Below are 69,685 nucleotides of genomic sequence, written 5' to 3'. Positions count from 1 at the left end.
TAATGCCACCTTCTCGGAAACGCTAGACATAGTTGCTCCTCTGCGCTTAAAGAAGATTAGAACTCACTCAGGCTCCAAAGAAAGCGGCACGAAAAATGGAGCGCAACTTTAAGAAAACTAAATTAGAGGTATTCGTACTGCCTTGAAGGATAGCATTAAAAAATACAGGAAAGCCCTAAAAACGTCTCGATCTGCCTACCTTTCATCACTAATAGAAGAAAACCAGCATAACCCTAGGTTTTTATTTGATACAGTGGCTAAATTAACCAAAAATAAATCGTCAGCGACTTCTGATTCTGTATACCAGCATAGCAGTGATGATTTTATGAACTATTTCACAAATAAAATCCAAGATATTAGAGAAAAAATTATAACTATGCAACCAGAAGTGAATCTCGCTGAACAAACGACTAACTACAGCGCCTCTAAGGAGAAATTACGTTTATTTTCTACTATAGATCACGATGAGCTCTCTAAAATCATTAGATCATCTAAATCAACTTCATGCATGTTAGACCCTATACCTACAAATCTACTGAAAGAGATGCTCCCAGAAATTATAGATCCTCTACTTAGCATTATTAACTCATCTCTTACATTAGGACATATCTAAAGCATATAAGGTGGCTGTTATAAGGCCCCTTGTCAAAAAAACCCATCTGGACCCTGGAGAACTAGTTAACTACAGACCTATTTCGAATCTACCTTTCTTATCTAAAGTTCTGGAAAAAGTAGTCTCAATTCAAATATGCTCCTTCCTCCAAAGGAATGAGATTAATGAAGATTTCCAGTCTGGATTTAGAGCACATCACAGTACAGAGACTGCTCTGATTAGAGTTACAAATGATCTGCTTATGGCGTCCAACTGAGGTTGTATCTCCTTATTGGTGCTGCTAGATCTTAGTGCTGCATTCGACACCATTGACCACAGCATGCTCCTACATAGACTCGAAAATGATGTCGGTATTAAGGAAATAGCTTTGGAATGTCTTAGATCTTATTTATGCCACCGTTTTCAATATGTAGCAATAAACAATGAGGTATCACGCAAATCGAAAGTCCAGTACGGTGTACCACAGGGCTCAGTCTTAGGGCCTATGCTCTTCGCATTATACATGCTACCTCTAGGAGATATAATAAAGCGACACGGAGTAAGCTTTCACTGTTATGCTGATGATACGCAACTTTATATTTCCTCGAAGCCTCATGAAACACAGCAATTCCATCGAATAGTGGAATGCATAGTCGATATAAAAAAGTGGATGAGTAGCAATTTTTTATTACTGAACTCGGACAAAACTGAAGTGTTACTTATCGGACCGAAAACCGCCCTACGTAACAACCAAGAATACTGCTTAACTATTGATGGATGTTCCATAAAACCCTCATCTTTAGCTAAGAATCATGGCTTTATATTCGATAGTACTGTGTCATTTGAGAACCAGGTCGCCAACACCTGTAAAATTGCGTTTTTCCATCTTAAAAATATATCTAAACTACGTCATATGCTGTCACCATCGGATGCAGAGAAGCTTATACATGCCTTTATGACATCAAGACTAGATTACTGTAATACACTATTAGGTGCTTGCCCTGCAGGCCTATTACAAAAACTCCAACTGGTCCAAAATGCGGCAGCTCGAGTTCTTACGCGTACAAAAAAGTATGAGCATATTAGCCCGGTTCTGTCAACCTTGCACTGGTTACCTGTAAAGCATCGCATAAACTTTAAAATCTTGCTTATTACCTATAAAGCCTTGCATGGTTTAGCTCCTCACTACTTGAGAGAACTTCTAACGTATTATAGTCCATCACGTGCACTACGCTCTCAGGTGTCAGGTCAGTTGGTAATACCTAGAATTTCAAAATCAAGTGCAGGCGGCAGATCCTTTTCCTATCTAGCGCCTAAACTTTGGAACAGTCTTCCCTGCACTGTCCGGGAGGCAGACACACTCTGTCAGTTTAAATCTAGACTAAAGACGCATCTTTTTAATCTTGCATACACTACACTATCATAATATGTAGATGTCACCGGGTGAACGAACCAGGAACCGAAGAGAGACTGCGACTCGTTGTTAGGGGGAAGAAATGCCGGTGCGACACCATAACGAGCGCCAGCTGAAGCTAATGATTAGCGCTTCATTGAAGCATGTGCTTCAGTATAAAGAGAGAGGCTGAAAGCATGGTAGGGAGAGAAGAGGAAGGGGGAAGAGAGTGTTCGTGCAGTTATGAAGCGCTGTAGGAATACTCGAGGATCATCGTAGTGGCAGTGAGTGGTGAGTGAAGAACAGAAACTGTACCAGCTGGGGAGGCCATCGAGTACGGGTTTTATCGTTTGGAACTACTAACCTTTGGATCATTCACCCTATGAAGAGGAGAGAAACGAGTTGATTAATCGCTGTAAAGAGAGAGTGAGTTGCAGTGTCTGATAGAGTGAAACCAACACGTGTGAGGATTTACCAGAGTGATTTATGCACGAGTGTGGTGAGATCGAACAACTGTTTTCTCTGAGTCTCTGATGGATGAAACTGGTCTATAACCTTGAAGATGTATTCGAATTGAACTGTCCCCGTAGTTGTTTCCAGGTCCCTAACGATCGTGCGCATGGCGTAGAGGAAGGAGAACTCAATGCTCCGTTGTTGCCACAAATCACGAGCACTGTATCCCGCCTCAGCGAAAGCCCAGCCTTGCCAATTCTTCCGATGATGCCTTTCCAGTATATCCAGAACGAGAGTGGAGGCTGGTAAAGTACCCGGTTTTTGTCTCACCTACTACTGCCTGCCTCACTATCGAATTGTCCGTCCCTTACAGGGAGTAAAGAGGGAGCTACTGTGACGAGTTGGATGGTGGCTTTGTGAGCACGTTGACGAATCCAAGTCCAGAAGCTGCCTGCCCCACGAGTAATTCCACGAGTCTGACGACGAGGAAAGTCCCGATCGGTCCCACGAGCCTGCTTAGAGAGGAGTATACTCACCTGGAGAACGGAAAAGCACCTACCGGCACCCCCCTTCCTCACTTCATCAACGCTACAGCCACAGGCCCACCAAGAGAGGAATATCCTTACCTGAAGGACGGAGAAGTACCTACCAGCCCCCCTAACTCACTTCATCAACGCTACAGCCACAGGCCCACCAAGAGAGGAATGTCCTTACCTGAAGGACGGAGAAGTACCTACCAGCCCCTGCTTCTTCATTGCGTCCACGCTACAGCCACGAGCATCCCCACCCCTGCTTTTATCCCTTTTTATATTAATAAAGAAACTTACCTTTTAAACTCATCCTTGTTGTCCGCCTCTTGGTGTTCTCTGGTGTCTGCTCCTCCGGAGTGTGGTAAATAACCCTCGGCCCTGTCACCGGGTGACATATATTTCAAAGATCTAGGCTGCACTAGTTAGATCAACCGGAACCAGGGACACTTCCAATAACAACTGATGCATTTGTTGCATCAAAGAGAGCAGAACAGTACTCTACTCTCAGCCAGTCTTGTCTCATTGTTCCAAGGTTACCAGAGCGGGCAGGACGCAGTCCAAGGTTACCGGAGCGGGCAGGGCGCAATCCATTCCCAGACCTGACAAATGCTGGACGAAGGACGTGGCGACTCTACAAAACTTCAGTCGCTATTAGATTATTAATGATAATTTTAAATCTAAATCTGTTTTTTATTTTGCCTTGTTGTGCAAGCACTGTCGAGCTTGTGCAGAGGCAGCAGTTTTTGCCAGAGGGGAACTGGAATCCCCTGGTTAGGCCTGGTCTCCCTCTGAGGTTTTTTTTCTCCTCCAATGGAGTTTTGGGTTCCTTGCCACCGTTTGCATACTGTTTTGCACTGTTTGCCTGGCCGGGGGGGCTGCTAGAATTTGATAGTCTTATTTAATTAACTCTGCATATAGGAATTTATTGTGTGTCTGATATTTGAACTGTGTTTGACTTCCATAACCTTTTATGTTTTACTTATAGTCAATGTTTTCTTGTACAGCTGCTTTGTAACAATGAAAATTGTAAAAAGCGCTATATAAATAAAGCTGACTTGACTTGACTTGACAGTAACTCAAGTAATTCATGACAGAATAAAACATTTTGGGTGGAGTATCCATTTAATTCAACTCAACAGTTAGGATTGTCCATTTCTGACCCAATGATGGTTTCAAACTACCCAACTTTTTTAGAACGTGTTGCATTTTTACTCTTTAATTTAGATCCACAGCAGCTTTAAAATATGAGTATTCAACATCGATACTTTAGTCGAAATTAATTAAATTTGTCTACTCATTGCTCTTTGCAGCTGTAAATATTTACACATCTGCATTAATGTGTCCACATTATTCTACACAATATCGCCAAAAGGGCCAAGGTGGCAGTGTCTGATTTTACTACACAGGGCTAGGTATATGCAAGTATCTCATAACACAACATGATACAGATCACAATTTAAAACATATATTCATATAACTTAATTAATTTGTATTGTATCTTATTAATAGCAATTTAATTACAATACAGTCAAATGAAATTGTGCTATGACTAACTTTTTGCAGCACACTTTGCACATATGATGCAATACAATGCTGAATCTTTATATAGCTACCGTATATAGCTACAAGCTGAATTTACCCAATGAAGACACATATACTTACTGGCATAAAAATAGGCACAGAGGCTGTTTTCTTGGTGAATTTTGCCTCAAAGAGCCCCTTTGAAGGCTTTAGAAACCACAACAAATTTACAGATCCACTCTCATCTCCCCACATCAGCACACATTTTTCTCCTGGATCCTAGATAGACATGAATCACAACATAATAAACAGAGAATTAACAAGCCTAGACTGAATTCTGGTTCAACACTGGTGTTTAAAAAGTGACTGACCCACCTCTTTGTCATACCAATAACTCAGAGCAGTGGCGAAATGATTCAGTCCTAAAAAACAGGGAGTCAACAAGGCCATATGGTAAGTGCAATAGCAAACTTTACATCTTGTGGTGGTTTACTGGTGTATACCAAATAAATGAAACTGCTCAAAACAGTTTGTGGTGGCAACGTCAAAGAAGTGAATGCCCCTGCTCATTGTTGCCACAGCGATCTTTTGGATGTTTGCCATGTAGACGCCATCTGTGATACAACACCTCCTTCCCAATTCTGTTTTATCAGAGGGTTCAGCACACATCTGCACAAATTAAAGAGAGGTTTCTGAAATATTAACCATCAATAAAGCAAAGGAATTGATTTCAGTGTTGATATTTACCCTCAGTTGCTTTGTGATGTTTAGACTACTATTCCACACTGCCAGTGTTCCTCCCTTGCTGATGCTGATGTAATGCATTGGTGGTGACCGGTCCACTGCCAAAATACGAATGATGGGGTCTCGCTGGTGTGGAGAGTGATTTTACAATTACATTAGTCAAAAGACATAGGCTGTGTCTCAATCAGGTCCCTATCTCCCTTGAATCTAGGGCCTAGATCATGCTAAAAATCTCTATAATATATACAGTATATTGTAACAGAACCACTAGGCAGACGATGGGTAAGAACTTTAACAAGGTTTTATTGACACACACAGGCAAGCAAACAAGTAAGTGTGTATATAAGGCTGATGACTGATAGACCTGAATAATTATACCATCCTTGAGTTGCAAGAGATTGTGGATGACGTGCTAGGGATCCATGAGGTGCAGAGTGGATATGTAGAACTTTTGGACTAGGAAGACTTGGAAGACAACAAGAAGTCAACTGGAACAGACTTGGAGACTTCAATGTAGGTGAGCAGATAAGTTAAGTGACAAATAGAGAGTCCGTATCATATTCGAGACCAGATGCTGACTGAGGGGAATGGCGAGTGTTATATAGTGGTGCTGATGAGGAAGACCCCCCTTTCCCGGTCTGCTGCTGAGAAACAACCCCCCCCCCCCCCCCCGTTGTCGTTGTGGCCTGCCCCTGCTTCGCGTTGGTGCCCTGGCAAAAGAGATACTGGCTCCAGGTCTCCTGGTGGTCATGGTGGAAGGTGTGGAGTAATCTCACGATTTGTCTGTCCATTTGACTGGGGATGGTAATTGGAATCAGACGGCAGGATTTCGAAAATCTATCCGCAACCACAAAAAGGCAAGTATTACCAGAGGATGGGGGTCTGTTATGAAATCCACTCCATGGTGTGACCATGATCAAATGGGCATCAGGAGTGGTAGGAGATTTCCTTCTGGCAGGTGTCAAGCACTCTTGGAAATCGCACACTCTCTACAGCTCTGGAAGAGCAGTATCATGTCCGTTGCCATACCAGACCAGCAGAAGCATTGCCTCATGAGCGAAAGGGTTTTGTTTGGCCCCTGGGTGGCCAGTGCCCAGTGAACAGATTGACTAATGTTATTGCGTTGAGGTAGAGGTACATACGTAAGTGACCGAGGATACCCTGGCGGACGAGCGTTGGGAGCATTGACTGCGGTGATGACTTCACCATACCACCTCTGTATAGGACAGACAAAGAGAGATTCTGGGAGTATGGGCTCGAAAGAGTGGTCTTCTTCCTGGGAATAAACATATACGAGACAGGACTTCAGCATGGGAGTTCTTGGAACCTGACCTATATGAAATCTGAAAGTGGAACCTGGAGAAGAGCATAGCCCAACGGCTTGGCGGGGGTTAAGGCGTTAGGCTTCATGGAGATATTGGAGATTTTTATGGTTGGTGTATATGAGAAATGGATAGTTAGCTCCTTCCAGAAAATGCCTACACTCTTCCAACGCGAGCTTGATCGCTAGCGACTGCCTGTCCCCAATATTGTAGTTTCCGCCGTGGTGAGTTTGTAGGAGCAGAACTAAAACGTATGGCTCCTACCCCGGTACACTAGCACGAATTTAAGAAGAAATGCTCTGAAAACATTATCCATAAAATCCTGGAAGACGGAGGGAGCGTTCACAAATCCATATGGCATTACTAAAGCCAGAAGTATGGTCCTTCCGCATCCGCATGACACAATTTTCGTCATCAGAAGGGTCCGCAGTCGTCTGCACAACCCCACCGTGTGCAGCCCATTTGTTGGACGTGAAGCACTAGTCCACTTGGGGTCAATACACACACACAGAAAGCGTGCCGTTGTCGAAGAAACATTATTCAAAACCAACACGCTTAAACCATGAACAGAACGCTTAGAAGCATATCCTTCTCCATACTGTTTGGTTGTTGTTCTTGTTGTCTTGCTGTCTGCTCGGATTGTTTGCAATGGCAAAAACACTTCCTCAATCATTCATTTGCAGTAGGTCAGAAAATAATGTGACTCAACGCTGCCCTTTCACAGTCTGATAGAGCACTCATTTGTATTGCGCATGGGTTGAACTCGGACTTCCGCGCTTAATCAGTAATGAGTATGCGCAGGAAGCTGTACAGTCGCGTGTGTGCGCGAGACAGACACGGACACTGACATGGAAAGTCAAGTACGCCACGGCCTTAAGTATTCATAATGGCCGGTGAGAGTAACAAATTGAAAACTGGGCATGGCAGGTAGGGCTGGACAACAATGAACCAGCACAGGACAGAAGACACAAGGGCATTAAGTAAATGAGCAAATCAAGAGGGAAACAGGTGTAGTGCATTAATCAATAACGAGGGTAACGAGAGGATGGGAACAAAGACGAGACCAGAGAGAGTGTCTGTAAGACCATAATAATTGCCTCTCTCCACATTAAACATGAGGTTCTGTCATGATCCTGCCACTACACTAAGAGAAACATGAAATGATGCAGCAGAATCATGACAGAAGCCTCTCCTCAAGGAGCAGCAACCTGATGCTCCTCAAGGCACAAACAAGACAAGACAGACAATGACATAGGCAAAACCAAATCAACATGATAAAACAAATCAAAACAAGCAAGCACAAGAGTCCAAGGTAAGGGCACACAAGAGTCCAAAGGGAAGTTCAAACATGGGCAGACACGGACTGGGTAGCTCCGGCAGACACAAACTGGATAGCGCCGGCAGACACAGACATGATGCACTGGGCTGGAATGGCCGCATACACTGGGCTGGAATGGCCACATGCACCGGGCGGAAATGCCTGGTTCCGCCGGGCAGGAATGCCCAGCTCCACCAGGCGGAAATGCCCGGCTGCACCGACCTGGAATGCCCAGCTGCACCGACCTGGAATGCCCAGCTGCACTGACCTGGAATGCCCAGCTGCACCGACCTGGAATGCCCAGCTGCACCGACCTGGAATGCCTGGCTGGGGATCGGTTGCGGGCAACAGGATTCCGGCAGCTTCAACCCTGGAGGGAAGACCGGCAGTCTCAACCCTGGAAGGCAATCCGACGGCCTCGGCCCTGAGCAGGAATCTGGCAGTCTCAACACTGGAAGGGAGTCCGGCGTTCTTGGCCCTGGAAGGGAGTCCGGCAGCCTCTAACCCCTTAACCGCTGTTTGCACCTGGGTTCTCTCTCCGTGTCTCACCACGAGAATCATGACACAAACAGAAAACCAATGTTACTCAAATACTGATTTGAATCAAAGCAACCTCCTCAGGGAGATTTTCTTTCTCTCCAATGTTTCTCTGCTGGAAAATATCTCCATAGATTTTTATGAGAATCTCTACTAAAAGCCTCAGTACCAGGGGTCCTAATTCGTCTCTGCTGGAATGTCTTTAACATATTAACGCAGGCCCAAGCTCAACCTGACTTTTATGCTTCTTTTAACTTGTTCCAAGGTTACCACAGCGTGCAGGATGCAGTTCATGCCCAGACCTGATGGTAGAGCGGAGAATGGGAAGGGCGACCTGACAATGTCTTCACTTCAAAATTTCAGCTGCTATTAGATTATTAATGTTTATCAAAAAATGTTTTGCTTTGTTGTGTAAGTTCTGTGGAGCTTGTGCAGAGGCTGCAGCTTTTGCCAGAGGGGAACTGGAATCCCGTGGTTTGGCCTGGTTTCCCTCTGAGGTCTTTTTTTCTCTTATGGATTTTGGGTTCCTCACCACCGTTTGGCCTGGCCGGGGGGCTGCTGGAATTTTAAAGTTTTATTTGACCTGTTTCTCTCTCTCTTATCTTGGGTGTGTGTTTCTCAGTGATGGCCGCTGTGCGTGTTTACACGTCTGGTGTGTGTGTGTTGGAGCCTGTTGTGTGTTTTGTGTGTGGGTGTGTCTGAATCTTTATGTCTGTCTTCTGTGTTCTCACCTTTTTTGTTTTTACTTGTATTACCTTATATGTTTTGCTTATAGTCAACATGTTTCTTGTAAAGCTGCTTTGTAACAATGAAAATTGTAAAAGCGCTATATAAATAAAGTCCAAAACCAAAATGTTGCTCAGTTCGACGAAGTCCCTCACATAGCCCTCAATTGTGCCGTGGCCTTGGTGTAGATGCAACAGAAGAGCTGCTAGATCCATATTGTAGGGCGGTTATTCTATAACGAGTAATCCAAGCATGGAACGAAGAGACTGGATCTAAGTGCAGCTTTTAAGTGATTTAATCAGTAACATCCAAGACCCATAAACAAGATCAGCCATGGCCCGCATAAACAGAACAAACCATAACTCAAATACATTTAAAATTCAACCACGACTATGGCAAACACAGTGGTGTATATACAAGACAATCAGAGAAAACAAGGCACACCTGGAAAAAATAAAGGCGGGGAAACACAAAAGACTACAGTGACCGTACAACCAGGACTACAAAATCAACTTATAAAAGGAATGATACAAAGTTGCAATATAAAATTAAATAAAAAGTTGATTACTGTTACCTTATTATAGGTACAGTGGCGTATCAATGGCTGGGAAATTGGTACATTCATTCCAGCCTGGAGTGAGTCTCCGCTCTGCTTATAATTCTGCAGCATATAGTTGCAGAGAGTTTCCCATCCTACACGACCAGAACAGGAGGTGTCCATCTGTACAAAAGAAGACATATGTGCTGTGAGTGCCTGTCATTGCTTTTAGTCAACTCCACATGACACATCTGTTTTGAATGTTGTTCTCAGCAGAAAACTGGTGTTCACACAAGGCTTTTAAACTAGCTTTAAACAAGCTTAACCTTATATTTGTCAAATTTTGGTGTTTACAATGATAAGGCCTAATAAGTTAAACAAAGACCAACTGAAGCAAGACCACTTGCCTCGCTGAACAAATCCTCCACATCATTTCTGTGGTAGGCTTTGCCTGTCACTTCTTTCAGAGCCGAGATGAGTTCATCCACATTCATAGTGTTTTCATGATCACATGCTCTGACTCTCCTGTTATGTTTGGAAGTCACAGAACACTGTTTGAAGAAGGATTCCATCAGTAACTTTAGTTGGTTTGGCTCCAATGACTCCAACAGACGGACACTCCGGGTCACAAAACTGGAAATGTAATGATTGAAAAATATGATGTAATTTAAATAGAGTTTCATACACAATGTGTGGATTCGGAAGAGTATTGTCAAAAAATACAAAAAAAGAGAGACAGAAAGTGTTCTTTTTATGTGTGTGATTGAAAGACAACTCGACAGAGACATTATGTGGAGTGAACAGGAATTACAGCTCTTATTGCCTGGACATTCTACCACTTTGGGGCATAACTGTGAAGCTTTGCATGAATTGCATTTCATAATTTGAGCTTGGGGCGGTTTCAAATCTTTTAGCATGATTCAATTGATACAATTATTTTATTTAAATCACAAAAAGGTCAAACATTTTATTAATAGTATGATACTTGAGATCAACAAAATGCTCCCTATGCTGGAACCACAGTGTGCAGTTTATTGCCATGGTTAAACAGACAACAAACCTAAATGAGCTGGAAAAGTGAATGAGGTAGCTTTTTACATGGTGGCAACTGATAACATGTCTGTTTTTACGTATTATATATTATAAACATGTTATATTCAGTGAGATTCACAATCAAATGCTCACATGCAAGCACACGCTTGTTTTTTCCACATTTATATTTATTCAATATAAAAACAGATTTTTATTTTGTAGTGTTTTTTTTATAAATGTGTTAACAGCGGTAAATGGGATACATAACCATACATGCAGTTGCTTGTACAAATTGGGATCAAGTACACATGTAAGTTTCATGACCGTCTTCATAAAAAAAACATGAATGGACCTGCGAGCATTAGCTGAGTAACAAATACATACGCATAAAAGCCTTGCCACATCATATTTTGAAAGCTGATGCAGCTGACATATTTGCCAGAGGCATACATGTCTGTGGAATGGACGATTGGCAGTCTATGCTATGATATTTGTCATATGATAAACGTTATTATTATTAGCATGTTATTTATTATTATTTACAATTATTAACATCTCGCTTACTAATGAGTGGTGCTGGGTATTTCCTCTCCGTAGACCTTCCATAGATCCTTATGTTGTTGGGCTTCCATGCCTATCAATTAACAAACTTTTTAAAGAACAAACAATACATCATACAAATAGATGATATACAAAGGTGCTACACAAACATAAGGTAGTTAAATATATCCATGCCTGATGTTGAGTATGTTGACTTTTGGTATCTCTCTTTCCTTCTGGGCACCAGATCTTCAATACAGGATAGGAATGCTCATGTTTCTAAATCAATCATCTATCAGTTACCATGGCAATCTTATACAATCCCCCTTCACTGAATCACTGTCCCACTTAATATATTTGTATAGGTCTAAACATGTTACTGAGTAGTTAGCAGTTCTCAATCAAGAAAAAGCTTGTCTTTTTTATTATGTATATTATATATTTTTTCTGCATAACATGTGAGAGATAAATAAAGAAACATTACGTCCGATGCAGGTAGGCTACCTGATAAAATGTTTCACCTTGACAAATATCTAAATTTAGACCTTGTGTATAAAACGTATCGTTTTGTAATATTAACACGATACTGGTGAGGAAAAATCTTCTTGCAGAGAAATGCATCTTAAAATATGCCTACAGACTGCACTGGGGCGCTCTCTCTTCATTTTCAACTACATATCCCACAAATCCCTACATATCCGCGGCTTAAAGCGGGAAGTGAATTACTTCCCTGATACAGAACGGGAGGAATGTGGACTTCATAGTAAAGAAAATGCAGAATGCAGTAAATGAAGTCCAGAAATGGGCAGGTTTATGGGGATTAAGGATTTTAGTAGAGAGAACAAATGTTATTTTCTTTTCTAGGGGAAGTATAAGAATATAAAATTCGCCTGTCAGGTAGAGAGCTGGAGAGAGTAGAGGTTTTTAAGTACTTGGGTGTATGGTTTTACAAGAAGTTGACATGGGCCTTCCATATCCAGAAGATGGTTGATAAATGTAAGAAAATTCTAAATGTGATGAGGTGCTTGTGTGGGGTTGAGTGGGGTGCGTCTGGCACAGCATTGAGAACAATTTACATTGGTTTATTGAGGTCAGCATCTTATGGATTATAAGGATGATCATATTGTACACCGAGTCCTAAAAAATTGTCAAGAGGGATTAAATAAGAGAGTAAAAAGCTTTGGTTGGAATATCACAAACTCAAAAAGTGGAGTATATGGGGTTCTGAATATCTGCACTACAGTACCATACTCTTCAGTTCCCCCTTGGACTATTGAGGAATTAAAAGTGGATCTAGGGATGCTGGAAGAAAAGCAAGATAGTGAAGTGGATAAAGGGAGAGTTTGTAGATATATAACAGAAAACTACAGACATGACATGATTATTTTTACAGATGCATTTAAAAGAACTGATAAAAGGGTGGGAGTGGCTCATGTGGTACCTGAGCTGGGGATGGCTGTAGGTAAGAGGCTAAATGATGATTTGGCAGTATATACGGCAGAGCTTGTAGTAATATGGTTATACGGTTTGCCCTGTTATGAGTAGAAAGCAATGGGGGTAATAGACAATCATAGCTTCTGACTCTAGTTCTGCTATTTTAAGTATCCAGAATTCCCACTCAGGGTCCAGGAAAGACATTCTTCATGAAGTTTTACAGTTAGCGAGTGGATTGCCCACATTGGGGTGGAGGGGAATGAGCTGGCTGATGTATGTGCCAAGAAAGCAGCAGATAAAGATAACATAGATATTGACATAAAATACAGTAAAGCAGAGGTTAAGAGTATTATTTTTTTCTCCTCCAATGGAGTTTTGGGTTCCTCGCCACCGTTGCATACTGTTTTGCACTGTTTTGCCTAGCCGGGGGGGCTGCTAGAATTTGTTAGTCTTATTTAATTAACACTGCATATAGGAATTTATTGTGTGTCTGATATTTGACCTGTGTTTTGAATTCCATAACCTTTTATGTCTTACTTAGTCATTTTTTCTTGTACAGCTGCTTTGTAACAATGAAAATTGTAAAAAGCGCTATATAAATAAAGCTGACTTGACTTGACTTGACTATTATTAAAACAAGAACTTAATATGACAGCTCTTTTGGGAAAATGAACCATATGGGAGACATATTTTTAATTTACAGTCTAAAGTAAATAAGATAGCAGTTTCAGTTAGAGCTAGACATGAAGAAGTGGTGTTGTCCAGGCTTAGGATTGGGCACCCCAGACTTAACAGTATATTATTTTGAATGAAAAAGCATATTGATGGTAACTGTGAGAATTGTCTCATAAACGGCACAGAAACTGTAGAGCATTGTATTGAGTCATTGTCAGCAATATAATCAAGAGAGGCAGAGGTTTATTGCTCAAGAAGAATAGGCCAATGAAATGATATTTAATTATAGAAATATTTTACAACGAGGTTCTGATAAGATTTGTACATTTTTGTTAGCTTTTTTAAAGAATACAGGGCTTTTAAAAATAATTTAATTTGATAGAGATTATGTAACCTGTGTTTACACTCCAGTCCAGCGGTGGCGGTAAATGCAACAAATAGTTGTCAACCGCCGTACTCGAAATGAAGAAGAAGAAGAAGAAGACTTCCTGGATACTTGAAACTGTCAAGAAACAATCAGCTTGTGAAAACGAGAGGCTGAACATCAGCTTCTGGCACAATAACACCGATACAGTGATGCATTTTAACGCCGGAACTAAAGGTTAGAAGTATCTTCGTCACTCGAATAATACCCTTTTCACTTATAAGCTTTTTCGGCCGTTTAATATTGCACGAAGCGTCCTGTTCAAGTGGAACAGGACGTCCTGGTAACTCCGTTGTAAATATGGATAAATAAACATCACACGCCAATTGTATACGTCAAGACTTGTAGAAATACTGTAGGAGCTAATAGTCCATAATCCAGAAGTACAACGTTGGCTTAGTTGAATTTATGTGGTTATACATTCAGTACATGCAAACATGCAAAAGCAAAGTGTTCAATTTCAGGTTCCTTTCGAACACTAAATTTAATTTACACTTTCTGTGTTTTGATCACCATTCAAATGTCAAATCATAAATAGGTCGGATGTTGTGAGAGAATGCAGATTTGGGAGCAATAAGGTATAGAAACTATATGGAAGAAACATCTTTATATAGTGCACAATAAGACACCTGTTATAACCAAATAAGGTATAGAAAACAGCATGTCAGACAAAGAATGTTTAGTTTCGAATAAATCCCCTTCCTCCACATTTAGCCAGCTGTCCGCTGTGAGCAGTAAAACCACACATAGGCTGCACTTATTCATTCATTTATGTGGGCTTTATAAATCTATGGGAAAAATGAATCCAACACAAAGACTGATGTCTGCAAGCAGTAACCGTTTACGTCAGCAGATACAGACGTTAAGTCAAGTCAGCTTTATTTATGTAGAGCTTTTTACATTTTCATTGTTACAAAGCAGCTGTACATGAAAACATTGACTACATGCAAAGCATAAAAGGTTATGCAAATCAAAACACAGGTCAAATATCAGACACACTATAAATTCCTATATGCAGTGTTAATTAAATAAAACTATACAATTCTAGCTGTATCTGTTGTTTGGAAGAACAACAGATACAGATGCTCAGTAAACTAATGTATTTGACCAATGGGGATGTAAAGCAGTAAGAACATTATATAATGCTGTTTGTAGCATCTTAACCATGCAGAAACAGATTTTCTTTCAAGCTCATAAATTGCTGTATGAACGCAATTCCACTCATTCTTTCCATGCTGATGCTCGTGCTACTCCAGTTAACATGGTTGTCTCTGTGTGTTGTTTCTCGCTGACCTCTTCGTAGAACAGTGAGGGGGTGACGGAGCAGTGTGGAATTATGGAGGACTTCAGGAGGACGTATCTGAGGCTGTGTAAGGAGGGTGGTATAGACGCACAGGAGTCAGTGCTAGCTCAGCTGGACACAAGAACGGTGACTGGCGGCAGTAGACTGGACCTGAGCGGGCAGAGCATCACCGTGGACACCTGCAGTGTGCTCGGCAGAGTTCTGCAGAATGACGTGGTTTTCACAGAGATCATTCTCAGTGACTGCATGCTCAATGAGGAAGGTGGGTTTGTGATGTAAATGGGTAAATCGCATGAAAAGATGTGGACATTTTCCACAAAAATTCAAACGGAAAATAACGTTTTGCTTTAAAAACGAATCCTACTTTAAAGGGTTAGTTCACCCAGAAAATGAAAATTGTTTCAAACCTGTAAACATTTCTTTGTTTTGTTGAACACAAATAAAGACATTTGGAAGAATGTTAGCAATTCTTTGTTCAGTTGAACACAAAAAAGACATTTGGAAGAATGTTAGCAATTCTTTGTTCTGTTGAACACAAAGAAAGACATTGGAAGAATGTTAGCAATTTATTGTTCTGTTGAACACAAAATTAGTTATTTTGAAGAAAAACTAACTTTCTGCGACACCTTTGACTTTTTAATTTGGTAGTCAAAATAGTAATTTTCCAGAACTTGAAATTGCTTACATTCTTCCAAACATATTCCTTTGTGTTTATCAGAAACAAAGTAACTTATACAGCCATGAAATTAAATGAGGTTGAGGAAACGATGACAGAATTTTCATTTTTGGGTGAACTATCCCTTTAACATTTAACGTCTATTAAAGGGATAGTTCACACAAAATAAAAATTTCGGCATCATTCATTTTTCATTTAAAGATATTCTGAGAAATGTCTCGGTGGTTTTGAGAAATGTGTCAGTGTGTCCGCACTATATAGGTCACTGATGACAAATTTTTATTTTTGGGTGAACTATACCTTGTGATCAAAATGTGATCATTAAAAAAATATAATAATCATAACATGAAGATGTCTCAAAGTAATGTCAACTTTGCAAAACTATTTGAATTGGCTTTATTAGCTTATGTAATGTAAATGTCTTTGAGATTCACCTTGAATTTGTCCTGGAAAACCTAAAGTAGATATTTGTTCATCTTTGGATGAGCTTTTATTGTCGAATGTAAAAATAAATGCCAAAAAAGAACATCTAAAGTTCATGTGGTATTTAAACATGTTTTTCTTTTCGTGCTTTTACCTGTGTGTCCATATTGCTATGCCATTTTCAGTGTGAACAGAACTTTCTTGTAAATTAAAGGCGCTTTTTCCATTCCATTGAATGAATTGCAGGTGCCAAGCTGCTACTTCATGGGCTTTGCTCCAATACCACAGTGAAAGTGTTGGATCTGAAGGTAAAGACTGGTTATACTAGTCTGTCTCTTGCTGTGTTACATATCGAATCTGCAATAAAATCTGAAACAAACAACCATACTTTTATCTCAAGGGAAACAACATGAGAGGAACAGGGGCAGAGGCTTTGGGACAGCTGTTAGTGAGGAACAAAATACTGCGTAGGTAAGTGAATTACCATTAATTTGTCCTAGTTTTTGTCGCATTTATTTATTTATTATCCTTGATTTTTCTACCCACAAGTTTAATAAGATATGAAATTATTGTTTCTGTTTTGTCTGGAGGCTTGTGCTGGAATGGAATGCTCTGGGAATGTGGGAGGAAGGATTTGCCATATTTTGTGAAGGTTTGGCCTCCAACTCTTCTCTCACTCAGCTTGACTTGCGTAATAACCAGATTAACCACCAGGGAGCAGCAGAACTCTGTATAGCGCTCAAAAGGAACACCACTTTGCAAGAGTTGGGTAAGTTTTGCCACAAATCAGTGAATGCGTGTAACCAATTCCACTGTTGGGTATAAACAGTGGCTGTGTTGTTGTGCAACTCAGTTATGTGAGCATGATGTCATGTAAATGTTTTGCAAAACCGCTTCAAAGCTTATGTTTGCTATACTGTGTTGTTGTAATGCTTGCAATTTTCGTTTTGTGATTTAGACATTGGTGTGTCACCTTTGTTGTCTTTTCTGATATATTGTCCGTTAGAATGATCTGTTTGCGTGTGCAGATCTCAGGTGGAATAACATTGGTTTGCTGGGTGGTCGATCTCTGCTGGAGGCAATGCAGCAGAACCGAACACTGCTCAAACTTGAGATGGCTGGAAACAACATTCCCAGTGATACACTCAGAGCAATTGGTAAGATGGGCTTTGATTTCCACATTTTCAATTTTGTCAAGAATGTCAAAGCATCTGTGTGTATCCAGTTGTAACACAATTATCTGGAATACTCTGTTCTGGTTGGTTAGTTGCACCATCCTGCGGGCTGATATTCCTAATAAATGACCGATTCATATCCTGGGATTCATTTATATCTTTACTGGTACCACTTAATTGTTTCACATAATAAAATCACAGAACTGAAGTGCTACAGTAATAAATGACCCTTGTCAAAAACACCCTTTTGTTACTTTGCTTATGACAGTGGTGGAATATTGAAAACCATGAAAGCTCAGTGTTTACTCAATAAAAGCAATAACTTCCTGTTTATGGAAAACAATATACGTTATTAATATCAAGGAATTTTTGAAGGTCTAAGCAGAGGATTTGTGCATTTTATTGTAACAATTTCTCATCAGAACAGTCCATGAATCATAACACGGACAGGCAGTACACACTTCGAGAGAGTCGGAGCAAGACCCATGTTCTCACTAAAGAGATCCAGCTGCTGAAGGAAGAGAAAGGCAGACAGGTGAGAATGGGGATATTCTGTGCTGCTGGTTTTAGCTGCATGGTATAAAACTAACACCCATTCTCTACAGTTTCTTAGCCTGATGGACACCATTGACAGACAGAAAGATGAGATGGGAAGAAGCAGCAGGTCAGTGGGACTGCTACAGCATGTAAACAACATACAGTATAACGCTGCACAGTTACCGTAGAGTTAGTAGCCACAATGTTGAGCGTTCTCTTGCTGTTCTGACATGACCAATCTTCCTAGGTCAAAAAGGTGCATTATTTTTACACGATAATATTGTACTTAATATACAACAAATGTTAGTACTTTTTTTGTATTGTAGAGAAACATTTTTAGTTTGCTTTTTACCTGGCATGTATATTTAAACTCGCTGCCTAGCTAGCAGTCACATGACATGTTACTTTGATGTTAAATCTGACATGTGTTTTAGATGGCATGTGCGCATTTTATTTTAAAATGAGTTTCGAAAGCTGGTTCAGAATGTTAAATTCCAAACATTTCGAGTCAACTTTTTTAATGTGTTTACATAACACACCGAAACTAGTATGACTAAATGGTTTTGTGTTTCCACAGAAATTCCTCCATGCGTCTGGGGCAGTTACAGGAAGCACTGAATGAGCAGAAATCAGCGGTGAATTCTCTCACAGCCAAGTAAGCAACCTTAAAAACTGCCATCGTTTCTGTGGCCTTATTGGAATTGAAAACAATTATAACAATTTTGCTATTCTTGAATAGTTAAGTTATAGTTTTCTCTGAACATTATACTATATTGCTAGAACAAAAACACCCTTTTGATTGGTGTAAATGATCACCTAGATTCTTCTACATTCCAACAGAAAATATTATACTTTAGTACTTGTTATATTTTGTTTAGATTGCAGATGACAGATGCAGCTTTGGCTCTGTCACAGCAGAAATCCCATGGCCTGGGTGAATTGCTAACCAGAGTCAAAATGGAGAAAACAGAACTCAGAGAAAAGCAGTCCAGAGACATAAAAAAGGAACAGGAGGTATTTATCTTGTATTTAACTGTAGTAGTTTTGCATCACATTTAGTATTTATAATTTTTTAACATTACATTTAATGTACAAAATTTTGATAGTAGATTTACATTATAAGATAAAATGTCATTTTTAAAGATAACCTGTTCTGTAGGAGAGTGCGCTAAGGGAGGCCAAGCTTTTAAAGGAAGTGAACACTCTATCAGAGAAGAACCTCCAGCTTCGAAACAAGGTACAGAAGAAATCTTTTTTATTTTGGAGGAGCAGTTGCATGCGTTCGCTAGCTGTAACCAGTATGTTGATGATCCCTCAGTTGGACGAGACTGAACGCAGATGTAAGATGCAACAGGAACAAATCTTTGAGCTGAAGCAGGAACTCACCAACACCACCGCTGAACTAAAGCTGCGGCTTGTTCAGACTGAAGGTCTGCCATTCACAAATACAAGCTACAGTATAAAGCTTCTTAGATTTCGTTTTGTTTCTCCGGGATTGATTTTAAAATATCTTGGTTCTCACCACCAGAACGGTTGGACACGGAGAAGAGAAGGTCTAAGCAGGCACTTGAAGATATGGGCAGTTTACGACAGAAGGAGGTGAACATTAAATCTACCTAGCAACTGTTTCGACTTTGTCACATGCTGATGTAAGTTTACTTTCATGTTGCTCCAGGTAGATCATCTAACAAGACACCAAGAAGACAGTGAGAGAGCTCTACAAGATCGCATTCTCAAACTTGAAACACATAGGATCCAGTTAGAGGAGGTAGACAAAGACAGTTATGAAGGAACAGATCGCTCAAAAATCTTATAATTGGTCATCTTTCAGAACTATCCAAAGCAACTATTGATGTCCGAATGATGTGTATAATAAACTGATACATAACCCATTTGATTTTGGAAGGGTGGTATATCGGTTTTATAATATAAACCTATGGAAATAAAACACATATGCACTTGGGACAAAATTGATCTGCTTTGACTTGCATGTAGGAGCTTAGCAGAGTCAAAGCATCTCTGGTGACCGAGAGAGCGCAAGCCGAGGAGGAACATGGAAAAGTTCGTGCCCAAGTGCGACTGGAGGAGGTATGCAACACATTTTAAATAGCATTATTAGTATTGTGTGTCAAAGCTACTAGTTATTCGTACCGAGACGAGCTGATGTGATGTCTCCTCTGCAGCAACAGCATTTGAGCAGCCTGGAAGAGAAACTGCGAGTGGTTCGTCAGTCTCGGGATGAGTCTCAGAACCACTGCACCCAGCAGAAACAAACCATAGCAGAGCTGCACGCCAGAGTCGGCCAGCAAAGCATTGAGATGGACACACTCCGCCGCAGGATAGAGGAGTTACAGCAGGTACTGGCTCGAACAATGAGATGTACTCATTATGCCTGAGCAATATATTGCGCATAGTGGTTATATTAAACTAAGAAACGTTGTGAATATCTCTTGTCAGAATTATACATTTAAATAGTTTAGCTTAATATTGTTTGTACAGTGTTTAGTTATATTTGTATGATATTATTTGTTGTTCATTCAGTAGAAAATAATTATATTTTTAACTAGATTTGTGCTGTATTTTGCATTTAACTTTATCTGTAAGTGCATCAACATATTCTAGTGAAGACCATTTAATATCTTATATGTAACTTTGTCTGCCATTATCGATTTCACACAATCATTTACTCAATTCAGAAACAAAGAAAATATTTATTTCTGACTGAGCTACTAGAAGTCTGTGAATCTCCCTGAACCACAGGAGCTTGCAGGGAAAGAGCAAGAAAGAGTGACAGAAGTGGCTCGAGTTCGGGTTGAACTGCAGGAGCAAATTGGTCACCTTCAGGCCGAGAGGACAGCGCAGGGTGGCCTAAAAGAGAAGATCGCTGCTTTGGAGAGAGAGATGAAGGGTACATCGTTCATCACCAAGCACAACACTAAGATCTATTCTAGATTTATATAGAGATTCTGTTCATTTCTGTAATCCGATGCCCATGTTACAGGCTGTTGAATCATTGGCTCAGTCAATGTGTGTTTGTGTTTTTGGATCAGGTCTCGGCGCCTCCCACAGAGAGGCCCTTCTGGACAAAGAAAGCGAGATCTCCTCTCTGCTTGAGCGACTGCGTATTAGAGAAGGAGAGATTCAGCGCATGCGTGAGGACGAAGCCCAGAGAGCCAGCTGCCTCCAGAATGCCATTCACGCCTACGTCCAGGGATCCCCTCTCGCACATTTCAGCCCTAAAAAGTGAACCTGCTTGCCAAGACATCAGTGTTTTTCCACGGTTTGGTACCGAATGTTCTATGCCCAACATCGGATTTACAGGACACTTTTAGACTGGGCACAGAAGATTTACCGCAAGATATTTTTACATGAAATAAAGGTGCTTTAGTGAAAATTTTATATGAATGAGAAAACATTTATTGAATAACAAAGAATGTATTTCTGTCTCTTTAAATTTATGTTTTTTGGTTTGGTTTGCATAATTGAATAATTAGGTTTTTTACTATTTTTAATTAGTAGTTTTCATATTTATTTTGATTCAGTGAAATATCAGAGCTAGTTCACAAATCTTATTTGTAAAATAATTCCAAATGTGCCATATTGTCCAACAATGCTCTTATGTGTGGCACTTATAAATTGTATATTTTTTGAGATGCTTGTAGTTTTTTTTTTCTTTTAGAGTTTTGCTACTTGTCTGGTGATTGTTAAATAAATGTGTGGTTTAAAGAAGCTCTGAGCAAGCTTTGACTTTTTTATCCTTAGGAACTGAACACATACTGATCAAATGAGCATCTGCCAAATGCATGAATGTAAATGTAACACACAAATGTGTGCACACTTGACTATCCAACTTCAGTTTGAGAAAAAAAATTCTATGCAACTCTTTCCTTATTTATTTGGTTGGGCTCATTTTTATGGTTGTACATCTTCATATACAGTTGAAATAAAGAACGAAATAGCTGTTATTGTATCCAAGATGAATAAAATGTTAGGTTAAAATTAGGAGGTGACATGCTATTTAAATACTACTGCTTTATTTATTCATAAAAACAAACAAACAAATAGTCCGTGCGCTATTACTGTATTATGGAATAGCCAATCCCTCTCGAGGCTGCGTGGGCTGCTGTTCCTTTAAATCCATTCGGCTTTTTCCGGAGATCTCGTTCATGTTCGGCGTCAAAACCGCTGCTGCAAAGAGGGCAGTGACCGTGTTTTTGCAGATTTCTATCTTTTCTTTGGGATAGCTTTATCAGAATAAGATATATTTACGGCCGTGAAGCGAAGCAGACCACCTTTCTACAAATGCAAGCTATTAAATGTGTCGTGGTCGGCGACGGGTAAGTCGTTTATTTGGAAGCGTTGGAGATGAGCATCCTTGGAAAACCCGTGTGGGGTAACGTTATATCAATGCATTGAGGCGCGGATCTGGCCTTGCGTTTCATGATTTGCTCGAAGGAAACCCTTGTATTTGATCATCACTATTCGCATGCATGTGGTTGGCATTTCAAATACAATCATTGGAATTCAAAAAGCAATGTGAACGAGCACTTCGCCGACTGATGTGTTAATAATTGCTTCACGTCAGCATTGCTTTTCATAACCGATGCACGTGCGTCTTGTATAAATATATTAAATATATATGCTTAGGCTTTTAAAGGAAAGATGCTTTCTTATATTGTTACCAGAGTGTGCAGCGGTGTTATATGCCCTACTGATGTTAAGTGGTAAAACCCGAAGCTTAAACGCTCCTCTATGGTTACCACTCCCTCTTGCGCGCGAGTTTGCATTAGTAGTGTCTGTGGCGCGTGCATGTGATCGGGAGTCACCATGCGTTACATCTGTAATGGAATTGTCTCTCTCTCTCTCTCTCTCGCTCTCTCTCTCTGTCTTTCTTTCTGTCTGTCTCTGTCTGTCTGTCTGTCTCCCTCTCTCTCTCTCTCTGTCTGTCTGTCTGTCTCTGTCTGTCTGTCTCCCTCTCTCTCTCTGTCTTTCTGTCTGTCTCTGTCTGTCTGTCTCCCTCTCTCTCTCTGTCTGTCTGTCTGTCTGTCTGTCTGTCTGTCTGTCTGTCTGTCTCCCTCTCCCTCTCCCTCTCTCTCTCTCTCTGTGTGTGTGTGTGTGGGGACCTAAACCTGAATGCACACAAACTTATGGGGACCCCAAAGCTGATAAATTGTACAGAACGATACTTTTAGAAAATCTAAAAATGCAAAACGTTTTTACAGCATACAACTCATTACGCCTATGGACTGTCAACCCCGGACATAATAAAAAAAAATTGTGTTTTGTGTGTGCCCTTGGGCGGGTGTGAATCTGGGACAGGGTCTGTCACTGACACACTAACACCCATACAAAGACCACACAAGCAGCAGCAGCAAGTAGTTTGGCAATAAGCAAGCTTATGTACAGTATGTTGACTGTTCTTCCATCATCATTTTGATTCTTCATCTATGACTTTGCTGTAAAATAATGCATTTTAGAAGATTATAGTTCAGCTCTATGTCCTGATTTTCCCAGGGCGGTGGGTAAGACCTGTCTGCTGATCAGCTACACCACTAATGCCTTCCCCGGTGAATACATCCCCACAGTGTGAGTACCTGCTGACCTCAGCCAGTGTAGATTCACTGTATTATGGTTTTGTTCTGGACCACAGTTTGTTAGAAAAAACAATATTTATTTATTAATTATTAAAGCAATATTAAGTTATATTAAGGCTGTATTTTTTAATAGATATGAATGCGATATATTTAATAAATAATAATATATAGTAAATATAAGAAGTAGTTTTAATGCTTTATGTTTGTCCATGTTCATTGCCTATTGCCTAATGTTAACATTCATAACTTTATATTTAAAACAAATTATTAGTAAATACTGAAATGAACATGAACTTGTTCATGAAAAATGCAACACATGCAGGTCATGTGATATGAAAAACTGCCTTTGCTTATTTTGTTTTATTTTTTAATGAAGGCAGCACTCAGCATTTAGACAATAATATAATATAGATCACGTAGACTTAAACATAATCTTTTATGTCAGGACAGTTTGTTAAGCCTAAAACTATTGTCACGCTGGTTTTGTTTAGTAAAGAAAAATTTGTGTGCTCTAGAAAAGACCTTTTTACCAAAAGATAATGGTAAGTATTAGTAATGACCGAATCTTTTCTTTTCATGTGAATCATTTATCGAACTACACTTTGTTTACTTAAAAGCTTATACTAGTCACGTGATTTATTGGTCCTCACAGCCTGATATGCTGTTTTTGACATGAAGACAACATTGATTTGCATTTCAATAAGACAATTAGTTCACTATTCTAAGATCTATTGATGCTTTCCAGGGAGACGTTCCAAACATGTGAGATGATCCAACTAAATGACATATTGGAATGTTTTTGAGAAATGTGTTTTCATTATAGAGATTCAGGAATGGAATGATGATGGTAACTTTCATTTAGTCTCTGAGCTTCGCAGGCAGCGAAAAATTCCAAATTCGTTTCGAGGTTGTATTGAGCATTTTGTTTTCATGTTCTGCTGCCTTTAACAGATTCGACAACTACTCTGCCAATGTGATGGTCGATGGCAAACCAGTCAACCTTGGCTTATGGGATACAGCAGGACAGGAAGACTACGACCGTCTCCGTCCTCTCTCATACCCACAGACGGTGTGTGCCATCACGTTCTTTACCAATATATTTGTATTTTAGTAGTTCACTGCCTCCTGCACAACAAGAGATAGTGGATGAAATTAAATTTGATTTGGGGTTGCATATGACTTGATCAGCTGCTAAATTTGCCTCTTTTCTCTACAGGATGTGTTCTTAATATGCTTTTCTTTGGTGAGCCCAGCGTCCTTTGAGAATGTTCGAGCAAAGGTAGTGTGAAAACAAATGACAAAACATCCAGCGACAAAAACAGAGTCCAACCGTAATGATTTAGAGTTGAAATGTAACATTAACTTTCTGTATTTTTGCACCAGTGGTACCCTGAGGTGCGGCATCACTGTCCCAACACACCAATCATCCTGGTGGGCACCAAACTGGACCTTAGAGACGATAAGGACACCATAGAACGGCTGCGGGACAAAAAGCTGTCGCCCATCACCTACCCCCAGGGCCTGGCTATGGCCCGTGAGATCGGTGAGGAGAGGGAAAAAACAGGGAAAGGGATATGTAATCCTTAGATTAACGTCTTTTATGGGGTTCCAGAGAGCTCAAACAAAATGTCAGGGCTGTAGAGGCAAACCATACTTCCACTACCGAAAAGCACGCTACAGCCAACTGTAATGGAGTTATTGAATTGGCTTCTGTAAGGGAGTAGGATGCGGATTGTGTTGTCATATACTGGAGTTGATCAGTGGAGTGGGTGACACACAGAGACTCATTGTCTGACCGATGGAGGTCCAACATGAGGCAGGAGCGAGGGGGAGGAATGGCAGCTAGAAAAACATGTTCACAAAATAAAATGGCCTCTCTTAAGAGAGCCACCCAGCAGCTGCAGTAGAAGGGCCCTTTGTCATGTCGGCCTGAATTCTGTATGTGTGAATTGTTTTTTGTCAGTTTCTGCCAGAAGAAATAATCGGCTGATTTATACCAGACGAAGACCCCTTAAAAATAATCTACAAGAAAAACCACTGCCGCATTTTACACACTTACATAAGAATCCATATACAGGTTATTTTTAGTTTTAGTTAACTTGACAAATATCAAATTAGGTAAAATGATTCTGCGAAATAAATACATCGACTACCCTGCCGTAGTTCACCAGTTGCGCTTCAACAACACACAATGATCACATAAGAGTCATCTTATGCGCAGGTACACATCACATTTAGGACGGTTTCTACACAGCACTTATAAATGAGGCCTGTGATGTACTACAAGGGACAATGTACAAAATGTAATAATAACCACAATCCTTAAAGGGATAGCACCCCAAAAAATTGAAAATCTGTATTTTTCATACCTTTATAAATTAACACAGAGAAAGTTATTTGGAAGAAGGTTTGTGATTTTCAGTTCTGGGACATTACTCACAAATTAATGGGTAGTCAAAGGTGCCCGAGAATTGTTTGTTTTCCTAAATTCTTCAAATTTAACAGAGCGAATGAGCATCCAAAAGTGTTTTAATACATTCTTCCAAATATCTTTGTGTTCAACAGAACAAAGAATTTCATACAGATTTGAAACAACCTGAGGACGATTAAAGGACACAATTTTATTTTTTGGGGTGAACTATCCCTTTTATTTATGTAAAAAAAATTATATTACCAAAAAGAAAAAAATCTGAGTCCTAGGAGGATAAATCAGAAATTCTGTATTCTTAAATTTTTGTGTGTTTTCAATTTCCTGTCTTATTACAGACCACCGGGGAGCTACACATCAGTTTAAATCATAATGTATTACAATGAAGAAATATTCATCATTTTTTATCTTTATATAGGTGCTGTGAAGTACCTGGAATGCTCCGCCCTGACTCAGCGTGGTCTAAAGACTGTATTTGATGAGGCCATCCGCGCTGTTCTGTGTCCTCCGCCTGTCAAAAAGCGTGGCAAGAGGTGCACTCTTCTCTGAGATTCCACAGCGAGAGTTCCTGGCACCCCCACACAAAACTCTAATATTTTTAGTCAGCCTTTTTGGAAAATATGATGTCCTACTCTCACAGGTTTGGTAATAGGCGTCCATCAAGTTCTAATACATCGAATGCACAATACTGTACATTTATATGAACCATTGGCTAGACTTGTCAGTCGGAGGGAACATAATATCCCATTTTATATTGTTTAGATGAGAAGTGTTAGTGGTACATTGTAATTGTTGACATACTGTAAGGAAGTGTTTCTTGGTGTTGTAAAGGAAGTGTCAATGGAACGGAAACTTAAGTTGATTTAGACAGTCTTGTACAAAGCTAACCATCTACAGTATTAGCATTCGTGTTGGTGTCAGTCAACATGAAACAGCATTCACAAGCCATTTTACTTCCTCAATGTGACATTTCGGAGTGAAACTGAATTTTGAACGGAGAAACGTATAGGACGGAACTTGATTGAATTCTTACAGTGAATTGGAGTATGAAAAGTAGTCGAAGGGGTGTGGCTGACTTGAGGGCTTAGCGATGAAAAAGGGTAGAAGGCGGAGCAAGTTATACAGATATTTTTCCTTTGGAATAATGTGACCTGATGCATTTCATAAGACCAGGAAAGTGGGTTAGTAAATAGCGCTTGTTTTGATTTTATGTATGTTAAGCCGCAAACTGTTACATTTGCCTCTATATCGCCATCAACATAACAATTGTAGTCTTTACATGAAATGAAATCACTGATCCAACAGCCCAGCTTTAAAATCACTATTATAAGCTTAGCATTGTGAATCGGGGTAGGGTAAGGTGACGGTTCTGAACACAGGTGATTTACCTGTGTACTTGCTCAGATTGTCAGAAAAACAGTCAGGTGTTGTTTTCTTATCAACTATTAAACAACTTGGCCATTCCAAACAAGGGGAACTGGACATCGTCTCTACTTTTATGTTAATACAATATACTTGTTTTTTGTAGTGTTCATGTGTTGATAAACCCACTTTGATCCTCTTTTCTTCCGAGATTAAATACGATTCATCCTGATCTTCAGTAACACAAATGCCTATTAATGCGTGTGACTTGCATGCTACAAGAAGCCTTGCTAACCCGAATGTCTATTTTAATGAAGGACATGCATGGGCATTTTGTTCTCGATCTCTCCCACTTTGGAAACGTTGTGAATACTGTATGTGTCTGCATGTGGAGTGAGTGTGGCCATTTGTCAGTCATGTGAGCGAGCTCTGAAGTCAACATGGTCGGAAACAGTATCCTGCGTCGGTGCTACAGCTTATCCCGTCTTTCACCCAACTTTGTAAATAACTATCAAAATGGACAAAAAATATGATTTTCACAGCTGCCAAAAGACATTTCCATGATGTAAGATAGTATATTTAAAATTGTTTTAGATGAGGAATGCATTAATAAATCTATTCATGTTTTACCCTTACTTTGACTCTGTGCTTTGATTTTCTGTCTTAATAGACATTATAATACATACGTTTTCATACACACACATGTTTCTGAAGGTGACATTGATTACTGTAAGCAGTTTTTGGGTACACTTGCGTACTCTTCCCTTGTATTGCATGGACCTGTACAGTACGGACGTTTCTAAAAAGAATTCGGAATTTATTATTCTGTATTCATAAACGCATGTCCTAATGTATTTGTACATTTAATTGTATCCGGTGTGACAATCTTAAAGTTCTCTTAATATTGTTATACACATACACGGAACATGTTTTATTCATTAGCTGTTTTTATGAACAAAGGGCCAAATTTTAATCAGGAAAATCGAGGTTTTATGAAACGCATAATTGTAAATGCTGACCCTTACTATTTGTATACGATATCACATGACTTGACAGACCAAACTCCAAAACCTAAATAAATATGGTACTGGCAACAGGCAACGGTTGGAAGTGGACACCTTAGCATTTCTGATTAAAGGGTCATATGAGCTAGTTAAAACAAGTGCTGTTAAATGGTTCATTTTAGTTTAATGTCTATGCAACATTTCATTCAGATGACACATGTGATACAGTATGCATATTGTTTTAATGTGTTGTAACAAAAGGAATACTTTCATCTTCATGTCACCGTAACATGAGCCTGACTTCATAGGTCCAAAACATGTTTTCTCTACCGGCTTTAGAGAAAGATGTAATCCATCAGCAAGCCAGAAAACCCCCATCCACTGGCAGGATGACTCCATTGGTCATGGCACTCTTATCGCTCAGCAGGAAGAGGATAGAGTTGACTACATCCTCAACTTCTAAAGCACACAATATGAAAGAGGTGACTATTAGGTTTGTCTGACAAAAACACGACAGATAAAAGAACAACCTTCAACACCACTACAAAACAGATAAGGTTACGGGCAGACTTTTTCTTAAATTTCTAAAACATTTTTATGTATGTGAATCGCACCTATATTTCCACAATGAGGAATGTGCTTATAAAACAATGTAGTGTTGAAAAAGGCATGGATTTTACTACATTTTTATTATTGTTTTCATTACTTCTTATTGTCATTACCATATTTGTTTTAGAAAGATATAGCGCCATACCTGCAAATTTCCCCAGTGGGATACGTGATGTCATGCTCTTGGCCTTCTCTGGGTCACTCCACCCAATTTTACCCATATCGGTCATCACCACGGTCGGGTTCACCGAGTTTACTCTTATCTGTCCAGTAAGATTGAAGACATGATAATTGGTGGAGAGAGCTGTTGGTTGCAATTCGCGATCTCGCCGCTAATTTCATAGACCGAACCTTTAATTTGGGCTTAAACTTCAACCCTGTTACAGATTCAGGGGCAGTCATCATGAGTTGGATTTCTAGCCATTCTCTGTAATGTTGCTATAACAAGTTTGCCCTGCTTAAATGAAAGAGCTACCACCGTGACTTGCCAAGAACACGGATAATTCAATATTACCACGCTGTTAATCCACTTAACATGTTGGTAATATAATGTTCCTACCATTCACCTCATAATTTGAGATTTTTCTGTAAAAAAGCAGCACTGTCGCTTAGTTATTACGTCCACTTTTAAAAGTAATTACAAAGTTAGTCATACAGACCCACATGTGGAACAGATGGTTTTTGACATTAAAATAAATTAAAAATGCATCCTGTTTAGCAGGGCTCCTTTGGACCCAATACATACATGTGTAAACATATGCAATAAGATGTGTTTGATGGATTATTGAAAGATTATTAATGATTGCACCTGATGTGCCCCCAACTCAAGCGCCATCACTCTGGTCAACATGTCCAAAGCTCCTTTTGTGGCACCTTTAAAACAAAGTCAGACACAGTTAGTTTAAGACTGATTTGCATTATTATTAATTATCGAGTACCTAAAAGTTGTTATGCAGTGATCCAGACATGATTTAACATTTATTTTACACTTTTTAATGATTTCAGAGCTGCAAGTAACCCAATATATTGCTTATAATCACTTCTTTTCATTTACTCACAGTACACCGCATGGTCTTTCAGGGCAGATTGTGAAGCCTGACTAGACACATTGACTATGGAGCCTCCGCTTCCCCTGGTCTTCATGCCTTTAGCCACGATCTAAAACAGTCACACGACATCGCTGCAATGGTGTAACATCTCAAACTCATTACAAAATCATAACATCTAGGTTTCCTATTACCTGAGCAACGTGAAGAGCAGCTTTAACATTGACATTGAAAGACCTGCAAAATCAAGTTTCAATCAGAAATGCAGTTCGGTCACTGAAAAAGCTCGACTTATAGTCTATGAGGGATGTTTCAATGCCCCACATGTCAAACTGATCCGGCGTGACCTCCAGAAAAGGCTGAAGTTTAGCGCAAGCTGCATTGTTCACCAGCAGATCCACTGGACCGACGTCTTTCAGCGCCCGGTCTGTGGCTTCCCAGTCTGACAGGTCCACGCATACCGGTTTAATGGAGGGACACTGGGGATCAAAAGCATTTGATGTACCAAAGAGATTTTCCATTGTCACAGCCTAGCTAAATGAGACCAACAAAGCATAAAGGGAGCACCGGGTTCTCTTGGGACACAGAAGAATGCAGATCTATGCTAGGAATTGATGCCAGCTAGGAGACAATAGGCCCGATAGGGCGTTTTGTATAGGGGATGAATTGGACCGTGACCAGGGGGTCAATACCTCCTGCACTAGGCTATCCAGGTCAGCCTCGGTGCGTGTGACAGCAGTGACCTCTGCCCCACAGCGTGCCAGAGCCAGTGAAGTGGCCCGTCCGATGCCTAGGAGACGAAGAGAGAAAGTCAATAGCCGTGGCATCATCATACTCTAATCTGAACGGTCATGCACACTATGCACACTACTTATGCATACTTAACACCAGTGTAATTGAATTGAAAATCAAACATGCACCTTGTTCTCACGCAATAGTACGCATTCGTGGGATATTTTGTCGTTTTGAGTCATAATGAAGCTTACCTTTTCCAGCACCGGTTACCAGAGCTCGTTTCCCACGAAATGTGATCTCCATACTGTTTCTGCACCACTGTGAAGTGTAACTTACACGTGTCTGAGAGCGCAGAGAAGTTTGTGTTTAAACACAATACGCGTCGCAAGCAAAGTATCGCGAGAAATGACAACGCCCCCGTTGTAATAAATGAAACTACTACTCGATATACTATTTTATCATCGATTTAAGGTTGCAAGCGAAACGAAAGCGCCCTTCGAGCCACTTTTATATTTTCACGTACCTTAGTTTTGAGCCAATGTTAACTCGAGCTGCTGAACTGAGCAAAGTTCACTCGCACCGGGGCAGCGTTGAGCTAATATTTATGATATTGCGAATGACAGCGTTGTATAAGATGGCATCTCTTATCACATGATCGGAGCTTACATGGCGTGAAAGTGTGGTTTTAAAGCACGAGCTGTTAGGTGTTTTGTCTTTGTGCACCGCTGCGCAGACCGATCGGCGTGTGACGGCGAGTTCCGCGAGAGCGATTCGGAACAAAGCAAAGCTCTCCAGGCTAAAGTGACAACGTGACATCCTCTCTTCCCTTCAACTTTGCATCTCTAGATGCTGACACTGCCGCATACACATCATGCTCCACGCTTACAAACCGTGTAGATCAGGGGTTTTCTCATTTTCATGCCAAGGACCCCCAAATGTGCGAGGGGGTCCCCTAAAACACACGGCAATTTTTTGTATAAAGAAGCATTTAAACTCGAACAAACAGCAAGTGTGATATTATAAAGACAATGTTGTTTGAAAAAGTTGGAATAATCTTTAGTTTGCAGTCTTTCTCCAACAAATTCTGGGGAGCCCTTAAACCATTCTGGAGGGCCCATGGGGGTCCCCGGACCCTAGTATGAAAACCCATAGTCTAGATAATGGACCCTAGTATAAAAACCCCTTGTCTAAATAACCTTCTTCCTCTGTCCTCCAGTCCAGACCAGCCCTTGGCTGTCTGACATCCTCCATGAACAACACAAGTACATTCAGGGCTGCAGAAAGGAAATGGCCACCAGTCACTGCTCTCCTCTTTTTCTGCTAATGTCACCACAGCTAAAACATCTATTGTTCTGGCTTTTGTGGAAACTAACTTGGCATTAGCACCTAGTGTATTATTGCTCCTGTATGACATATCGCTTTATTGCTCCCTGAACTCTCTGCAAGTTGCTTTGGATAAAAGCCATCTAAAAATCTTAATTTCATTATAAGGTTGTTACAATGAACACATTTCGGATAAACAAACTCATTCATCCCACCTCTGTATCTTTAAGAAAGGAAAATAACACTCTGCAATTCTTTAAAAAAATACATCAAAAGAACATAACACATTGTCATTTACTAAACCACCAGCTTACCAGTTTGTGACGTGGAAAGCGCTTGCTTGCACATATTTCCAGCGGATACAATTTAAGATGTTTACAGGAAGCAGCGTATGCATAATAAATATTTATTCAAATGAAATTCTTACATTGCAGCATTATCAATGCATGAGATTAAAAAAAGCACAACAGAGGCAAACAGTTTGACATTCGACTCCACAAGCATTTGGCAGTGTTAGGAGAGGGCACATACCCAGCATGTTGCAAAGCAAAGCTGTCACATTAACAAAATGTTTAAGGAAAACCGAAGTGTAGTTTTTGGCATGTTTGTGCAAACCACTGGCCTGCAGTGCAAAAATAAGACAAGAAAGCAAAGAAATCAGAACACTGATCATAAGACAAGTTTCTCTTCACCTTATTTACGGTTTCAATGAAATATTATTATAAAACTAAACATGCATTAAAACATTGTAAACAACAACATAAATGAGCATGTCTTTGACTGATCAAAATTTGGTCTGTGATTTTTTTTACTTCACTCAATACTGAATCGATGCTGTATTTCTTAGAAGCATTTAAGCGATCATCTCGGACACACAGATATGAGATAACACTTCAGCGAAACCCACCACAGGAACTTAAAACACGTCTTTCTCATTTTCAGGAAAACAGCCATTCAAATAAATTAGTCACCCTGTTTCACCATAGAAACATAAGAACAAAGTGCCAAACAAAATCAGCTAAATTAACCCAGCATTTGAGGCCTGAACACGTGAAGGCAACATTAAACGATATTTAACTCCTGTTACACACAGCCAACCAGCCAGTTATTCGCATAAAGAGTTTTGTGGAAAGATTGCGAGAGTCCCAGAGGTCAGCGATGAGTCTTGCGTGGGCACCAGTCAGTGTCTGGGTAGAGTAGGCAGTGAACCGTTTTAAACCTGAAGAGATCATGGATACTTGATGAAAACCAGTAATGAAAAGCTGCAAAAGCAGGTTTTATGCTACAGAGATTTCTAGTGCAAACACTATTTTGTAAACTTTCAAGTTAGATTTTTTCACTATTACAAGCAGGGATACTAGTATCTACAAGTGTGTGTGAATGTATACCGTGAAGGATCCTCAGCCAGTGAGAAAGCACCTCCAACACTGACCACGTTCCGTCTGTTCTCGAATCCACCGTAACTGAGGGTCACCTGTATTTGAATGTCAAAACACACAATGCAACAGATTAGTGATATATATAGACCCCTTTTGCGCCAAAGTCACACTTACGTTACGGCATTAGCTGGAGGCAAAACTGGAGCCGGCCAATACAAACCAGCATAGATTCGGGTACATAAGGAGTTTAACTGGGAACTTTACTGGGAAACAAGAAAAAAAGACTAAGCATTCTTGAATCAAGAAGTATATTCTTGATGAGCAAACTGATTTAAGAAAATAAATCTTGTTCTTTAGTAAAAAAATATGAAATTTCAATTAATTTTTATACTTAAAACAAGCAAATAAATCAGCCAATGGGGTAAAAAATTATCTTGAATTGAGCGACAAAAAAAAGGTAAACCTTAATTCAAGATTATTTTTCTTACCCCATTGGCAGATTTAGTTGCTTGTTTTAAGCACAAATTCACTGAAATGTCATATTCTTTTACTCTTATGTCAGTTTGCTCATCAAGAAAAAACTTCTTGATTAAAGACATTTTTACTGGAAAACAAGAAAAAAAACTAAGAAAGAAAGTCATTTTTTGCAGTGCAAAAGCGGTAACACGTACGGGTTGGCCATGTTCCTTGAGTCTAAGTTAACTTTTTCCAAAACAATCGCGGTCCTATAAAGTGACCTAACATTTCTGGTCATTGTCAAAAAGCAAGTAAACAAAAAGTGCTACCTAGCATTCAGGGGGATCTTTCTGCCTACTGCTAAGCTCCGCCCACAAAATCACGTCACAATGTTTAGTAACAGTAAAGGCGTCTATATTTACACAAATGGAGGAAATTAGGGGAGTTGGAGCAATCTGGGATCCAAGACAAGTCCAAGTGTAGGTTTGTTTTTACAACCTGGGTGCCACATGCAACTGAGATATACTGGCAACAGCTGAAAACCTTTTCCTGTCTTCAACCCAAAGGACCACTCGGTTTTCTAACCTGTTTGAGAATGTTGTTTGTGGGAAGTCTCAGGAGATTTTCCAGGTGTGAGTGAAAAAGGCCTGTGTGTGTCAGAGGGACTTCAAGCAGAGCCTCAATAATGTAACCTATCGTACAGTCATCTGGGAGACGAATCTTTTCTGCAGTCGTAATGAAGTTTCCAAGGCTGTATCAGAATCAAATAACAATGAAAAAAACGAAAAATTCAAGCACCTAGGGCAAAACACAAAACTTTGATTATACTGTATGTACTTTTAATATTACACTAACAATTTACATGTCTTTCAAAACGCAGATAACTATCAAATGTCAGCTCACTTATTTGCATGTGAACCTCTTTAAAAGCTCTACATGCAAATCAATAAACTGACATGAAAACCCAAATGTAAATAGAGTATTGTCTACAGTATGTAACCATAGAGTGGAGTTTTAAATACTGTATTATTTTACATTTAATATGAAATACCCTTGCATAGTCAGTCATCTACACATTGTATAAGCTGACACGAATGACAATTTTCACATCACAAGCAAAGAACACCAAGAAGTGCATTGCATTCAGCTGACTTTTTTTTAGTTTTTAAAGCATAACCAGCATAGTACTGTGCATGCAGACTCGCTCATTGTGTTCTTTTATGTCTTATTTTACCTTGCCCATGGACTCATTTTGAGTGCTAAACCTCTGCTGATACAAAAGCCGGCTCCTCCAGTAGCAAACCAGAACTTAACTGACACCTGCAGAACAAAAACAAGATTATAAGATCTGACAATATCATATTAGAAACCTACACTGTGCAGACAGGTAACAAAATGATGATGGCTAAATAATTTAAACTTAAAACAACCAATTCTACTACTATTACCACAAGTTTGCCTGCAATCTTTTGGTAGCATACATTTATCTTTTTATTATTTATTATGCTAAATTGTATACAAATACAGCTACATAAATGTTATGATGAGTTTACTTTCAGTGTTATCAGTTACAACTGCCCCGTTACACTCTCCTGAATCATACCCATATATATTCGGTGTCAAAGGACACAGGGATCTTACCGATCCATCGCTCTTGACCCTCTCCGCTGCCTCTATTGGGTGGTCCAGACTGGGTCTGCCCAGGTACACGTCCTGGGTGTGCGAGTAGGAGGAGAGCAGCTCCAGCAAACTGGGCAAGATGACATAATTATCATCATCCACATGACAGAACCACCTATAAAAACAGCACACAGAGTAAGAAAGACAAGCTAATAAAACAACTTCTAAAATAAAAGGCAATATTTCAGCTTGCTTATTGGGGACTGATGACATACATTGACAAACATGTTCTTTCTACTGGTGTTGTGCGAAAATGCATTGAATATGTATAGAAATACAATTGAGTTGACAGATATGGGCGGAAGACAAACTCAACTTTTTTTGTGACTCGATGAACTTGTCATATTCCACAGACATCTTACAGCACAGGGCTTGGCGAGTGTGTGCCGCAGAACAGTTGGTGTTGACGATATTAAGTCCTTGAGGAGACAGATCAGCATGTCAATGATTTTCTGATCGTCTATTGACACAAGCTGTGTCATAACAAAAGCAGAAATAGTTCTAAAGGGCTTTCAACATTAAACTTTTTCCAACATCTACCAGAAAGTCAGTGTGTTACCTGTTTTCAGCCTGAGCTCCTTATCCCACCCATCGGTAAAGATAAATGTCTGGGAAAGAGAAACAAGTGAGTGTTTAATTGGGTGTAATGGATAGTAATGGATTACTTTTGGGTGAACTATCCCTTTAAGTCAATCTTGGGGTCCCCTTGGGCCCCACTCAGCATTCTGGGAGAGGCCTCGGGAAGGGGACTGCCCTTACTCCTTTGGCAGTCAAGTGCAGTGTTTCCCATACAATTACCTTAGGGAGGCCCCTCCAACAGCAATCCCTGCCCGCCTTGAAGGTCGGGCTAATTTTATTTTCTATATAGCGCCAGATCACAAGAGAAGTCATTTAAGGTTACCTTTCATTAAGAACATGTCTATACATGTTTACAATTCTCCTCTGCTCTCTGAATCGAGTTTTCCACAGGCACATGGAAAAAGCTACTTGTTAGTGACTTTGTAATTACTTCAGCTCATGATAAATTAATTTCAGTTGTTACATTTGGTTGTGAGTAGTTTTTTTTAAATATTAAAATAGACCACTAGGACTTCGCTTTAGCACCAGAGCCTACAACACATTTTCTCAGTTACCAGGCCTTCTGTTTCATACATACTGTGGCTTTCAGAATATAAAATAAATGGCCTGATAAACATTAGATGTTAACTTTTTATATACATCTTCGACTGGACTCAACTGATTAAATATTATTAAATAAAAAAAAGTGTTGTCCGGACGCAAACATTATGAAGAGACCGCACTCCTCCAATCTCCCGAAAACCGAGGGGAAACACTGAAGTGAATGTACTTGGATGAAAGCAAACACATGCATCTTGTGTCTGTGGATCTCGGATTGCAGAAGAACTTCCTCTTTGGGGGGTTTAGGGGTATAAAGACAAGACCCCTTAAACCACCCACACCCCTAAAAGCACTAGGCAGGCTGCCAGAAAGCAGCTACCGCGCTCCCTCCTTCACCCTGACCGTTGTGAATATTAACACATTTAAAGCGTGCTGCTGCTCAAATGAAAGGATCTTCTTGGTAAAAGACGGTGAGCACACACAGTTCAGGATACGCATAATAAAGTGTATTGAAAGTGCATTTTGTTTTGTTGGTCTTTCAGTTTGGACATTTAGCTAAATAATCCTTTAGTGGAAGTGATAATATTCTAAACATAACAGACTATGTTGTTGTAAATCTCTTTAAGGGTTTGAAATTTATTACTTGGACACTATATTACCTGTTCTTTTGCTTTGGACACCCAGGTCTGAGCCAGAAGCTGCAATCTGGACTTGTGATATTTCCTGGTTGTCTTGACGGCAATAAAAATGTCTCTAACGTCCAAAGAGTCTTTGGAACGGGACCCGGGGGAGTTGGCATGTGCAACGTCCCTTTCTATCACCTTCTGCAAGTCTTTGGATTGGCCGCTGAAAGCATATGGGTGGGTGAAACTGTCCTCCTTGGCATCATCATTTCTATGATGTCCAGCTGAGCTGGGGTTTCTTTGGAGGTCATGTATGTGCCCGGCTCTGGTGGGCTTGGAATGGTGCCGGGGTTGGGGCAGATCCCCTTGGCGCTGTGGGGGTTGCAGTGAGGGTATCAGAAGCACTAGAAGGGCACAGAACACCACAGAGAGCAGGAAGCAGGTTTTGTTGGTTCCAACATGGGATAAGTGCATTCTTCCTTTACTTAACGCCAGCTCAACCGCCCGCGCCAGCCTGACACTCCACAATAGCTCCCATCTTCACTGCATCAACCCTGACAACCCTGCGTAAGCAAAACCACACAAACAAACAAATGAATCATAGGTATGTAACAATGTTATCGATATCGTGTTTTGGCAAAAGCAAAATTGTCTCAATATTATCGTGGTATACACATGCATGTATGAAACGATAGGTCTTCCAGATCTAACATAGATAATAAATCTGGTCCTATTTCATTTTATTAAAGGGATTATAAGGTCATTTGACCCATCTCATACTATAACTCATACCTCTAAGCAACAGATATGATTAGAGGATAAAGAAAAGAGGATGCTTATGGCACGTTTCAAGCTATCATATGTCAACAAATACCGTGTCGTTGACGTTATACGGAGGTCAGATTTTTATATTGTTACATCCCTAATAAATCATTATCTATATACAATCTCATTCAAGCATAAATACTTTGTATATTTAAATTGTGTTATGTGGGGAAAAATATACTGTGTTAAACCAGACACGAAGAGCCCTGGATGATAAACTACAAAAGTACATTTTTGGCAGATTCAAGACGAAGGGTGGCTGCCATATGAAAATATTCAAATACAATATATTTTTTATATATATTGTTGTGAATTTTTACAGTTTTAATAAGCTTGTTACTAGTAATATAAAATGTGGAAAAATAGAAAGAATGAGTAAGTGACGCGTACGTTAATTTGTGGCCTTCGCAAGTACTGATCGGTAATGTCTGAATGTGTGGTAATGTAAGGTTTTCACAGGACAACTGTAAAGCAGTAGCAGCATTACATTCATGTCACCTTTTACTAGAGATTTGCTACTTAAAATGTACTTTAAACAAGTTTTAAAGGAATAATTTTTTTATGATTAAAAGGAAATTTTTAGATGAGTGTTTTTAAGAAAATCATGTTTGACATCTTGAAACCAAGATTTTGTGAGAATCACCCATGGAAATATTCCATGTGACTTTAGTAGGGCTGTCAAACGATTAATCGCATTTAACCGCATCCATAATAAAAGTTTGTGGTGATATAATATATAGATTTCTACTGTGCAAATTAATTTTGTATTTATAACAACATAACCATACATGCTATTAAAGAAAAATGTAAAATATAAACATTTATTTATAATTTCAATTATTGGTAAATGTAAATGAATACATCAAAATACTTCCTAAATATATAAACATGAATGTGTCTATAAATACAAAATGTATATGCACATTAAACAGAGATATTTAATGTAAAAACAAAATTTTAATCTGGATTAGACTGAATACCGGTTTCAAGGTATACCGAGGCTTAAAAGAGTTAACGTTTCAAAAGCACTAAAATTCTGTGATACCGTAGGTATGAGCTGCTTTTACAGAAAAAATAATAAACATCAAACATTGAATTACATGATTTAATTATGTCTAATATACACTCACCTAAAGGATTATTAGTAACACCTGTTCAATTTCTAATTAATGCAATTATCTAATCAACCAATCACATGGCAGTTGCTTCAATGCATTTAGGTCCTGGTGAAGACAATCTCCAAACTGGATGTCAGAATGGGAAAGAAAGGTGATTTAAGCAATTTTGAGCGTGGCATGGTTGCTGGTGCCAGACGGGCCGGTCTGAGTATTTCACAATCTGCTTAATTTACGCGGATTTTCACGGACAACCATTTCTAGGGTTTACAAAGAATGGTGTGAAAAGGGAAAAACATCCATTATGCAGCAGTCCTGTGGGCGAAAATGCCTTGTTGATGCTAGAGGTCAGAGGAGAATGGGCTGACTGATTTAAGCTGATGGAAGAGCAACTTTGACTGAAATATCCTGCTACAACATTGTTTACATTGCACTACAGGGCTGCATGCATGACTGAACTGTACACACCAGTACTTCATGTTATCTGCTCTACTGGACTGTTTACACACGCACAGCATCATTTGCACTCTATACTGCTCACTTGCACACCAGGAATATTTAACTGAATGCTCATTTGCACTAATGGACCACTTCCATAACTGCACTAACCTATCTACTGCACTGTAATTCTATTAACTGCATCTAGTCATCTACTGCACTGTAACTTCAATAACTGCATTAACTAATCAACTGCACTGTAACCTTATTAACTGCATCTACTCATCAATTGCACTGTAACTTCAATAACTGCATTAACTAACCAACTGTACGGTAACTCTATTAACTGCATCTACTCATCAATTGCACTATAACTTCAATAACTGCATTAACTAATCTACTGCTCTGTAACCTTATTAACTGCATTAACTCATACACTGCACCGTAACTTTAATAACTGCATTAACTTCAACTGCATTAACACACCTATTGCACTGCAATAACTTTAATAACCAATGTCAATAATCTATGCATACCTAAGTCACTTGCACTATTTTAGTCTAAATTACTATCTGTTCATATCCACCTGTACATTAATGTTCATAGTACATAGTCATCTGTATATATTGTTCATAGTATATACCTTCTGTCATATTTTCATAGAACACACCTACTGCTAAATATTTTTATAATCCATGCCCACTGTATTATATTCTCAATATTGTATTCTGTATTTATTCTAACTGTATATCCTGCACTTGCTAACTGCACTTCTGGTTAGACCTAAACTACATTTCGTTACACTGTACTTGTATATGTGTAATGACAATAAAGTTGAATCTAATCTAATCTAATCTAATCTAATCTAATCTAATCTAAAAAATATCCACTTGTTACAACCAATGTATGCAGCAAAGCATTTGTGAAGCCACAACACGCACAACCTTGAGGCGGATGGGCTATAACAGCAGAAGACCCCACCGGGAACCACTCATCTCCACTACAAATAGGAAAAAGAGGCTACAATTTGCACGAGCTCACCAAAATTGGACAGTTGAAGACTGGAAAAAAGTTGCCTGGTCTGATGAGTCTCGATTTCTGTTGAGACATTCAGATGTTAAAATCAGAATTTGGTGTAAACAGAATGAGAACATGGATCCATCATGCCTTGTTACCACTGTGCAGGCTGGTGGTGGTGTAATGGCGAAGGGGATGTTTTCTTGGCACACTTTAGGCCCCTTAGTGCCAATTGGGCATCGTTTAAATGCCACAGCCTACCGGAGCATTGTTTCTGACCATGTCCATCCCTTTATGACCACCATGTACCCATCCTCTGATGGCTACTTCCAGCAGGATAATGCACCATGTCACAAAGCTCGAATAATTTCAAATTGTTTTTTTCAACGTGACAATGAGTTCACTGTACTAAAATGGCTCCCACAGTCACCAGATCTCAGCTCAATAGAGCATCTTTGGGACGCGGTGGAACGGGAGCTTCGTGCCCTGGATGTGCATCCCACAAATCTCCATAAACTGCAAGATGCTATCCTATCAATATGGGCCGACATTTCTAAAGAATGCTTTCAGCACCTTGTTGAGAAGTAGTTTTTTGTACACGCAGATATTTGGAAATAACACATTTTAGTGTTGTAATAGAAATACTGCAATACCGCGAAACCGTGGCATTTTTTTATTAAGGTCCCATGCCTATTCTGGATGCGATTAATCGCCCTAGATTTTTGAAGACATTACGAAATCTTCCCAATTTGAACGATAGCCTTATACAGTATGAGAACCAGACTAAAATTGTTCTTCACCGACAATCTTGACATCAGCTCTAGTTCTACTTGAGGTGTTCTTACCAGAAGTAGTGACTGGACCTTAGAAAGAAGTTGGAACTTTTCAATTAATTAGAAAAAAAGCATAAGTCGCACAAATCCTTTTTTAAAACCCTTTTGTTGTGTTTTAGCGTCCTTTTAAAGGCTAAAAGCTCAAGTCGTATTAAGTTATATGGAAAAGACCAACCAGCAAAAACCAAGTTGTGTTCCGGAAAGATCGATACCAGAAGCCAGATGATGAAGTTTTATTTGATCTTTTAGCTAACTATCCAATTTTTCAATCTTCAAAGCCGGTTTATTTCATTCCCTCATTCCAACGAAAACACATGCCTTGAGTTTCATTTTGGCACAAACAGTCATCTGTCAGCGAGCCTTGTCAAACCTAATAACAGCCGTAGCCATCAATGTGAATCATTTCCTGTCGTCTATTTTCAGAGTTGAAATAATACCTCAACTGCTCACAGATGTGGAAGCTGGAAATAATGTTCATATGTGTGCCCGGCAGTTGCCACACTTCTTCTTCTCAATGCCAAAAAAGAAACACACCTTAAAAAACACAATACGGTTCAACAGAATATCATTCCCAAACTAAAATAGGAGAAGTGCTCTGGGGATACCATGGAACAGTGATTATTTAATAATAAAACTTTTACCACAATATAAAACAAAAGCATTAATGTCTATGAAATGTCAAGGTTGTTAAGAAATGCCACGGTACCACGGCCAATGTCTAAAACAGCCATAGAAACGTTACATTAAAACAAATCCGTTTCTCTTGCAGTGTGTTACTAATGGATGGAATACACTGTAAGACTTTTAAATCAGAATTGATCTTTATAAAATCAGTAAAAAGCGACTTCGAGTTAATCGCTGTACAATAAACAGGTTGAACGACAGTCACCAACTGCGATATAAGAATGCAAGTTTCTTACCGAGAGTTATCAGATGTTTAGTGTTTGTATGCGCTCGTCATCATTGGGACATTTAAACAAACGTAACCATCAAAGCCAAGATCAGGCTAGCTAGGCTAAAATAGCGCTTGTAGGCGATACGCGGCTGGTAAACTCTGTGCTTTATTTTCTGTCCTCTGGTCGACAATAAATCTGCGTGAATCTCTATCCATAAATCCTTATTGTTCTCCCTGACTTCTTAGCCTAGTGCTCTCCGAAGCGCGAGCTCAAACTAGTTCAGGCTCCTTCAGCTAATTTGTTGTAAAGTTACCGGCTCAACCACACCAGCTAAACAGATTCTAGTGCTCAACTACGGATCATCGCGGGACTATTGTGTTTTTAAAAAGCTATCTGACCGTAGCGTGCCATAACACTGGCGATATTTCCTTGCATTGTCCTTTCTTCTCGAGGCTATAGGCGTATGCGTTGAACATCAGCGCTGTCTGCCGGACGCGACGTGGCACTGCAGCGTTTTCGCACAAAGTTGGTTAAACCTTTCAAATATAATTAAAAGAATAAACCGGTGTTTATTTAAATCATTTAAAGTGTAATATACATAGAAATAATCAACCGTTTGGAGGGCAGTGTGATGACAGTTGTAATAGTTCTACGTTTAAAATGTAACTTGACGATTAACTAAACTTGGAAAACAATGAAGACGTTTTACAACACAGACTGCGGTTTGAAACATTTATTGTTGTATAATGCATAAATCTAAAGCTGTTTTGAGCAATCCGCAATAACTTTACATTTTACATTTGATGTTTATGTGGTCATTGTGACATCTGGTGGTGCGTCTGAGAAGTTAACGCATACGTGTCTCGCATATGCATTTCTACTAGACTTTTATCTTCCTCTGCTATTAATGTAAAGGCTGCATCTTTAAGTATTCCCAGTTTCCACCTAACTAGATAACTGTCAAGTTTTTATGACTAACTCACAGGCCACAGAGGGAAATTATGGCTTGGCATGTGGGGTAAAAATAGTATCACTGTATTTAGGATGGGGTGGGATTTTTTGCTTTCTTGACCATATGGTTCTGTCACTCAGACCTGTCAAGCAAAATGGCAGACAAAGAGAACTGGGCTTTGGCAATAACAGGCAAGTAAATCTTTCTTTTTACCCCTTAAAAGTGAAAGACCTCTTTCCCGTGATTTCTGAATTCTGAAGAAACAAAACACGAGTATATTGTACAGATGTTACTTTACGCAGTACATTAAATATAGGGAGGGGAAAATCCAAGCACTACTCGGGTGATAGATGTTAGAGTTTATAAAGGGAAAATATATTGTCAAATAAATTGTCAAAACTGTACACTTAATACGTAAAAAACGAAATGTGACAGCATATAATATCAATAAGGTGTTGCCTATGTACAGTATTGTGAAAATAGTTCACAATGAATAAGTGTTGCAAAACTAATATATTAAAATATTGTAGTAGCACACTGCAATTTTAATTTTACAGAATGTTTAAGTAATTTTTTTGACAGATTTTCCACGTAAAATGTAAAAAAATATGAAATCTTAATTTAACCACTTATTTTACAGTTTATTTCTGGCGCCCCAGCTGAGGCCAATTGCATCACCACCTTTTTTTTTAACAGTTTAATTTTTAAATACGGTCAAAAACTATACAATTACAGAACAAGACAACACATTTACAAAAAAAAACGGGGAAAACTGTTTTCTATATGCAGGCTTATAGACGGTGACATTTCACAAAAGTATATTTCTGCTTTATAAACATTCTCTCCACAGTTTTTTTTACCAGCTTGTTGGTGGGCCAGGCAGACATTATCACGGGAGCGCCTGTCGGCCAGCTGTTTGTGTACGAGTTACACAGAGAACTTTTCCAGCATGAATTTGAGCCGTTTCATAAAGTTTTCGGTATGTCACAACTTGCTCAGCGTTTAACACTCCACCTGCACATGTCTTAAAGGGATAGTTCACCCAACAATGAAAATTCTATCCATTTAAGAGCGACATCAACCATCTACCTCTGCTTTGCAGGTCAGATTTATAATGACCCCTTGGTCTTTAAATGCAACAAAGAGAGATTTCCGGATCTGCCCCGGTGGCTCCGCTTTACCCAGAGGGACCCTTATGATAATGGCTTTCTTTATGGTACACCATTGCCAGAGGACCAGGGCAGAAACATTATACAGGTGCAGTAACATTACAACAACAGAAACAACTGTGAAAATGCATCCATCGAATTTGTCTGATCCATAAAACCCAAAACTTTTATGATGACATCATATAGTTTAAAAACTGGTTGTTAAAATGTCCGAGATGAAGGAAACGTATGCAAACGTTTCCTGTCAATCTTAAAGATATTCAAGATCACATCTGTGATTTCTCTTTCTAATGGGTAGTCATAGTCATTTACTTTGTTTGTCTTATAAAACATCATCGAATCTAAACATATTTTAAACTGTCTCTTAGATTTATGTGACAAACAGACGAAGCTACGATGACGTGTCTAAAGAGAGGCTGGTAATAAACGTGGGTCCTGCAGGTATACTAAACACCTGTGCATAGATCATTCAACATTAAGCATTAAGTTTGTTGGGTTTTATGATATTATCATGGTTTACTTTTTTCCAGAAAAGCACATGCCATACCAGGCTGAGTTCTTCTTAGAGCGGAGGGATATTGAGAAAGTGCTGCCCTCTGTTGTTCAAGAAGACATTAAAGCAGACATCAAGAAACTCTGGGACACAGAGAAGCTGGAATTTGTGAACATTACATCTGCTCTGGACAGAGGCGGTCGGGTTCCACTTCCTCTTGCAGGATATTTTGAGGGGTGAAGCTACAGAACAAAAATCAAAAAGGATTATTGTTGTTATTATTATTATGACATATATGTGTGAATTCATGTGTCTTTGTGAATTTGTGTGTACGTATGTCACTGTGTGCATATCAGCGTGTATGTCAAACTGGGTTCAGACAAGCCGTTTTCGGAATGCATGCTGAGAACTCTGACGCCGGAGCACGAGAGAAATTGTGCAGCTGGAGGCAAGATGCCTGGAGAGTGCAACATGTGCTTCAATGCGATCAACTGCATAACCTGGTGCAAAACTGTCCTGGTGAGGCCCAGTAGCACTAAACTTTGCTGTGCTTTGACAGCAGACTGTTCATTGTTACTTTGTATAATTAATATTAGGACCTTTAAGTGTTATAAATCCAGTTTTGTATTTTTAACCATAAAATTTGCCCAGATTGCAGCTTTTTTGTGCATTCATTCAACTACATTTCCTTAAAACTGTTGATCCTATAGCAGATGGGATACATACTGTATACGCGAATGGACCTTCAGATTCCACGTTTGCTTTCATCCGTCTTGCATTAGTGATGATTGTGCAAAGGATGATGTGCAAAAGTGACCCCTTTCCTCATCATTTTCTTTCCTTAGTTTGATTTGTCCAAGCCAATTCCGTCCGCTCCGGTCCCTACTGTGGGTTCAGGTATCCTTGAGTGGGGAGGAGAGTTCAACCCTCCAGAATCTCCACCTGAAAGAGACTTCTTCCCTGATTACATCATCACCATCATCATTCCCTTTATCATAGCCGTGATCCTCTGTCTCATCCTGGCATATGTCATGTGCTGCAGGAGAGAGGGAGTGTATGTTACATTCGCATATTTAATAACAAATACTGTTCTAATCTCCATATGATGCGCTAAACATTTTCTCTTTGTCGTTTGCAGTGTAAAACGAAACGCCACGACCCCCGAGTACGTACGCTATACTGCATCATTTTGTAACTTACTTTACAGTTTATAATGTTTTCTTTTTTGAATATTTGTATTTTTTATGATCCAGTGTCCAGATGTATCATCACCACACCATCCAGGGTAACTTCAATGAACTGCGGAGAATGGCTGGACGTGATAGGTCCACTGTGGACCGCCCTCGTCAGTGCTTACAGCCCCTCATCATGTCAGAGCAGACAATGGCAGGACGCTGAGTTGACGTCTCACACTTTTCTAGGCAGGTTCACAATAATGTGTTGCTTTGTGTGCTTATGGAGAACTTGGTGTGCCTTTTTTCATTGTGTACTCACCCCCATGTTGTTCCAAACCTGTATGCTTTTCTTATTCGCATGGAACACAAAAGAGGACACGTTTCATCAATATGTTTTCTTACGGTGTTAAAAATCTTTGGTGAAGCCGATTTATGTTGTATCAGCTCAACAGGACTTTGAAAGGGAATTTTGGTTTGGGTCCCTGTAATAAAAATGTGGATGTTGGTTGTCCATTGTTCACTTTATGGAAAATATGATTTCTTAAATATTTACATTTTATTTAATAATTGTTTCTTTTAAAAGAGGTGTACAAATAAATGTTTGATGTCAGAATATACTGTATATAACAGAATTATCTGGAAACCGTTTTTACTATTCTGTCCCAGTTATCAACGTGCATTTCAAAACACATTTTTGTACGTTCAACTCTCAGACTTCTGAAAATAAAATAGAAATTGAGTGGTTGAGTGAAAGCATAGTCATTTGTTTAATTTCTGGTTAGAGAAAGGCATCGAGGCCATCGCAAGAAGATAACATATCCAGGTGACCACATAAACATGCTTTATTTCAACATCCAAAATAATTAAAAACATCTCGAAATACTATACATGTACAAAATAAGTACAGATCCTTTACTGGAACCATTTGAGGGTCTATTTCTTCTGAGGATTTTCTTTTTTGCTGCCTCATTTCATGTTTGCAAGAAACCTTTCACTAAAAACAAATCAAACAAAAAACAAACAAACAGAACGATGTGCATTTCATTTTGAAAGAAAAATTCAATTGAAATAAGGGGGAAGTGGCATGTACAGGGAAATGAAACTTCAGAATTGTAAAGAAAGCGGGGGTCTTAGAAATGAAACGAACTGGCAATCAGTCCACTCACTTAACCCATCAGATTATGTGCAAATCTACAGGAACCAATCCAGCTATTTTCTCTCTTTCTCTCTCTTCTGACACTTTGATATGAGCAAATGCATCACATTGACAGTAAGACATTCTGTTGACATTTAGCACCAAAAAGGCCCTGCAAGTGACAGTCCAAAAGAGTTTGTTTCTCTCTCAAACATGCCGCACCCAGGACCTATATAGAGGAAGTAGCACCTTTTCATAACTTTTACTCGTTTTTTTACTGAGTGATCCTAGAATAAAAACTGCCCTCACATCCCCCACATGGTTTTCTTTTGTCCTGAGGTAGCCATTATAGCAAGATGATGTTGTACCATTTTTCCAAAATTTTGTTCCCTGCCTGATGTTTTGTTTTTCTCTCTTTGGTTTAGAAGGAACAAGACACTGGGCAGTTGTTTGTCATATTTATTCAACACCAGAGAATGGTACATTAGCATTTACTTGTTTCTCATTGTCCTTTCGCAGTGGTCAAAAATGGCTTAAAATTCACCAGTATTTTCTGAGGTGATCCAGGGTGGAGGGGGGGGGGTGTTTAACAAGTATATATTATTTTCTTGTTGTCAGCTGAGTCAAAGGATGCTCGCTAAGTGTCCTTGATGTTGATGCTGGCCGATGTAGTGGTCCTCAATTTTGTCTAAAACATTATGTTAGGAACGTGATCACAACAAGCACCGTCCACGGGTATTCAGGTTTAAGCACATGGACCGATTGCAGCCGAAATAAGAGTTCTTTTTTTTATGAGGAGGAAAAGATTTGAAGATGACTGCTAGCAAAAAACAACAAAGTCATGTCCAGATTTTTTTTACAAGAAGCAGACTGGGCCAACTTCTGCACCGAATTCCTGATCAGGAGCACCAATGTCCATAGGAGCGATATCAATGATCGGCAGACGAGATGTTTTCGTTGTCTTGTAGTTAATGACTGTCTTGCCCCATGTGCCAGTGTGTGACTGTGGAATAAATACAAGAACAAAGTTCACATTTATATACAAAACAGAGGGAAGCAAAGATGAAGGAGTTAATAAAATCATGCGTATGAAATAAAGACATCAGTAGGATGCAGATAAACGTCATTAGATATAGAAAGCTTAGAAGAAAAGAGGGGTGCTCACCGTGCAACCATCCTCGCTGACTCTGTATGTAAAACGGCTGTTGCCCTCCGCTCTGATCTCGATATCGTTGGAGCCCTGTAGGAGCAGAGCCTTCTTCAGGTTGCCTGAGGCCTCATCCATGTAGGCGATGCTGTTCTTGCAGTGGTAGGTGATGTCCTGAGATGCCTTGTTGGACATCAGGCGCATGAAGGTCAGTTGGATGTTCACGTCTTCTGGATCTGAGCCCTCACTGCCGTACTGGAACTGTAAAGGACATGAAACCATGAAACGGTTACTTGGATAGCGACAATCATAATGACATCTTTGGACCACTGGTGATAATGTTTGTTATGCATTCCGTGCAATGGTGGTAATGTTATCCCAGAATGATTTGAGAATGTTTCAAATCAAAGAAATCTAAAAATGTCACAAAGTGAATCGTGTAGAATCCTAAATAATAATTTTTAGAGTAAATAAAATACGTTTATTTCTATTTCTTTGTTTGAACTTTCCAAAATCTTAAAGGAAAAGTTTGTCTAAAACAGTAATTCTCATCTGAGCTATACTCTGTACTGAAGGTGTGTACGAATGCTATTTTATTTTTATAAATTTTCATATACATACAAAATGTATTGCTAAACCCACTTTTAATTTAGTTACTTTTATGATGAATGTATATAGTTTTTGAAACTTAAAGAATTTTTTTAATAATGTTTTTTTGTGTTCAGGTAAGGAAAGAAAGTCATTTACACCTTGAATGGCATGGGGTTAGTACATTTTAGGGGAAAAAAAGGAAATGTCTTAAATTGGATCCAATTTTACCTAAACATTTCAACAGATTTTTTATGTGGTCTTGAATTTCAATATGATAACTGTTACCGTTTAAGTAAATTACAATCTTTCTTAGGAGGACAGTAAAACTAGCAAAAATTCCATGTATTCTATTCCATATGTTCTGTATGTATGTGTGTGTATGTATGTTTTCTTTGTTTCGAGACCCACAGCACTGTTGAAAGCACCGAACATACAGATCCGGTGTTTGTGATTAAGCATCTTCATAGTTACGATCAAATCACATATGTGGGCACATAACCTTGCAAATGATTGCACATATTGTATAAATAATTTAGCGGTGGACAATAGCTAATTTCTTGAGCTTTTATAATGCAAAAGTTAGCTTCTTGTACCTGGAAGCCGCTTGGCATGGACTCTCCAAACCAGACGTGCTTCTTCTCTCTCATGTTCTTGCTAGTGTACCAGTTCTTCTTAGGGATGGTGGCCTGAGATGGGTGGATGCAGGTCTCTCCAGTCTCCATGTTGCAGAAAACCTTGATGGCATCCAGAGGAGAGCCCTGGTTGGGGTCCACCCAGTAGAAACCTTAAAGGAACAGGCAAACGGTGATAAGTACATCTGATTTGGATCTGTTTTTACAGCAGAATATTGGAGTTGGAACAAGGTTGCTTACCGCTCTTCCAGTCAGAATGGCACATCCTGAGGTCACGACACGTGCGGGCAGGGCTGGCCTGTGTACCTTCAGGGCTACGGATGTTCTCAACCTTCTGGCTCAGAGATTTAAGGGTGACGTCCACCTCGGCGTCACGATCGTGAACGTTAGCATCATCAGCCCTGTAGCCTCCGCGCAGAGGATCATGGGCCTTCTCAGGCTGGGGCATGGGCATGAAAGGCTCACCAATGCCAGCAGGTCCAGGGGGGCCTGGAGGTCCAGGAAGACCAGGTGCACCCTGTGTAAGCGAGATTGTGCCATATGAGTAAGTGTACATCTTCCCTTTTAAATACTCTTTATATCTGCTGGAATCTCACCTAAAATACAGACAACTGAAAAAAGGGTCACTTTACCTACATTGTTCGTATTTTTTTGGGAAACAAAAAACTTACAGCAGGTCCCATTTCTCCATTGCGACCACGGGGTCCAGGGGGTCCAATTGGTCCAGGGATACCATTCATGCCATCCTTACCAGGGTGTCCATTGGAACCAGCAGAGCCCTATAACAACAGCGTTTATACTGAAATGCATGCACGAGAATGCTTCTTATCTCTACAACAGAGTATACTGTGCTTTGTATTCATTGCTTATTTTATATCTATGTATGTATATGTATCATTGTATGTTGTGTTGCTTACACGGGGTCCAGCGGGGCCATTGGTTCCAGCAGGTCCTTGTTCACCAGAAGATCCCTAAAACATTTCAAATGACTCAGAATTTCTCAGAATGAAGAAATTTCACGAAAAAGGTGTTTGCATGGTTTTGTTTCGATATTATGTGGATAGCTGTGTGTAGGTAATTCATATGTGTCATAATGCTGTTGCTTACAGGAGGTCCAGGAACTCCAGCCATGCCACTGAAACCACGATGTCCCTTGTGGCCTCTTTCTCCGGCCTCACCCGCCTCACCCTTATCTCCACGTCCACCAGCTGGGCCCTACAAACAGAGAGAAGTATGAACCGTTAATTGACTACAAACTACAAGTTAAAGCATGATAAAACATTATTTTTAAAAACGCTTACCGAAGGTCCACGGACACCAGCGGAGCCAGCAGGGCCAACAGAACCGGCAGGACCCTGAAAAGAATAGAGGACAACACTTAGGGTCTCCATTGGGCCAGCTAGCAGTCACAATATGTTCATAATTTTTAGTATAGAGCACTGCCTTACTAGACTGAGAATTAGGTTTACTAGTATTCAATTTGTTTAAACACTAGTTTCTACCAAGGTCTTAGTTTGTTTAAAGGGGAACTAAGTTATTTAATTTCATATTCATTGTCATGTTTTTGATATGAGTTCTTTGGATAGAAGCTAAATCAGCTAGCCAAAAAATATATTGTCGACATCTAATGTATTATACCTCAGCTTTTGTTAGGTAAACTTTTGATGGATGCATTTTAGAGAAGAGAAAAGTAAAAAAGACAGAAAAAACTTACAGCCTCTCCACGATCACCAGTTTTGCCAGATGGACCCATGGGGCCAGGGGCACCAGGGGCACCAGGTGGGCCAGGAGAACCAGCATTTCCACTCTCACCACGGTCTCCCTACATGGGTGAAACAGAAGGTTTAGAATATTTAGCATGCGCAAAACATTTAAAGGGATGCCTGACAGGTAATGCTGGTATTTTGCAATAATAACTAGCTAATTGTACATCAATATGCTTTTAACACTGGTGTCAAATGAATAAGCAAACAAACATTCAATATTTATTCTAATTTTAGATTTTTTTTAAATCATATATTTATTTATGCTCACCTTGCTTCCAGGTGGACCATCACGACCAGGGGCACCATCATGTCCGGTGTTACCCTAAAAAGAAAGATGGTTGTCGAGGTAAGAATATTTAAACTATTTCACATTTTCCCTATGTTCTTTGAAGTAACAACATTATTTAATAAAAAAACCTTGAAAGTGAGTAATTTCTCACCTCACGTCCAGCCTCACCAGTAGCTCCACTCAGTCCAGGGGGACCCGCAGGTCCAGGAGGTCCACGTTCACCAAGAGGTCCGGAGGGTCCCTGCTTACCAGGCTCTCCCTGAGGTGAGAGGTAAATGAATGTGTCAATTATTGTGATGGTATTGTTCTTATTAAGGTTAACATGAAACAGTAACAGTACAAACTATTGATCTTTTATAGTATAATACAATTTCAAATGAAACATAAATGGACAGCCTTTCTCACCAAAAATAAATCAGTTTAAGGCTGTGTCCTAAATCGACCCATATTGACTATCACATTTACAGACATTATTTGACATAGTCAACTTTACGGAGTGAAGGAAACAAGTGAGCAAACTCAATGAGGAGTGTGAGTAATTACAGCAAATAAAGTGTGGACTGTTCCAAAAGGGCAGATGCGTCAATGTGCCTGGAGTGGTTGGATTTGTGATCTATGTAGATATAGCTACGGTTGAGGGTACATTTCTTATATACTTTATATACGAGTACACTATGAATAAATAAGTGCACTCGATAATGTCCAGTAGGTTTCGGACACCACTTTACTTCATGTGTACACTCTTAAAAATTGTGGTTTATTTACAACCCAATGGTTTGGTATGTGCCTTTGTGCCGGCTTGAAAGTATCTAGTACAGATACGAGTGCTTAAAAACAAAAGGAAAACTTACACCGGGTCCTGGGAGACCAGAGAAACCTCTCTCTCCCCTCTGTCCAGGAAGACCAACAATACCACGGCTTCCAATAACACCAGGTGGTCCAGGAGACCCAGCGGGACCCTAAAAACCAGACAACAAAACAAACTGAAGGTTACTTTTAAATTTGATTTATACGGTTTCTTGCAACAGATATCTCAGTAAAGAGTAAGTGTCTATATTTTTTTTAATTATGAAAAGTTGTCGGGTGAAGGCGGTAGTGACATTTCTAAATCTAAAAGTATACTGTACATGAAGTCTAACTATTGAGTGATGTTGTTACTTTTAGTTTGTTGTGTGGCTATGCCGATGGATTTATATTTGTAGCATAAAGACTTACAGGAGGCCCATCAGATCCAGTGCTACCCCTCTCTCCAGAAGGTCCTGGGGGTCCACCAGCACCAGCCTCACCAGGGCGACCGGCAGGTCCCTTCTCACCACGATTTCCTCTCTGTCCTTCTTTTCCGGCAGGACCAGTTGGGCCAGGGGGACCAGAAGCACCCTGTGATATAGGTTTAGGTTGCGTGAGAAAAAGCTATGTGCACTCAGTTTTGGGTGTCACTAGTTACTAAGTAATTTGTTACTGTAATTGTATTACTTTTCCCTTGAAACGGTAAAGTAAGGGACTACTCTTATTTTTCCTGTAATTAAATTACAGTTACTTCTGATGTAATTGAACTAAGGTGTAATATAATAAGGTGTAATATAAACTGAACTGAATTACTTACAGATGTACCTGGAGGTCCAACTCTACCAGCGGCACCAGGGAAACCAGTAGCACCCTATAAAAAACGAAGAAACTTCAGACAATCTTACAACAAACTTCTGTTAAATTACATTTTTCGAAATAGGTCTTTATAAAGAAACACTGTAACATTGGTAAGTATAAAAGCAGGCTCAGACAAATTGACATATTAAGCCTGAACATTGTACGGAAATGTTTCTTTCTTTCTTTCTTTCTCTAAAGCTGACTTGAAACTACATGCTTTGGGAAAATTGTCATATAAATAAATTATTAATTGATATTTTGGTAACTTTACAACCCTTTAACATATTAATCATTCCTTCTTCTAATACATTTTTTATTGAGTCTTACAGGAGTTCCAGGGCCACCACGAGCACCTTTAGGTCCAGTAGCACCAGAAGCTCCCTGTTATAGAAAAAAACAAATGATATAAATAAAAGACGTTCATCAACTTGATCAAACCAGAAAAACGCATTCAACAGCCATGTTTTCAAATGTCTCAGTGAAAATGACATCATCCTTATCATGTAATAATACCACAGACTGAAATATTTGATAAAAGAAGCACCTGTGGGCCGGATGGTCCAACATTTCCAGGAGGTCCGGAGGGTCCAGCATCACCTTTAGGTCCTGAGTCACCAGTCTCTCCTTTAGCACCAGGCTGACCGTTAGAACCCTTGATTGAGAACAGAGAAATTTAAGCTCAGTAAATTTAAGCACCCTAAGGTAAGAACTGACATACTGGATAAGGAATGCTTAGTTTACTAGTTGAGTTTATCTGGCATGAGATACTCACAGGGGGTCCGGCAAAACCAGCAGGTCCAGGTGGACCGACCTCACCACGCTCACCCTGAGATGAACCAAGACAAAAACTTCATATCAGTGATTTGTATGAAATTGCTCAAAATATGTTCTAAACTATATACATATAGCATAAAACTATAGCAATGTGACTAGGTAATGATGAAAAGTGCATAAACTGTACATTCTTCTGTAAACGTTTTGCTGATAAATGTTTTATTGAGCACATTTTGTTTTGTATTATCGGTTCTCTAGAACAGGTTCAGTTGTCCACCACACCAACCAACCAGCACATCCTACTATCTGATAGTAGCAACCCATTACTTTGGTCTACAGTATATGCATATCATACTAGAGATGCACAGATATACCGGACGATAATCGGTATCGGCCCGTAAAAGCAATTTTTCACAATATCGGCCGTTGCGTCCTGTCAGTCAAAAGAGGATAGGAAAATACAATGAAATTGTGCTCTGTTTATAGAAAATGTTAAGAAACATTTAACAACATTGAACACCAGTTTAATGTTCAATATTGAGAGTCATAATATGAATTAATAACATTCAGAAAGTTAAGAAATATTCATATTAACTTCAGAATTTAGCTAATGCAAGTTCATAAAACCAACAAACTATCGGTAATGGCAGATCGATATTGGTGGAGAAATTTAGTATCGGTGCATCTCTACATCACACTATCCAAATCCACTCTCAACCACTTACATCCGAAGAACGTCACCTGGCATTTTTGATCTGTGTTTGAAGGCTTTGAGATTTTATTTGTGGATTTGCTGAGTAAGGTTTTAAGAAGCATTCTGAAAACTTACAGGGGAACCACGAGAACCGGTCAATCCTGAAGGGCCAACGGCACCGGCCTCTCCCTAGAATACAATCACAAGAAGATCACAAACTCTTTGCAAAGGTAGTGATAACATGAATCATTATGTAAAGGATGCATAATGTAATACAAAAAATAAATGCACATTGTAGAGCAACATAAAAAAGGGAAATGTTTTAATCAAAATATCATCTTTAGATTCTCTTATATTTATGTTTCTGTATCTTAGATTTTTGATTCATTTTCTATACCTTCTCACCAGGACCGCCAGTGGGCCCAGGAGGTCCAATAGGGCCAGTCATACCACGCAACCCATCCTTACCAGGACCACCATCAAGTCCTTTGGGTCCAGCATCACCCTGAAGAGAAAAAACTATTGCTTTCAACAGAGCTTACAGTAGGACATCATGGACGCTAAAGCCAGCATTGTTTTCGTTTTTAGTCACTATGCCTGCTTGACATTAACACTAATGCAATCTTTAAAGTGTAAAAAGGCTATTGACTGAACTAAAGTGTACCTTCCACCAAAAAGTCTATGCTGAAAATCGGTTACAGAATAAAAAATTCCATCTCAGGATGCAGGGATTAACCAATCAGAATAAAGCATTCCAGAACGTCAATTAATAAAGCTCTAACATGAGATTTCTATTGTGGAGATGGGGGACGTTCAAAGCAGGAAATACTCACTCTTTCACCTCTGGTTCCAGGCATGCCACTAGCACCTCTCTCTCCAGCCATTCCCTGCATTCCTGCAGGTCCAACACCACCAGGAGCTCCAGCAACACCAGGCTCTCCCTACACAAACACAACCGTACATTTATAAATCTTCTAAAATCATAAACCTAGGTTCAAATGCTGCTGAATTAGTAATCTTACCTTAGCACCATCATTACCAGGAGAACCAGTCGCTCCACGAGGACCAGTAAGACCAGCAGGGCCATTGCCACCACGCTCCCCAGGGAAACCTCGCTCTCCCTAAGCAAGACATTTAGGATTTTTATTTTTTTTATTTTATTATTTACATAATACTTAAGACTTTTGACTAAATATACATATATTGTGTACGTGTGATCAGTTTTGTGTTCCCTGGAGAGGACTCCTTGAACACTTTAAGCCATTGATGTGCTTAGTGCCAAACTAATGTATATCATATAATGTTTAGACTTTGAAAATACATTTTATGTTTTCTGTAAATGTTAAGCATTGAAGTTATAGCATTTATTGTGGGGTTATATTAGTCAGGAGATACTTACTCTTGGGCCAGATGGACCAGAAGGACCAACCTCACCAGGAACACCCTGTCAAACAAACAAACCTGTTACCAGGGAGTAACATACTGTACAGTATATCATATTGTAAATGTTGAACTATTGTCCGGTAAGGCAGGAAAAGTAACTGCCTGTCTTGAGCTTGCATTTTTATTCCAGTCTTGTGATTAAACATACCTGTTCACCGGGTTTGCCAGGCTCACCAGTGGCACCCTGTGGACCTGGTAGTCCCTGTAAAAGAAAAAAATGGAAGGTATTACTTGTACATAATAAATAAATATATAAACTAAGGAAACCAAATAAATGTACAACACTGATATTCAAATACATGTGATTATGCAGAAATGTACCTGGAACCCAGGAGAGCCACCAGGTCCAACTTCTCCCTTATCTCCAGCACCTCCCTATGAGACGCCATACCAGAAACAAATAAGATCAGAAACGGGTCTACATTCATGGAAGAAACAGATATTTATCATAGCTCCTTTAAAAGGTTTAAATATACATACAGCGGGCCCAGGAGGACCTGGAAGACCAACATCACCATCCTTGCCAGAAGCACCCTATATAAATGCATAGTGGTTGAAATAAAATGAAACAGCTGAAACATGATCAAAATGTACTACTATTTTACTATATTTATAAAAATTGTATTGGAATTAAATCATTTTTGTTCCATAGAAGCTTAAAGTGAAGATCAGCTTCAGAACTGTAGTACACACCAGAGGTCCAGGAGGTCCGGCAACGCCTCTCTCGCCAGCTTTGCCAGATTCACCCTATAAGAAAGCAACCAACTTAAATCAGTGCATGTACTAAAATGTACACAACTTGGAACATCAGACTTGTAAAACATGTGTTCCTAGAAGTGTCACTTACATCAGCTCCCTTGGGACCAGGGAATCCCATCACACCGGGTGCACCACGAGATCCAGAAGGTCCTGGGGGTCCTGGACGGCCATCTTGACCATGGGCACCCTATTGAAACAAAAACACTGAACATGAGATCAGATCTCTGGATGTTTGGAAACTATTGATGACTATCTATCAAATCTTATATAATATCCAACGTATATAATAAATAAGTAAATTATATGTAGCATACAGCAGGTCCAGCTTTGCCATCAGGTCCAGGGCTTCCAGGGGCACCAGTCATACCCTACAAGTATTAGAGAAAACAAGAAAAAACTTAAAATACTAACTCTAATGCTATAGATATGATATAAAAATCAAAAAGCGAGGCCTAAATCTCACCTTTGATCCAGGCATTCCTGGCTCTCCTGCGCGGCCGGACTCTCCAGTGGCTCCTTGAGCTCCCATTGGTCCATTGGATCCACGTTCTCCAATACCTCCCTATAATGTAAAATGAGGAAAGAAAACGATTATCGTCATAGTTAATATCTCAGGTAGAGATATTGGCAAAAGGACCATGGACAGCTCTATAGGAAGACGAACAGTAGACAAGAATCATTTGAGTGTTCTACAATTTAAAGGATTACACGGTTCTTCAATTGAATCAATTTTTAGCCTTCAACTTTAACATAATTGTTTTCTGTATATACAGTATAGGTGCTGTATTCTTTATTTTTGAGTATTAAATAGACAGTGACTTGCCATAGGGCCAGGCGCTCCATCAGAACCAGGAAGACCACGGTTGCCAGGGGCACCCTTTTAGAGGTAACAAACAAACAAAGATGCATCAGATACCCAGTAGATAGCAGATAGTTTGTCAATGTTTTGTAAAGAGTCTAGTGGGTAAATTAAACCTACACGGGCTCCAGGGGGTCCAGCAGGTCCAACACCACCAGACTCACCACGAGCTCCTCTCTTCCCCTCCTCACCAGGAGGTCCTGCAAGGCCATTTATTCCAACTGGACCCTAAGAAAAAGAAAAGTGACTATTACATAACAGTATCGTTTATCTGTATATATTAAGAAATAATAATAAACAAAATTCTGTAAAGTATGAAGTGCTTCAAATTAAATACATTTGCTACTTACAAGATCTCCCTTAACACCAGGTTCTCCCCTAGCACCTTGGGGACCAGGATCGCCCTGAAATAGGAGCATAAGATTTACAGTCGTCATATAATTGTTTGTTTTTCACATTTTCTAATTTAACTACATTTTAATGATTGGATAATCAGAGCAACCTCGGATACCTATAGTTCATGATATCGCAATATAGGCAACAATTTTTAACAATTAACCCAAATTAACCCATCTCAATCAATAAAGCCCTAATTTAAAAAAGAATGAAGCACTGAACTATTGCTAAACTTGTCATGCATGCATTACAAAATGAGTAGCATACATACATTGTTACCCTTAGGTCCAGGACCACCCGTGGGGCCATTAGGTCCAGGTGGTCCACGGCCACCAGGGAAACCAGGAGCTCCAGCAATACCAGCAGCACCCTAGATAAGATTGAGCGCAAATGTGAATAAACATTTTGTCATCCCCACACACAGACTCATTGGAAAAATATAAAGATCTGTGAGAAAGATAATACTTACAGGAGAACCTTTGCCACCGGCGACACCATCAGATCCGGGGGCTCCCTATGTATTGAAACAATAGAATGCATCAAGCGTTAAAGAGGATAGCCATGTTACTTTTATACCCTAATGTTTACAGAGTTAAAGGTTTAAGAGATGCTAACATAACTTTGATTCGTAAATAATATTTATGTTTTTGGTTTTCAAAAACTGCATGTTTTTAAGGCAAAAGAAAATGATGATGAATCATGATAATCTCCTTCCCTTATTTCTTTTCTGGGTTTACAATTTTAAACATCTATTCTAAAAATGTTTTCATATCCAACTTTATCACAGTATGTAAGTACTTACAGCAGGTCCAGCAGAACCGGATGGTCCAGGGTTACCAGGCTCACCACGGGATCCTTGGGGTCCCTCTGAACCACGGCCTCCAGAAGGGCCAGTTTCTCCCTAGTGAACACAAACAAAACAAGTCGATTTATTACCCAAGACATATTTAATACCTACGGTCAGTGTTCAGAACATAATATTAGAGGCTGGTCTACCTTAGCACCAGCACCACCAGGGAATCCAGGAGGTCCAGCAGGGCCAGTGGGTCCCTAAAGTATCAGAAAACAGTAAGTTAGGTAAACACTCAATAAAACACAAATATTACTAACAAGTCAAAAGGTCCTGCTCTAATAAATAATTGTGCTAGGTAAATAATTAATTGTATTAATTAAAGAAAAGTCCTAGAAGTTTCAAGTATTTTTAGATGTAAGTATAGTGTAAATACAGTTTGACTTACAGGAGGTCCGGCACCGCCATTATTGCCATCATTACCACGAGCTCCCTGCAGGAAACAAAGAAAACCTCAGAATCAACCATCCTGATCATTTTTATGCACTAGAATGACATCAGTTGACGCCTTCAACCATCAAGTGAACCCTCAACTGAAAAATAAAGCCCTGGTATAAATCTACAATTCTTTTGAACCTGTTCAACCCCAGAAAAACCTCACCCAAATCCCCATCCAATCCAGCAACCACACGAAAAAATAAGATAGCCTGACACTTTATAATAACCTTAACAAAGTACTAGCTACATTATATAATCCTTACCTAACCATTATATACCGTTATAAATAAAATAAATTGATGTGGTGAGGAAGGCGGGATGAGAGCCGTGACGCGGGGCCGTTGGCGTGAGTGATAAGTGCAAGCAGCTGTGCGCGCACTGGTCCCGCATCTTATCACGGAGAAGATTGGGAGCTTAAAAGGACGATCGGCAGGACTGTTGACGAGAGAGGACCGGGCCCGAATATGTTTTTAGTTTGTGTCTGTTTTATGGCCGGCAGTCTACCGTGAGGTGGCTGCCGGTTACTTCCGTGTTTATTGTTTATTTAATTAAAGTTTTATTGTTTGAATGTCCGCCGGTTCCCGCCTCCTTCCTTCCCTTTAACGAACTTTATTACAATAGAAATTCCGTAAAAATTGAAGTCTGTCACCATGGTTGAAAAATCCTGATCTCAGAGGACCTTGCCCAGAATATATTCCTTCACAAGGAGTGTAAAGGCTACTATAAGTGCCTATAGGAATATGTTTCTAGTTTTAATGCCCACAAAAATGCTGGGCACAAAGATTTATGACACTTACTGAAGGGCCAGGGGGTCCAGGACGACCTCTCTCACCGGGCAAACCACGAGGACCCTGAAAGAATTAGACGAGAAAAAAGTAAGAACAATCTTTTTAAGGACTTTGAAACATATCTTGAATAAATGCTCAATAGGTCACTCACCATGGATCCAGGGGTACCACTCTCACCAGGGACACCACCTTCTCCCTGTAAACAGATAGAAGTCACAATCAATAGAGAATCAACGTGTGAGAGAATCATTCGAATGAATTTGCATGATCTAAATTGTACAAAAACATATGATTATTTGAAAAAATGCAGCGATACTGAAGTCCTACACCTAACCTAATACACATTGAAGGAACATTTACCTTAGGTCCAGCAATGCCAGCATCTCCCTTGGCTCCATCTAGACCAGAGAAACCCTGAAAGAGGCCATCACATACGTTATATAGAATGACAATTCTGTCAACAGTTGCTCACCCTTTTTTCATTTCAAACCTGTATGACTTTCTTTCTTCTGCAAAACACAAAAGAAGACATTTTGAAGAATGTTGGTAACCAAAAACCATTGGTACCCATTGACTTTTCATTGGTTTTGTGTCAATACAATAGAAGTCAATGAGTACCAACGGTTGGTGTTTACCAACACTCTTCAAAATATCTTCATTTATGTTCTGCAGAAGAAAGAAAGTCATACACGTTTGAAATAACAAGAGGATGATATCAGATTTTTTTTAAGGTGAACTATACATTTAATGGGTAGTAACTTTATTTAAATAGTGACTCAAATCAAATTAAAATATATATATATATATATAAAACACTTATTAAATATGAATGAATTCAAATATAAAATGTATATATGTTGAATGCAGTCATACTTACTCTGTGTCCCTTAATGCCGGGGAGTCCAGGGGTTCCAGGGAAGCCACGAGCACCCTTTGAAAAATGAGAGATCATTATAAGTATAACTGAGATCCTTGCACAATTGTTTGAGGTTTATAATGAATAATTTGAGTTTATAAGGTCTATAACAATAAGCAATCCTCATGTTTGGATGTATTCTCTATTATTAGATTTATACTTAGTGTAAGTGTGTGCAAAAAGGGATACAGGAGGAAAACTTACCTGAGGGCCAGCACCTCCACGTTCACCAGGACGACCAGGTTTTCCAGGCTCACCCTGATAAAGATAAGAAAAGATGTAAGAAATGTGAATAATGGTGTAAAAAGAATACAAACAGCTGACAGACCTGCATGCATTAACGCATGGTTATTGTTTTTTATGACTATAAAGCATACTGTTTATCTATTGTGTGTTTGCTTTCAAACACTGCAAATGTTCAGCAGTGACTCTAGTCAGCATTATTGAATTCGACCCATCTATTTCTTCTGAAACTCCACTGGAGATATACATGTATGTAAGAACTTCGCGTCTGAGGACTTAAAAGGTAACCTGGAATTTAGTTAAAAACCCTTTTGAACATGAGCTCTGAAAATTACTTTCATTCATCCTAATGTTGATTTCATCATATTGAAAAAGGTCTTAATAATAATTGATCAATTGATTCATTCTTATTGCTGTCATGACGCTTATATATCAACGAATTATATATTGAAGAGTTATTATTAAAAAAAAAACTCACATCCTCTCCATTCTTTCCAGGAGGACCAGCAAGACCACGAGAACCCATTGGGCCCTGCAGAAAACAACAGCAGATGAACAGTGTTCACAAGCTGCTTGTGTGTGAGAGAGGTGTACATATGCAATATTTCTTAACTGTGTAATAATGTTTAGGATTATTTTCATATGTGAATAGCCATTAAATTAAAATAGTGAACATGCCCCCAAATGAGTGTTTATAGAAAGTCACAGGAAGCAGAAGATACTCACAGGAGTACCAGTCTCGCCGGGCTCGCCTGGGGGTCCAGGGAATCCTTGAGGGCCCTGAGAAAAACGGGAAATGCAGTATAGTAATAAATCAGATTTGAACTACAGGATAATATGCCAGTCATGGGGAGTTTGATCATTGCTCAAATCTAACAAACTAAAACTAAATGCTAATGTAAACCAAACAGACTTACATGTGAACCTGAAGGTCCAGGGGGGCCACGGACACCAGGGGGACCCTACAAGACAAATTAAAATTAAACAGAGAAATAAAATAAAAAAAACGAATGAACGTACAATAAAAAATGAAGAATTGTAATACTGCTGTGCTTATATGCTAACATATATGCTATACCATGTGTGTTTGCTTGTCTTAATACCAGTGCAAATGCAGACAAGGGGATCGCAACGTATTTAAATAAGTGTAGAAAGTATTTAAATATCAGACAGCAGGATGGCAGACGTCCGATAAAATGCTGAAACATACTATACGTAATGAAATGCAGTGAAAATAAATGAGATGTCGGCCTATGCTAAATTACTGAATTGGAACTTTACACAAAAGTTTATCTGAATTCACAAAAAAACTGAATATTGAAGAAAATGTCCACAACGCATTAACAAGACATTCGATAAACAGATTGTACTTCCACACAGTGGAATGGCCTGTATAATACTGTATATACTGTATAATACTGTAAATATACACAGTGTTTAATATTTTTTTTAATCCATAACAGTATAATTGAAAGACCAATGTCAAACGAACAACCATTGTCTAAACATAGATGTAGTTTCTGTCTGTTGCATGAACTTTTGAAAGAATATGGACGATTTAAGGGAACAGTACACCCAAAATAAAACTTCTGTCATCATTTAATCAACCTGACGACTTCAAAAACTTGTGCTGTGGAACATAAAATAAGATATTCTGAAAAATGGTTCTGTGGTTTTGTGCTTATGTAATGGAAATCAACGGGTTCCAATGACAAACATTCTCAAAAGTATCTAACTAGGCTAACTAAGTAATGGATTATTTACGGAGTAAATTGTTCCTCTGAGTGTTGTTTAATCTATCACAAAGAGCAAATGTATCTTACTGGTGCTCCAGGTTGAGGTGGTCCGCTGGATTTTTCACTGCCATAAGCCATCTGGGAAAGGAAGGACTGAAGAGAAGGACAAGAAAGAGAGATCAAATGCAATTAAAAAACAGGCACAACAAATACTATTTCCATTAAGCCTAAATTAAGAATTACATTTAAAATCAAGACAATGATGCTCCAACACAATTTCACATAGCTTGAATTACTAAAGAATACTCATCTCCCTTGCAATCCAAACACATATCAGTAAATACCTTAACTACAAGGATAAATTGATTTAAAAAGGGACATTTTCTTGCCTGCTTTGCATTTATTCTTTTCAACCTAGATGCCTGAAAAGTGAGAATCCTGGTAGCTGTTCAACTAGCTGGTACTGAACTTTGGTGGACCATTGACTCTTTTCACCTTACGTACTGTATGCACAGGTTCTATTTGATCTCATTATAAACTGTAATGAATATGTCATTTTCACCGTGCCCAGGGAAATAAGGTATAAGATGACTGTAAACTGACTTTGAAATTGCCTAGCATGGAGACCACTGCACGATTTATGTTTCTGAATAGATGCAAACAAAGCAAGACTCTTCCAAAGCAAATCATAAGGATACCAGCTCGATCTCATGGGAATTCATAACTATTTTACGAGGTGGCAATTTTTTATGGAATCTTGCAATTTGTGAGTCGTACAAACAAAAGCAATATGAAAGCCCCTCCCCTACCCCCACTTCTAATCTTAAACGTACGAATTAGCTACCTTGTAAAATAGTTACGAATTATCGGGAGATTTTGTTGAGGATACTGACACTACAATTCCAGATTTATGAGATCAAAACTAAGTTGCTTACTCCGCCACCAAGGCCAGGGGGTCCAGGCGGACCTGCAGGTCCAGGGAGTCCGTTCTCTCCAGGAATGCCATCTCTGCCAGGAGGCCCTTGGGGACCCTGCAAAGCAGACAGCAGGGATATTTAAGTGACATAGGACCAATGACATCTCAAACTAAGCAGCCCATTTTAGTAACCTCTACGTTCAACACGACTGCAATATGTTTGAAAATATTGAAAGGTACTAGTGAAAATTAAATTGCTCTTTCTGAAAATATTTACAGTTACTCATAGAAATTGATAAGTGTTGATTAATAACATACAAATTCAAAAAGAAATAGACCAGTACGTTATCAATAAATTATTATCTGATATAATATGCAGTATAATTGCCTACAACGTGGCAAAAATGTGCTAACATGTGTTAAAAAAATAGCTTGTTTCATGTTACACATGGGGTTACAGAGGTCAAAGGTCAGTGGGGTAAGCAGAGGTCAATAGGTGAAACAAAACCTTAAAAACTCCAAAACGTGCCATAGTTGCTTCCAATATTAAATTTTCACTGCATATTTTTTACTTTTCTCAACAAAAAAGTAGCTTTCTAACTCACTGAATTATAATATATTTGGTCACATTAGAATTATGATAATTATAACCTACTTGTATGTTTGGGTTCATAAATGAACATTGTACGCACCTGGTCGCCTTTTGGACCAACGTCACCAGGATTCTGAAATAAAATAAAATAGCGGTATACGTTATACAAAGTGTTTTCATGTGTATGTTGTGCATTGATATATATATAAATACACACATATCCATCTTTATATATATATATAATGGTGTGAATAAGTTATAGCAGTGTTATAAAGCTGATTTATATCTAATTAAAATCTGGATAAATTATTGATATAAAATAAATAAAGCGTGAGGTGAACTATAAAATATTTTAATAAATCCACACTAACCACAGGTTTCTCTGGAGGTACAATCTCTGGAAACTCAACACCGTCTATAGAACAAAACAATACATATCTATATTTTACACATGTGCCACTTTGAATTATGTCAAGGAAATATAGAGATAAACACACTACAGCCATAAAGCAAATAATAAACACTTTAAAATACTTCAAATTGAATGACCAAACAATACTTGATTACAATGCTTAAACAATCAGTTTTAAATGATAAATTATGTCACAAAAATGTACATTATATATATGTATATTTCAATGAATGTAACATTTAATTTGAAGACAAATTAAATGATTTTGTTATCGCTCACTAAGGAAAGCTCTAAGCAATGTTAAATAGTGCAATTATATTTGGCAATTGAAAAAGCAAAAACATCCGTAATCCCTTAGTCCCAAAATATTCCAGCAACGAATCCAAAAATGTATTTTAAGATCACTCCTCAGGTCCCAACATGAGAGTGGCAGCAGGCCAATGAAAGACGTTTCCTGCAAGATGCGTTTTGTACGCTAGATGGCGACAGAGCTACTGTTGGTGAAGGTGCGCGTTAAAAACGTATGAAATGGGCAAAGCCATAAGTTTACCATCGGGGCAAATGGGGCAGCATTCTCCGTCGGGAATTTCTGGATCGGCACAGTCTGATGTATCCTCGCAGATCACCTCGTCGCACATAATCGCTCCGCTGTCGCAGACGCAGATTTGGCAAGGCTCGGGTTTCCATACATCCTTGTCGTCGTAAGACTGGCCGTCCAACGAACAGCGACCGTTTTGCACTGTAAAGACAAAAACACGTATTAAGAAAAAATAACGTAATAACATTACACATGTCATTAAGTATGTAGAAAGCCTAAAAATCAATTCAGGTCAATTGTGTGGTCACTGTGATGTTGGGGTGGTTGGAAATGCGTCCCAGTTTACCTGAATGTTCCCTAGCTACTTTTGCCCAGAGGAGATGAAGACATTTCCTTCAATCGTGTCTTTTTAGAGAGTTACCTACTTAGAACTTTAATCGGCTTGTGTAATACCACAACTTCCCATTATGAATTGGGAGAATAGCGCGGGCCTTCACCTCCTCCTCGCTCGTGTTCAGACCTTAGAAGTATTAAAGTCCACCATATGGTGGCGCCAAAATCTTGCGTAAGATACCGTCACGCCCAGCTCATAATAAGTTTATTAATGTCTGCGTTATTGACACGAAAAAGATTTCCCCTGCACAGAGTTTCCGATATGGTCCCAGTTTAAAAAGCAATTTTATATTTTACAGTTCAGCTGCTTGCTTGGTTAAAACTTTAAATATGAGGCTGAATTTTAAACGAGCATTAGACGCACTTATATGATTTGTAACCCAGAAGTAAACACTTGGGTCTAGTTATTGTATTTAAAAAGATATATACGAGCATATAGATGATAACTAAGTTTCTTCCCTGCTTCTCTCTCTCTCTCTCTCTCTCTCTCTCTCTCTCTCTCTCTCTCTCTCTCTCTCTCTCTCTCTCTCCCCTCTCCTCTCTGTCTCACTCTCTCTTTCTCTCATCCATGTCGTGTATTTTCCTTGAGCGCATCCAGATGCGCGCAAAGCTCAACACGTAACTGCGCTCAGCAACATCGCAAACATCCGCGTGCAGAAAGATAGAATTCTGCGTAAAATGAAATGCTGAGAGAAAATCCTCAATACGTTTCCGAAATGTTTTTGATTGCAGGTCACGGAGTTTCACAAAAAGCTAAAAACAGCAGACCCATTCATAAATGCGTTTTCCAGTTTCCTCTGAAAAGCATCTTTTCAATAGAAAGTAAGCAAAGTAAAAATCGCATAGGCTACTCACTATCGTCCTCTCCTTGTCCTCTCACCACAAGAACCGCTGCGGAGAGCAGCAGCCCTAACCGGATATCCACAAAGCTGAACATGTCTAAATATTAGACATGTAGACTCTTTGAGGCAAGGGGAATCCTGTTTTTGTCCTCAATCATACACGTAGGGTCCGGTCTGTGTAACTCCAATCCAGACCCTAACAGAAACTCCCTACTGCCTCAACGATTGACCCTGGCTTTTATATGCCCAAGTTTGGGGAGGTCCTGTGTGAACAAGATAACTGCTGCATGTTCAAGTTAAAGCGAGTCCCTCCTTCAGCCAAAATGTAGGGCCGCCTTAAAACATGTCAGTCTGTTCTGGTTCCTCATTACAACGTGGACATTTTGCAACATTGAGCATTGTTTTAGAGGAATATGGTGATGGAGCATGCTGTGTTTGAATGGAAGCGTGGAAATGCAAGATGCAAGAAAAATGTGTGAAGCTTTTTCTTGTGCATATAATGGAAAGGTCATGGAAGGTTTGTTTTGCACTAAAAGAAAATTTTTCAAAAGAATTTTTTTTTTCAGAATGTTTAATTTTCTACTTGGGATGAGCTAAGCTGGCATTCTACTGAGGATTTATTTTGGCTTGGACAGGTTGCACCGTTTTAGGGATTGTTTTCATTCAATCTTTTTGCATTTATCATTTATATTATAGGGCATTTCTATGAAGATGATCAATTATATAGAGCTGCAAAAAGGATTTAACCTTATTCATATTTAAATGCATCTGAGGGAAATGCAAGGTGTTGTGGAGGATTTGGAATTTAATAAAGCATGTGGGATGGGCCTTGTTTATAGGTTTATGTGGCACCACGACATTTAAGAATTAAACATATATTTTCATTTTGTTCGATATATCATGGTATTGGCAACACCAGACTCATGGGTTTGATTTAACATGAATTTATCAAATGTGTAGGAACTGAGTTGCTTTGAAATATAGTGTCTACTACAGTAAATTAATACTTTAATGATTCATTCATAATAAATTCGCTGCTATCTCCTGCAACAATCTTGCCACAAACAAAATAAACAAACAAACAAATAAACAAAACAATTTTACAGATTTTTTGTATCCGTTTAATTTTCCCCTATCCAGTGACATCAGTAAATATCTAGCACATACATATACCATACCAAATTGAGTGAGGAATGTGCTATATTAGAAAATATTTTTCAAGCAGTACATCACAATCTAACACATCAAGTTGCATGCCTGAACAAATGAGCAGAGCTGAGACCTTTCATTTTTCATATACATGATGCACAAACGCACAGTCGACAGACAGATAGAGAAAGAGAGAAGAAAATCTGGCATCATTTCAAGCCATACTCAATGCTCTGTGGACACGTTGCAACTTCAAGACAAGAGCCATGGCCCTGTCTGACCTTAACCTTTTTACATCTTTACAGTTTGTTTAAACATGTATTGCCTTCATATTTTTCACGTTCTCAAGGATATATTTTCAAATAGTAATATCAAAAAGAAAAGAATGGCTGCGACATATTGAATACATAATTTTCTGTATTAAAATAATTACATAAAGTTATAGCAGACAAAGATGAGCAACTATAAAATGTTTGATACTTAATTGACATCAGTTACGTTTTTATTCAAATACGTCCTGGCACATTCAAGAACAAATATTTTAGATTTAACACAATACACAGTGCCAAAGCAATATTTTTAGTTTCAACATACAGTATATAAGCTTATTTATATTTTTGCATTCTTGGATGCTTTCATTAAATGATCCTCGCAAATGCCTGCGAATTGTCTTCAAAGTATTCTCCGAGATGTTACACCGACTCTCACCCTGTCCTATTGAAGGTTTGGGAGGAGCTTGATCAAACAGCCCTGTCAATCATTTTTCAAGTGCATTTAAGCAGCCACCTACCTTTTTTACGACAGCTCTTCCGACATCCCTCCACCAGCACTCATTCAGTGACTCAAATCATTTAATATAGCCACATTTATTGTTTTTTGTCCTCACCTGCCCAAAAGGAAAACGGAGAATTGGGTCATCCTAACCATATGTTATTCTGAACCCACATCACTTGATTTTAGTGAAGCGCAAAAAGGGATGTTAGGTTTTCCACCCATTTCACTTGCAAACACAGTTAGTGGAATTGACACAGAAAGCTCACATGTCTCCACTAGAGTTTCAGAAGAGGTCTCAAGTACACTGCCCATTTGCTAAGATATTTAAGACAAATACTAGTCATTTCAGTGATTTACAATGCCTTTTCATTCTTGTTTTACAGAAGTAACAGTAATCTGTTACTGTTCCACAGAAATCATCTGTGGTAAAAGATCAGTTTGAGATCAGACTGGTGGTTAAAACGGGATCAGAAAGCAGGTGGCTTACCTTTTCTGAACCGTGGCAAGCTGCACACCAGAATGTGATTTAAACATCACGGGCCATTTAGAAATAGTCCTTCAAGTGTTTTTACCCCAAACCTTGACCTTTTCTCATTCACATCTATTTTGCCAGTTTATTCTGAGCTGGTGTCAATTCTGTCATCATTTTCTCACTCGTATGTTGTCCCAGATTTGTGTGACTTCAATCCATGTAACAAAAAGAAGAGAACCCTGGACATCTCATGACGTCTTGTGTGTTAACACACTACTCTACCAGCTGAGCTACAAGAACACATTTAAGGTGAAGACAACTTTAATGAAATCA

General features: G+C 39.2%; 7 protein-coding genes across 12 annotated transcripts in view; 3 read left to right on the top strand and 4 right to left on the bottom strand.

The window, feature by feature from the left end:
• Window positions 1-5,092, bottom strand: part of LOC306906147 (cilia- and flagella-associated protein 337) — a gene marked incomplete at both ends in the record, with an annotated part of 12,818 nt that extends 7,726 nt beyond the window's left edge. The window contains 3 exons of the mRNA XM_079477288.1: window positions 4,631-4,768; window positions 4,865-4,911; window positions 4,993-5,092. Of these exons, the coding sequence (XP_079333414.1) occupies window positions 4,631-4,768; window positions 4,865-4,911; window positions 4,993-5,092 (285 nt within the window). The remainder of the gene's footprint in view (window positions 1-4,630; window positions 4,769-4,864; window positions 4,912-4,992) is intronic.
• Window positions 5,093-13,810: 8,718 nt separating this feature from the next.
• Window positions 13,811-21,965, top strand: lrrc45 (leucine rich repeat containing 45). Of its 2 annotated transcripts, none has more exons than XM_079476699.1 (18): window positions 13,811-13,956; window positions 15,083-15,344; window positions 16,428-16,489; window positions 16,582-16,652; window positions 16,772-16,950; window positions 17,210-17,338; window positions 17,779-17,891; window positions 17,962-18,020; window positions 18,471-18,548; window positions 18,772-18,907; window positions 19,053-19,130; window positions 19,212-19,323; window positions 19,422-19,492; window positions 19,569-19,661; window positions 19,889-19,981; window positions 20,077-20,250; window positions 20,654-20,801; window positions 20,944-21,965. In XM_079476699.1, the coding sequence occupies exons 2-18, from the start codon at window positions 15,116-15,118 to the stop codon at window positions 21,138-21,140; spliced, it is 2,022 nt and encodes a 673-aa protein (XP_079332825.1). In that variant the 5' UTR covers window positions 13,811-13,956; window positions 15,083-15,115; the 3' UTR covers window positions 21,141-21,965. The 2 variants fall into 2 exon arrangements, with proteins under 2 accessions (XP_079332825.1, XP_079332826.1); XM_079476700.1 differs by having other exon boundaries at window positions 13,818-13,956; window positions 15,088-15,344; window positions 20,944-21,856.
• Window positions 21,966-22,047: 82 nt separating this feature from the next.
• On the top strand, window positions 22,048-28,382 carry rac3b (Rac family small GTPase 3b). Its single transcript, XM_079476747.1, has 6 exons — window positions 22,048-22,230; window positions 23,408-23,479; window positions 24,439-24,556; window positions 24,704-24,766; window positions 24,871-25,030; window positions 26,334-28,382. The coding sequence occupies exons 1-6, from the start codon at window positions 22,196-22,198 to the stop codon at window positions 26,462-26,464; spliced, it is 579 nt and encodes a 192-aa protein (XP_079332873.1). The 5' UTR covers window positions 22,048-22,195; the 3' UTR covers window positions 26,465-28,382.
• Window positions 28,383-28,504: 122 nt separating this feature from the next.
• Window positions 28,505-31,554, bottom strand: dcxr (dicarbonyl/L-xylulose reductase). Of its 2 annotated transcripts, XM_079476745.1 has the most exons (9): window positions 31,195-31,554; window positions 30,923-31,013; window positions 30,629-30,726; window positions 30,261-30,415; window positions 30,131-30,173; window positions 29,949-30,048; window positions 29,699-29,763; window positions 29,036-29,153; window positions 28,505-28,740 (listed from the first exon to the last, which is right to left on the bottom strand). In XM_079476745.1, the coding sequence occupies exons 2-9, from the start codon at window positions 30,972-30,974 to the stop codon at window positions 28,637-28,639; spliced, it is 735 nt and encodes a 244-aa protein (XP_079332871.1). In that variant the 5' UTR covers window positions 30,975-31,013; window positions 31,195-31,554; the 3' UTR covers window positions 28,505-28,636. The 2 variants fall into 2 exon arrangements, with proteins under 2 accessions (XP_079332871.1, XP_079332870.1); XM_079476744.1 differs by having other exon boundaries at window positions 30,923-31,515.
• Window positions 31,555-32,139: 585 nt separating this feature from the next.
• Window positions 32,140-42,897, bottom strand: rfng (RFNG O-fucosylpeptide 3-beta-N-acetylglucosaminyltransferase). 4 transcript variants are annotated; one of them, XM_079476310.1, is made up of 10 exons: window positions 42,400-42,855; window positions 41,917-42,013; window positions 37,288-37,814; window positions 36,069-36,117; window positions 35,826-35,928; window positions 35,471-35,624; window positions 35,064-35,149; window positions 34,415-34,580; window positions 33,383-33,468; window positions 32,253-33,213 (listed from the first exon to the last, which is right to left on the bottom strand). In XM_079476310.1, exons 3-10 carry the CDS (start codon window positions 37,723-37,725, stop codon window positions 33,147-33,149), a joined length of 1,149 nt encoding a protein of 382 aa, XP_079332436.1. In that variant the 5' UTR covers window positions 37,726-37,814; window positions 41,917-42,013; window positions 42,400-42,855; the 3' UTR covers window positions 32,253-33,146. The 4 variants fall into 4 exon arrangements, with proteins under 4 accessions (XP_079332435.1, XP_079332436.1, XP_079332438.1 ...); XM_079476312.1 differs by having other exon boundaries at window positions 32,380-33,213; window positions 41,917-41,986; window positions 42,400-42,897; XM_079476311.1 differs by lacking the exon at window positions 41,917-42,013 and adding an exon at window positions 40,671-40,727 and having other exon boundaries at window positions 32,386-33,213; window positions 42,400-42,862.
• Window positions 42,839-46,914, top strand: sgca (sarcoglycan, alpha). Its single transcript, XM_079476313.1, has 9 exons — window positions 42,839-43,518; window positions 44,178-44,306; window positions 44,430-44,584; window positions 44,865-44,937; window positions 45,027-45,225; window positions 45,346-45,508; window positions 45,835-46,043; window positions 46,128-46,154; window positions 46,243-46,914. The coding sequence occupies exons 1-9, from the start codon at window positions 43,482-43,484 to the stop codon at window positions 46,385-46,387; spliced, it is 1,137 nt and encodes a 378-aa protein (XP_079332439.1). The 5' UTR covers window positions 42,839-43,481; the 3' UTR covers window positions 46,388-46,914.
• A 70-nt stretch (window positions 46,915-46,984) lies between these two features.
• On the bottom strand, window positions 46,985-67,169 carry col1a1b (collagen, type I, alpha 1b). Its single transcript, XM_079476308.1, has 51 exons — window positions 66,971-67,169; window positions 65,735-65,923; window positions 65,144-65,187; window positions 64,873-64,905; window positions 64,200-64,295; window positions 63,352-63,417; window positions 62,446-62,490; window positions 62,255-62,308; window positions 62,007-62,060; window positions 61,490-61,543; window positions 61,247-61,300; window positions 60,730-60,783; window positions 60,521-60,565; window positions 60,379-60,432; window positions 59,532-59,576; window positions 59,290-59,343; window positions 59,096-59,194; window positions 58,763-58,807; window positions 58,565-58,663; window positions 58,248-58,301; window positions 58,018-58,125; window positions 57,862-57,915; window positions 57,502-57,600; window positions 57,353-57,406; window positions 57,127-57,225; window positions 56,973-57,026; window positions 56,760-56,813; window positions 56,601-56,654; window positions 56,428-56,481; window positions 56,236-56,280; window positions 55,859-55,957; window positions 55,670-55,777; window positions 55,234-55,341; window positions 54,972-55,025; window positions 54,141-54,194; window positions 53,913-54,020; window positions 53,696-53,749; window positions 53,328-53,381; window positions 52,940-53,101; window positions 52,576-52,683; window positions 51,876-51,983; window positions 51,704-51,757; window positions 51,384-51,491; window positions 50,971-51,024; window positions 50,777-50,884; window positions 50,587-50,640; window positions 50,341-50,448; window positions 49,910-50,186; window positions 49,631-49,821; window positions 48,465-48,707; window positions 46,985-48,302 (listed from the first exon to the last, which is right to left on the bottom strand). Exons 1-51 carry the CDS (start codon window positions 67,050-67,052, stop codon window positions 48,156-48,158), a joined length of 4,356 nt encoding a protein of 1,451 aa, XP_079332434.1. The 5' UTR covers window positions 67,053-67,169; the 3' UTR covers window positions 46,985-48,155.
• Between the last annotated feature and the right edge of the window lie 2,516 nt (window positions 67,170-69,685).

The sequence above is a fragment of the Barbatula barbatula genome (assembly GCF_947034865.1).
Source record: "Barbatula barbatula genome assembly, chromosome: 16".
Lineage (NCBI taxonomy): Eukaryota > Metazoa > Chordata > Actinopteri > Cypriniformes > Nemacheilidae > Barbatula > Barbatula barbatula.
This window is presented reverse-complemented; position numbering and strand designations above follow the sequence as displayed.

Coding starts and splice junctions, on each gene's coding strand:
- lrrc45 (XM_079476699.1), top strand. CDS start 15,116: ATGGAGGACTTCAGGAGGACGTATCTGAGGCTGTGTAAGGAGGGTGGT. Junction 18,549..18,771: donor GTGAATTCTCTCACAGCCAA/GTAAGCAACCTT, acceptor TATTTTGTTTAG/ATTGCAGATGACAGATGCAG. Junction 18,908..19,052: donor ACATAAAAAAGGAACAGGAG/GTATTTATCTTG, acceptor CCTGTTCTGTAG/GAGAGTGCGCTAAGGGAGGC.
- rac3b (XM_079476747.1), top strand. CDS start 22,196: ATGCAAGCTATTAAATGTGTCGTGGTCGGCGACGG. Junction 24,557..24,703: donor CTCTCTCATACCCACAGACG/GTGTGTGCCATC, acceptor TTTTCTCTACAG/GATGTGTTCTTAATATGCTT. Junction 25,031..26,333: donor GGCTATGGCCCGTGAGATCG/GTGAGGAGAGGG, acceptor ATCTTTATATAG/GTGCTGTGAAGTACCTGGAA.
- dcxr (XM_079476745.1), bottom strand. CDS start 30,974: ATGGAGATCACATTTCGTGGGAAACGAGCTCTGGTAACCGGTGCTGGA. Junction 30,174..30,260: donor ACGCCGGATCAGTTTGACAT/GTGGGGCATTGA, acceptor TTGATTTTGCAG/GTCTTTCAATGTCAATGTTA. Junction 28,741..29,035: donor CCCACTGGGGAAATTTGCAG/GTATGGCGCTAT, acceptor TGTGTGCTTTAG/AAGTTGAGGATGTAGTCAAC.
- rfng (XM_079476309.1), bottom strand. CDS start 37,725: ATGCACTTATCCCATGTTGGAACCAACAAAACCTGCTTCCTGCTCTCT. Junction 35,929..36,068: donor GGAGCTCAGGCTGAAAACAG/GTAACACACTGA, acceptor TGTCTCCTCAAG/GACTTAATATCGTCAACACC. Junction 33,214..33,382: donor CTGGCTGAGGATCCTTCACG/GTATACATTCAC, acceptor TGATCTCTTCAG/GTTTAAAACGGTTCACTGCC.
- sgca (XM_079476313.1), top strand. CDS start 43,482: ATGGCAGACAAAGAGAACTGGGCTTTGGCAATAACAG. Junction 44,585..44,864: donor AGGGCAGAAACATTATACAG/GTGCAGTAACAT, acceptor ACTGTCTCTTAG/ATTTATGTGACAAACAGACG. Junction 46,155..46,242: donor CGAAACGCCACGACCCCCGA/GTACGTACGCTA, acceptor TTTATGATCCAG/TGTCCAGATGTATCATCACC.
- col1a1b (XM_079476308.1), bottom strand. CDS start 67,052: ATGTTCAGCTTTGTGGATATCCGGTTAGGGCTGCTGCTCTCCGCAGCG. Junction 57,226..57,352: donor ATGGCAAAGCTGGACCTGCT/GTATGCTACATA, acceptor TTGTTTCAATAG/GGTGCCCATGGTCAAGATGG. Junction 55,026..55,233: donor CTGGCGGTCCTGGTGAGAAG/GTATAGAAAATG, acceptor ATTGTATTCTAG/GGAGAGGCCGGTGCCGTTGG.